At 51.8% G+C, this 69,668-nt stretch overlaps 3 protein-coding genes and 1 pseudogene across 3 annotated transcripts in view; 3 read left to right on the forward strand and 1 right to left on the reverse strand.

Moving 5' to 3' along the window:
• Window positions 1-364, reverse strand: part of LOC128899808 (olfactory receptor 14A16-like) — a 933-nt gene extending 569 nt beyond the window's left edge. The window contains exon 1 of the mRNA XM_054179511.1: window positions 1-364. This exon is cut by the window's left edge and continues 569 nt beyond it. Within this exon, the coding sequence (XP_054035486.1) occupies window positions 1-364 (364 nt within the window).
• A 25,101-nt stretch (window positions 365-25,465) lies between these two features.
• LOC128899811 (gastrula zinc finger protein XlCGF26.1-like) lies at window positions 25,466-49,515 on the forward strand (annotated as a pseudogene).
• Window positions 49,516-59,437: 9,922 nt separating this feature from the next.
• LOC128899812 (olfactory receptor 14A16-like) lies at window positions 59,438-62,165 on the forward strand. The gene is made up of 2 exons (XM_054179514.1): window positions 59,438-60,340; window positions 61,872-62,165. The coding sequence occupies exons 1-2, from the start codon at window positions 59,438-59,440 to the stop codon at window positions 62,163-62,165; spliced, it is 1,197 nt and encodes a 398-aa protein (XP_054035489.1).
• A 5,532-nt stretch (window positions 62,166-67,697) lies between these two features.
• On the forward strand, window positions 67,698-68,642 carry LOC128899809 (olfactory receptor 14A16-like). The gene has a single exon (XM_054179512.1). It carries the CDS (start codon window positions 67,710-67,712, stop codon window positions 68,640-68,642), a length of 933 nt encoding a protein of 310 aa, XP_054035487.1. The 5' UTR covers window positions 67,698-67,709.
• Window positions 68,643-69,668: the final 1,026 nt, after the last annotated feature.

Below are 69,668 nucleotides of genomic sequence, written 5' to 3' on the forward strand. Positions count from 1 at the left end.
TGTAGCGATCGTAGGACATGGTGGTGAGGAGAAAATACTCTGCTCCAATTAGGAATATGAAAAAGAAGAGCTGGAGAACACATCCTGCATAGGAGATGTCTCTGGTGTTCCTCAGGGAATTGGCCATGGATTTTGGCACAGTGGTGGAGATGCAGCCTAGGTCAGTGAGGGCAAGGTTGAGGAGGAAGAAGTACATGGGGGTGTGGAGGTGGTGGTCCCAGGCTATGGTGGTGATGATGAGGCCATTGCCCAGCAGGGCAGCCAGGTAGATGGCCAGGAAGAGGCAGAAGTGCAGGAGCTGCAGCTGCCTTGTGCCTGGGAATGGCAGGAGGAGGAAGTGGGTGATGGAGCTCCTGTTGGACATCTGCTGCCTCTGGCCATGGAGACCTGTCCAAGGACAAAAAAGGCAGTGACAAGTTAGGGCACACTTCTCTCAGCCTCATTGTAACCCCTGTCCCTGAGCTGCATGAGGAATGATTCAGGTCAGTCCTATCACTACCAACCCATGGCAGACTTCATCACAACTTCAAATGCAGCAGGGACCCAGAACTGCCATGAAGATTCCTCTGGAGTCAGAACAGAAAGTGACCAACAGACCAATCCCAGGGAACAAGAGTCCCATTGTGGTGGGTTGTTGTTAAAACTGCTACTTGCTTTACTGGAGTTGCGTTTGGGTTTCCAGCTGCCTTATTATCAGAAGCTGATAAGCTTTGAGACAGATTAGCTGCTTTGGAGGAGGCTTCTGCTCCTGCCATGGAAGAAGGAGGAAATGACTTTGCCTCGTTAATGGTGGCTGCCGGGGACACGGGAGCCGCCATGTTTGGGGCTACTGCAGCCCCTGGCTGCTTGCCAGAATCATCAACACTGCTATTCAGTGCTGCCTTGCCGATTGACTTTTTAGCTTTATCTTTAACTGACACAGATTCTCCATTATCATCCTCACTGGATGTTCCTGAAACAGAGCCAGGGTGGTGTTTTCGTCTCTTTGTCTTCCGTCTAATAACAAAACATGCCTTAGACACTTTTTTCTCCCTGTACAGTGCTACCAACAAATACACATTAGTGATCACCGATAGCAGAACTACACACATCGAGAAAATCAGCTTTGGATCCCAGCCATCACTCAAAATTACCCTTTCACCGAGTGGAATTTTAAACTCCTTTATCTCAATAGGGAGTGTGCTCAATGTAACATTCATGTATTTTTTCACATAAAAGAATTCCAGGCACCGATCATATAGGAGCTGCATCTTGTACTTAAACCACACATATAATTTTTGCATTATATATTTACCTATCTGATCGATAATCATACCCAGGCAATACTTGTAGATCAATACACCAAAGACTGAGAAGAACAGACGCTCTAAAAGCCAAAACACCTTCATGTTTGCTCGTCCGACTCAAGCAAGCAATAAATCAAACTAATTTATCACCAAGCCCCGAGTTGGGCAGCCAATAATGTGGTAGGTTGAGAGAGGGCTTAGCTCTCCCTCCTCCACAGAGTAAGAAACCACAACTAGCCCAGTCGAAAGAGCAAGCTATATATATTTACAAGCATATATGGAAAGCAGGTTATATATAACACAATATATACAAGTATTTACAATATATACACAGAAATACACAGCAAAGACAAATAACACAACAAAAATCCCTCCCCGAGGGAGGGGTCCCCTCCTTGGAACCCCCTCTCTCCCCCCCACCTCCCTCTTTTCCCAAAAAGGGGTTAGAGAGAGAGAAAGGCAAGTTACTAAGGAAAAGAGCTGTTAGTAAGCTTCAAAAGCCCATGCAGGATTAGTTTTTGCTTATCTGAAGGCCAGCTCCAGCAGTTCGCAGAAGAAGCAGGCAGGGAGAACAGGTTGAAACTCCCCCCCAACTCCCCAAACCAAACTGAACTGAGAAAAATAAAATTCCAACTGCTCTACAATCTAAAGCTCAATTTTTGTTTATCCACCAATGAAATTCGTTTAGAATATCAGAATGTTTTGGTTCTAGTACCAAAAACATTTAGCCAGTGTCTCAGCACTGTTTGTCCTTAAAGGCACAGCCTCAAACGACCACACCCTTCCTCATCTCCCTGAGATGCCGTCAGACCTGCTGTGCTGCGCAGAGGAGCTGCTCCTGGCCAGAGCTCCATTGTGACAAGGAGCCTGGCCCAGCTCAGCAGCAGATGATCAGCCCAGGGCATTTAAAGGAGCCCTCTGGTGGCTTTGGTGCCAGATAAACCACAGGGACTGAAAGGAAGCTGGTGAAACCTCTCCAGAAGTCAAAGTTAGAGTCAAACTCTGAAGTTTCTTGTAGTGTTAATTGGTTGCACTTGGGAAATCCAGAACCTCCAAAGAAGTTTATCCTGGCAGCATTTGTCCATCAGCCACATCTTGTACTAAGCAGATGGCTGCAGAGTGGTATTCCTGATCAGACCTTGTCAGGTTTTGCTGTGGTTTCTTTGCAAAGAGAAAATTCCTGCTGAAATGTACCCTTAAAAAAAAATTATCAGATGCTTTGTGCAATAAAAACCTCTCCAATTAGCTGCAGAAACCTTGGCAATGATTAGAGGCTAAGTTGTGGCTTGGCATTATTCTAATGAGCCCCATGGAGTATTTGGGCCTGATTACATCATCCTTAGGTACTGCCAGGAGACTCTGCCAAGGTACTGCCAAGAAGCCTCTCAACAAGTCCAAGGCAGAAGCAAACTGCAAAGTACCTTGAAGCACTGATTGGCCTCACTGAGGCTTGTTACTGCCAAAGGCTCCCCAGGGACTCGTTAGAGCAGCTTGGTAGAGGCCAGAATTGCAGGGAGACAAAGGCAAAATATAGGGCAGAAAAACTTGCCTTTGGTCTAGGAAGCAGAAAGGCCAAGCCCTGACCACTGCCCTTGGACTAGAAGAGTCTCAAAGCCTCAAAGTCAAGTTTCTCCTCACAGGCCTTGGTGGCAGAGGCAGCGGCCAGAGCCAAGGGGACAAAGACCTTGTTCCTGTTGGGCCTCTCAGCCTTGCCAGAGCCCTTGGCCATCCCTACTGCAGCCTCTCCTACACTCTCCCATGCCTGCAGCTCTTTCCCTTCAGGCTGCTGACACCAATATTGCTTCCTGTCTCAGTCCGGAGAGGGGAGGAGACTGAGTTCTTTTAATATTCCTGTGTTGTGAAATTAATAGGCACAAACGAGGCCAAAATATCAACAGCTAGGCTATTAATTACATAAATAAAATGGAAATAAGAAGGGGAGAGGGAGAAGATAGGGAGAGAGAGAAGAGAGAGAGAAGAGGAAAGGAATTATATTACCACACCCGTCACCCCTCCCCCCCCCCCCCAAAGGCAGTTTGAGTCTGTGGAGGAAAGGTGCTGCAGGAGGTGCTGGGTTTACAGAGAAAGGGTGCTGAGGCTTTGGCTGGAGAATAGATGAATACATAGAATACATAGAATCCATAGAATAAACCAGGTTGGAAGAGACCTTCAAGATCATCGCGTCCAACCCATCAACCAATCCAACACCGCCCAAACAACTAACCCACGGCACCAAGCACCCCGTCAAGTCTTCTCCTAAAAACCTCCAGTGATGGCGACTCCACCACCTCCCCAGGCAGCCCATTCCAATGTGCAATCACTCTTTCTGTATAGAACTTTTTTCTAACATCCAGCCTGAACCTCCCCTGGCACAGCCTGAGACTGTGTCCTCTTGTTCTGGTACTGCTTGCCTGGGAGAAGAGACCAACATCTGTCTGTCTACAACCTCCCTTCAGGTAGTTGTAGAGAGTAATAAGGTCACCCCTGAGTCTCCTCTTCTCCAGGCTAAGCAACCCCAGCTCCCTCAGCCTCTCCTCGTAGGGCTTATGTTCCAAACCCCTCACCTCTTGTTCTGGTACTGCTTGCCTGGGAGAAGAGACCAGGTCCCTCTGGGCAGCGTGGGTCAGCTCCATGAGTGGCAGCAAGCGGGACTTAGGACACAGACAGAGGGTTCAGTCTGCTTCCTTCCTTCTCAGCAGCATGGTCTTCCTTCAGTGTTTTTCTCTCCTGCATTTTTCTTCCCTGCGTTTTTCTTCCTCCTAAGCCAGTAGTGGTCAAGCCTTTTATACAGTTTTTAGTCCTTAGGTATGTGTCCGAGCATTGTCCCTCAGGAATTCAGGAGCCAGGAAATCATAAGTATCCAGATATCGTTCCCCAGGAAGTCTTTTTGTGTATTCATGTGAGTTTGGACAGTGGTCTGGATAGAGGGGGGGGGCCTCCGCCTCCTTCCTCTCCATCTCCCTGCCTACCCACTTATCACACATCAGGAGACAGGCGGAGAGTCCATTGACTCATCACCCTCCCTTCCTGGGGGTATCTGATAGCTAGGAAATTATAGGCGTGATGGCTGGGTCCTTGGGTCATTGTTGTAGGCCAGCTGCAGTCCAGTGTTATCACGATGGAATCGCAAGGTGATTTGCATCCAGGATTGGTACTGGCTGGGCAAGCAGCAAGTGATTTTATCTTTGTTGAGTCACACCAGGAGTTTAGACTCTTACACTTCCCCAGCCAGCTCTCCCCCTGCCATTTCCATCCCTTCCCTGAGCTGTCTTAGCTCTCCCTGCCATTGCCTGACACCTCTGGATGGCCTCATGCATAGCAGCTCTGCCCTTTGAGGGACATTTCTTTGGCTTCATCTCCACTCTGAACCTTCCAAGCTGTACATCGTGGAGGTTTTGGTCTCTCCCCACTCCCCAGAAGAGCTCCATCCTCTCTGAAACCACCCTTCAGCCATGTGCACACTGCTCTGGCAGTACCCTGAGCCTCCATTCAGCAGGCTGAAGCAGCCCAGGTCCCTCAGCCTCTCCACAGAGATGTCAACCCCCATCCTGGCAGATCTGCTCTGCAGTCTCTGCAGTTCCTCTCCATTCCTTCAGATTGGATATTCCCACACCCAGACACCAAGCATCCCGATGTGGCCACAGCTGTGCTGAGTCCTGTGTCTGAGTGGCCACACTCCTCCTGCCACAGCCCGCTGCAGTTGGGTGCCTTCACTGTGTTCAGGGTTTGCTCCATCCCAGGGCATTGGGAATGGTTTCTGCCAGACCCTGTGGTGCCTTTCTGACTGGGCATGTATGCTGGTTTGGCCCTGGCTGGGGGCTTAATGCTCCGCAAAGCCACTTGATCACTTACTGCCCTTCTTAGATGAATAGAATAAAACAGAATAGAATAAACCAGGTTGGAAGAGACCTTCAATATCATCGCATCCATCCTGTCATCCAACACCACCTAATCAACTACACCATGCAATCAAGTACCCTATCAAGTCCTCTCCTCAATTCCTCCAGTGATGGTGACTCCACCCCCTCCCCAGCCAGTCCATTCCAATGGGCGATCACTTTCTCTGTGTACAACTTCCTCCTAACCTGCAGCCTAAACCTCCCCTGGTGCAGCCTGAGACTGTGTCCTCTTGTTCTGGTGCTGGTTGCCTGAGAGAAGAGACCAACCTCTGTGTGGTGGTTTGAAAGGAAAGGCTCTGCTTTCCCCCCCCCACACTGAGAAAAAACCACGGCTAAACCCAGTCGGAGAAATGAGATTCTATTTTACAAGGAAACAGATTATATGTAACACAACAAATACAGGTATTTTACAGTATATACAGGAATATACAGCAAATGAACACAGTCAGAAACCAGACCCCCCACAGAGGGGGCTTCCCCCTGTGCCCCCTTCACCCCCCTACATCCCTTCTCCCACAAAAGAGGTAGAAGACAAGAAGAAAGGGGAGTTAGTACAGCAGACGGAGGCCTATGCACAGGGAGTTAGTTCTTATCTTTTGGCAAGAAGCCCAGAAGCAGATCCAGCCGAAAGGGACAGCGAAGAAAGGAAGACTGAGAGAAAGTTCCCAACTCCCCTGGGTCCAATCTCTCCTCCCACAATCCTACCAATGAAATTCGTTTAGAATACCAAAATATTTTACAAACATTTAGCCAGTGTGCCCCTTTCTTAAAGGCACAGCGTCAAACGGTCACACTCTGCCTGTCTACAACCTCCCTTAGTATCATAGTATCAGTCAGGGTTGGAAGGGACCACAACAATCATCTAGTTCCAACCCCCCTGCCATGTGCAGGGACACCCCACACTAGATCAGGCTGGCCAGAGCCTCATCCAGCCTGGGCTTAAACACCTCCAGGGATGGGGCCTAAACCACATCCCTGGAAAACCTGTTCCAGGGCTTCACCACTCTCATGGTGATGAACTTCCTCCTCACCTCCAGCCTGAATCTCCTCACCTCCAGCTTCATTCCATTCCTCCTAGTCCTATCACTACCTGATATCCTGAGAAGTCCCTCCCCAGCCTTCTTGTAGCCCCCTTCAGATATTGGAAGGCCACAATGAGGTCACCTCAGAGCCTTCTCTTCTCCAGACTGAACAGCCCCAACTCCTTCAGTCTGTCCTCACAGCAGAGGTGCTCCAGCGCTCTGCTCATCCTCGTGGCCCTTCTCTGGACACCTTCCAGATCCCTCTTGTAATAGGGGCTCCAGAACTGGAGGCAGTACTCCATGTGGGGTCTCAGCAGAGCTGAGTAGAGGGGGAGAATCCCCTCCCTTGCCCTGCTGGCCACACTTCTCTTGATGCAGCCCAGGATCTGATTGGCTTTCCGGGCTGCAAGTGCACACTGAGAGCTCCTGTTGAGCTTCTCATTCACCAGCACCCCCAAGTCTCTCTCCTCAGGGCTGCTTTCCAGCCAGTCCCTGCCCAGCCTGGATTTGTGCCTGGGATTGCCACGACCCAGATGCAGGACCCTGCACTTGGTCTTGTTGAACCTCATGAGGTTTGCTTGTGCCCACCTCTCCAGCCTGTCAAGGTCCCTCTGGATGGATCCCTTCCCTCCAGCTGTCTGCTGCACCACACAGCTTGGTGCCATCAGCAACCCTGCTCAAGGCTGCACTCAATGCCACTGTCCATGGCACCCACAAAGATGTTGAACAAGCCTGGTCCCAGGACTGATCCCTGAGGGACTCTGCTTGTCCCTGGCCTCCACTGGGACATGGAGCCATGGACAGCCATTCTTTGGGTGCGGCCATCAAGCCAGTTCTGTATCCATCTAGTGGTCACCCATCAAACCCATGTGTCACCAGCCTGGAGACCAGGACATGGTGTGGGACAGTGTCGAAGGCTTTGCTCAGGCCCAGGCAAACAACATCAGTTGCTTGCCCCTCATCTATTAAAGTTGTCACCTGCTCATAGAAGGCCACCAGGTTGGTCAGGCAGGATTTGCCCTTGGTGAAGCCATGCTGAGTGTTCCAAATCACCTCTTCACTATTCTCCTGAGTCAGTAGTGCCTCCAGGAGGATCTTCTCCATGATCTTTCTGGGCACAGAGGTGAGACTGACTGCTGACTGCTTCCTCCTTCTTACCCTTTTTGCAAATGGGGGTAATGTTTCCCCTTTTCCAATCTGTGGGGACTTCCCCAGACTGCCATGACTTCTGGAATAGAATAGAGAGGGGTTTAGCAACCTCATCTGCCAGTTCTCTCAGTACCCATGGGCGTATCCCGTGGGGTCCCATGGACTAGAACACTTTCAGGTTCTTCAGGTGATCACCAACCTGATCTTCACTTACCATGGGCAGTTCTTCCTCCCCGTCCCTGGCATTGTCTTCCATGACATCAGGATTGTGGCTGGAGGCCCTTGCAGTGAAGACTGAGGTAAAGAAGTTATTGAGTACCTCAGCCTTTTACTCATCACTTGTGGCCATTTCACCAGTTTCCTTTCTGAGGGGGCCCACACCTTCCCTAGTCGTCTTCTTCCCATTCATATACCTGTAGAAGTTCTTAGTGTTCCCTTTAACTTCCCTGGGTAGATTCAATTCAAACTCTGCTTTGGCTTTCCTAACCAGGTCTCTTGCTGCTCGGGCAGCTTCCTTATATACCTCCTGTTCTAGCTGTCCTTCCCTCTACTGCCTGTAGAGTTTCCTTTTAAGTGATAGCATGTCCAGCAGCTCCTTGCTCATCCAAGCAGGCCTCCTAGCATTCTTTCCTGCTTTTCTCTTTGTTGGTATACATAGCTCCTGGACACAGAGGAGGTGGTCCTTGAATACTGACCAGCTGTCCTGGGTCCCTCTTCCCTCCAGGGCTTCGTCCCACAATACTTTGGCTGTCAGATCCCTGAAGCAATCAGAGTCTGCACGCCTAAAGTCTGGGGTCATAAGCTTAGAATACTTCCTCCTGATTGCCCTGAGGATGTTAAATTTGACTACTTCATGGTCACTGCAGCCAAGGCTGTCTCTGAGCCTCACATTGGTTACCAGCCCTTCCCTGTTGGTGAGAACAAGGTCCAGCATAGCACCCTTTCTTGTTGGTTCCTCTACCATTTGGAGGAGGAAGTTGTCTTCTATGCAGTCCAGGAACATCCTGGATTGCTGGTGCCTTGCTGTGTTGTCCCTCCAGCAGATGTCAGGGTGGTTGAAATCACCCATGAGGACCAGGGCTTGTGACCTGGAAGCTACTTCTATTTGCCTGTGGAGGGCCTCATCTGCTTGGTTCTGCTGGTCAGGTGGCCTGCAGGAGACCCCCACAGTAATATCTCCTTCCCCTGTCTTGACTTTAATTTTAACCCATACACTCTCAAGCAGCTCACCATCCCTCCCCAGGTGGAGCACCACTGATTCCAGCTGGTTATTGACATAGAGGGCAACACCTCCTCCTCTCTTTCCCTGCCTATCCTTCCTAAAGAGCTTATGCCCATCTATCCCTACATTCCAGTCATGGGAATCATCCCACCAAGTTTCAGTAACAGCCACTATGCCATGGCATCCCAGCAGCACAGTGGCCTGTTGATCATCCTGTTTGTTGCCCAAGCTGCATGCATTTGCATAAAAGTGACGACGGAGGTTGGAATCAATACAGCTAACCAATATGATCAAGTATCGATCCTTTATTGTTCCAGTATGGCAGGCCTATGGCACAGGCCTAGGGTGCGAGAATAGCACAGTAAAGCATGGAAGAAGAAGGGATAGGAAAGGCAGAAGTACCTAGCAAACGAACTGCTACAACTTATATAAACTTGGAGTGCCTTCTTGGCATGGACTCATTGGTTCCCTGTGAGTGACCACACATCACACTATCATAGATTATTGGTCCAACTACTGATGAGACGTGAGGTTTGTTGATGCAGGTGCATGTCCTGTTGTCCCAAGATAATTTTCTATGTTTATAGCTACCAGTGCCTTGTTTTAGTTACATGCTGCAGGCACAGCACTGTTTGGTACACTGCTAGCTGGCTTTGCACTTATGCTGAGCGTGGCCTCCCACCATGTCAGGCTCTAGGCCTGCACTGCCAGATTGCTCACACCACTCATTGCTGGTGTTCCCACAAATCCCCCTTTTTGGTTTTGTGAGCAGTCTGGTCAAGGGAGTTATTCTCATCCCATACAGGACACTACTTGCATACACAGAAGCAAGCAAGGCAAAGCTAAGCTGGATAGCGAAAGCAGAAGTTCTGTAGTGCAGCATGTCTAACAGACTGATGTAACCCATACAAGGCACAAAGCTTAAGTTGAACTAGTTAGAATGTTCTAACAGAGCTGGCATAATCCATGGTCAAAGATAACAGAATCATAGAATCATAGAATCAATAAGGTTGGGAAAGACCTCAGAGATCATCGAGTCCAACCTGACACCCCACACCTCATGACTAGCTAAACCATGGCACCAAGTGCCATGTCAAATCCTTTTTTGAAAACCTCCAGGGATGGGGAGTCCACCACCTCCCTGGGCATCACATTCCAATGGCAAATTACTCTTTCTGGGATGAACTTTCTCCTCATCTCCAGCCTAGACTTCCCCTGGCACAGCTTGAGACTGTATCCTCTAAACCTTGTAAAGAAGAACTTTGATCTTAATAGTTCTGATCTTTACATTTCACTCCTCTTATTGACAGAGAAGACTTGATTATGCCTGAACACATTGCACACAGAGATTAGGACACAAATGAAATCCTCAGCACTGTCTTTTACAATCTGCTTTAGGGTTATGTTGCATCTTTCTTTTCTCTAGGATGGTAAAAACTCATGAGTTGTTTAATGGTAGCAAGATTTCTTTAATCTGTAAAGGTAGATCTGGCCAGGCTCTAGCTTCACAGAAAACTCACAGGCAAACAGCAAGAGCAAAAAGAGCTTCATTGCATTGCCCAATATAAAATTACACAAAATAACGTGTTTTTGCTCATCCTAGTAATTCTAATCTCTTAGTGTTCACACAACAGTTAAGCAGTCACGACACTCAGTTATAAGTTAGATGCTTTCTGTTGACATCTTGGATCACCGTGACAGTTGTTGAGGTCAGTGCTAGGGAGGTTTGCTGGTTGTCATTTTCATGACAGTTGTGCTGTGTGTCTTGTGGTGAGAGGGTTACAGCACTTCTAGGGTTGATGTTTCTAGGGTTACAGCATTTCTAGGGTTACCATGAGCTAACTTTTTCTGCTGTGGGGGTATTCTCTCTTCCCCCCCCATTTTTTTTTTTTGTTTGTTTGTTTGTTTTGATTTTGTTTTGGTTCAGTTTTTTTTTGGCGAAATGTAAAGATGAAACTTTATCCCCTAGGATGTCTGCATTCAGAGGCACACTTAGTTAACAAGAGAGAAGACAAAGTTATCAAACAACCATAATATTCAGTCCTAATTCACATGGTGCCATGGTACATTCTTCTGAGTGATGTTTGTGATCGCAGATGATCAATGTTCAGCTTCAAGGGCAATGCTGTTTCCTCATGGTCTTGATTCTTCTCCCGTTGTTCATTGCGATGATCGCAGGTAGCAGGAAAGAAGGCTCGAGGTGACCTAATTGTGGCCATCCAGTACCTGAAGAGAGCCTACAAGAATGCTGGGGAGGGACATCCTAGCATGTCAGGAACTGACAGGACTAGGGAGAATGGAACAAGGCTGGGGATGGGAAGAGTCAGGCTGGATGTGAGGAAGAAATTCTTCACCCTGAGCGTGGTGAAGCCCTGGAATGGGTTGTCCAGGGAGGTGGCCGAGGCCCCGTGCCTGGAAGTATTCGAGACCAGGCTGGACGAGGCTCTAGCCTGCCTGACCCAGTGTGAGGAGTCCCTGCCCATGGCAGTGTGGTTGGAACTAAATGATCCTTGTGGTGCTTTCCAACCCTGACTCATTCTACTAGTCTACGATTCAGCATATTTTGTAATTAATTTTGTCTCTTCTTTGTTTGTTTTTTTTATGAGAGCTATTTTAAAATTTTAAATTAATTTTCTGTTTAATTTTCTAATATTTTAAAATATATTTTTAATAAATCTGTTTAATTTAATTTTTTTAATTATATTTTTTTCTAAGTTGAATTTTAATTTTTTCCATTATTTTTACATGTTTTTAATTGTTCAATTTTTTAACTTCCTTTTATTTCAATTTATTTGTTGTAAATTAATTTTATATTTTCTTTTTAATTCTAATCTGATTAGTATTATTTTTTATTTTATTTTGAATGTATTTCTTTTATTATTATTTTTTCTTTTTGTTATTTTATTTCATTTTTAGTTATTATTTTCAAGTTAATATTTCTATTCTGAAGTTATTAATTATTTTTATATGTTTAATATTTTTACTTTAAATCTAGTTCTGTTGTTTAATCTTTAATTAATTTCTTATTTTTGGTTTTTTATTTTTGTACTGCTTTAATTTATTTTTATTTTTCCCATTGTATTTTATTTTTCATCTATACTTTTTAATTATTTTTTATTTTTTAATTGATTTTAATCTAATTTTGATATATTTGTCTAATAATTTTTTGTTATTTTTGTATTTTATTTTAATTTTTCTTTGTTCTTTACATTTTTTTAATTATTATTTTTAACTTACTTTTTGTCATTTTAAAATTTATTTCTTTTACCTTCTTTATTATTATTTTTATTTTGTTATTGTAATTTTGTAATCTGTATTTTAATTTGTTATTCTAATAAATTTTTTATTTTCAATTTTTTAATATATTTTTATCTAGTATTTAATCTCTTTTTTCCTAATCTCATATTATTTATTGTAATTATTTTTTATTTTGCATGTTTAGCTTATTTACTCTATTTTCTACTTTAATTTTTATTTTTGCTTTTTTATTTTTTAACCTTCTTCTTTTCTATTAATTCTTATTTATTATCACTTTTCATCTTAATTTTCTTGATTTTTCTTTTTATAGATTTTTTTTGTTTATTTTAATGTAGTAGTCTTGAGAACCCTTTAAAAATTTTTTTTCTAACAATTCTTATGTTTTTTATAAGCAATCCTTATGATTTTTTAGTGTGTCATTGTGGTGGTTTAGGCTGGGTGCTGGCCCAGATGCCACTGCGGAGGCCACACCTGGGAGGTCCCAAGGGGTGGGCCCAGCCCAGGGGGTGGTCACAGGGACCAGGTATTCCATTCCCATAATGCCCTGCTCCCCTATAAAAAGTCCATGCGGGGTCTTCACTTCCTCTTTCGTCCCCTGCTGCTGCCTAGGTAAAATGGCGTGAGCTGCCTCCCTTGGGCCTGCCCAGGCACAAGGCTGGGTTGGGGGTGGGGGAAGAGCCCTGGGGGGGTGTTGGGTGTACCCACAGGTGGGGATGGGATGTTCTTGGGTATGTTCTGGGATCTCTCTCTTTATCATGGTCCTTGTGGGTCTCTGTAAAACTTTCATTGTTGTTTATTGTTGTTTTCCTATTTAAACTTTCCATCACTTTTGCAATCCGTTTGCCTGAGTCGTTATTTCTGCCTGTGGTGGGGAGGGGACCTGCCCCAACCCATCACAGTCATGTTTTGTTTTTATTGTTGCTCTTCTTTTTTTAAAATTATTATTCTGTTGTTTAGTACTCTATTTTGCATCTAGAGTTTTTGTACTTTTGTTACATATTTGTATGTTTAAATTTTTCCTTTGCAATTTTTACCTTTTTTGTTCACCATTTTTGTTGCATTTTTTGTATTTTTTTCTAGTCTATGTCTGAGAAGGAAATCTAAAGATGTTACATTAGCTAAGGAATACTTTTTAAAAATTAATACCTATTTACTACAAACCTTAACTATATTACATGGAGCTCCTTTGAAATGCCTAGGCACACAACTAAGAAGGTTCAAACCAAAAGAAAATCTTACAAGGTGAACTCATTACTAAGTCCTTACACCTTAGTGCAATTACTATGTATTAACTACCTATAAGTACCGAATGCATACCATTCATTATGCTTACCAGGAAAACTTAGCAAAACTCTAAATAACAAATCTCTTGAGGACATTGCAAACAGAAATGAAGAAATGAAGAAATTAGCACTGGAACTTTAAATCAGAGCAGAGCTTTTGTCGGCAAGAGTCGTACCAGAAAATTCTCCTTTGTCCGGGGGCAGGGGTGGGGGTGGCTAGCAAGGTGTGCCCTAGTTGCTATTGTTTTTCTGTATTAGGGTCTTAACAACTTGCAGCCTATATTGTCTGAACAATCATTGTTCCCCCCAAACTGAATTATCTGTTTTCCATTTTAATTTGCTGACCAGTAGCTGCTCCAGAAAAGGAATAAAAATAAATTTGTACTCCTAGCTGACTTAAGGCATGTCAGCCCATTAGAGCAACTGGAAGGGTTGACACAGATGGTCTTACAGTGACTGATTTGCAGTTGTTAAAGCTAATTGCTCTAGCTCTTTGCTAACCCAGGTCGTGTGGATACCTTTTAATCCCATAACTTCAGCATTTGCCATGAGCAATGGCTAGTGGACATTCCATTTATGACGGGACATAATAATAACATCGTCTCCAGTATCCACAATCATTGAAATTTGTATAATTTGTCCACAAGGGTGTCTGACAGATACAATCTGTTCCAGTTTTCCCTTCTGGATTTTTAGGGCCAATGAGATATCAGGCATATCGGTGGAACCCGAGCCTTCTTTGCTCTAGGAATCCTGTTAGAAGTTTAGGCACTTAGGACTCAAATGATATTAGCTGAACAATTTCTGTCCCAACAAGAGTGCTGCCAGGAGAGGTAATGGTATAGAGCATAATTTTCATAGCCCAGTCATAATCAGAATGTATTGAACCAGGAATTGTAAGGATGCCCTGCCTAGAGGTAGACAACCTGCCAATTAACAGAGCACAGGGTCTGTGACCCAAAGGACCGTATCAATTGAACTTGACAACGCTTTGTGGATTCAAAGGTGGTATGCGGCTGTTGGTAGTTCCGCTAGACGCTGTCAGAGGATGGCTGCGAGGGGGAGGTGCGGTCCAAGAATCCTGGTTTGGGGTCGTCGCAGGGTATCTTCGCGCTGCTGAAGCAATCTCCCTGCCTACGACAATCTAGAGTAAAATGATTAGATCTGTGACAGTGGACACTTTCGAGACTGTCCAGCAGTCAGGCAATTTTGATTTAAAGTACCTAGGTTTCCCAGAAGCACGATGATTTCCACCCAGGTTGTTTCCCTTGTGCAGTGGTCATGCCTGTGGTTTCAGGGCTGCTTCTATGGCCATGGTGAGATACATTGCTGTTTGTCAGTGCTTCCTTCATTGCTGCATCCTTCATTGTTGTGTCCAGCAATCATGAGACAGTGGCACCTGTTGATACAATGCTGAAAACCTGTTCAGTTTTTTTCATTGGCATTGTCAAATGCCAAAATATCCAGCATTTTTGCCTTCATATCATGAGTCAGATCTGTTGTAGTTTGAGCTGGGTGCCCCCCTGGTGCATTCACTTCCTGTGTCCAGGAGTCCAGCCCAGAGGGATGGACACAGGAAAGTGTGTATTTCCTACCATAATTCTTTGCACCACTATAAGATCCAGTGCGGAGTCTGGCACTTCCTCTTTCCTTCCCTCTCCGAGACTTGGTAACTGGGGGAGAGATCTCCCGGCCATGGGCCTGATTGGGCCCAAGGCCACGGGGGGATGGGCAGTCTCAGGCCTGGCCGGCTGAGACTAGCCCAGCAGTGGGAGGGGGAAGAAGGAGCCCTGAGGGTCTCGGGTGTACCCTCAGGTGGGAATGGGATGCCTCTGGGTTTGCTTTGGGATCTTTGTCACTGCGCTTTGGGTTCTCTGTAACATTCACTGCTTTCTATTTAAACTTTCATCACTTTTGCAATCCGTTTGCCTGAGTCGTTATTTCTGCCTGTGGTGGGGAGGGGATCTGCCCCAACCCATTACAGTGACTTGTGTAAGGTATCAACAAAGGAACCAAATGGCCCTGATAGACCCTGCTGAGCAGTGAAAAGTACAGAGTCAGAGTTACTGTCCTGGATTCTTGACCACTCTTTGATCGCTAAGTCCTGACTTAACTGCAAAGCATTATCAGGAAGCTGCAGTTGCTGATATGATCTAACAAAAAGGCTCGCCCCATCGAGGTGGGTAGCAGTGACACCTTGTAAAAGGTCTGCTGGCTGCCGGGGCGTGGCTTCCCAGGCATTTGCAAGTGAATTGCCACTTACTTGAGAAGTTGCAAGGCATAGTGGTGTTTGTGACCCACTTGCTTGCTGACATGGGTTGAAAGTCAGAGGGCACTGTCTTAGGGTGTAGCTTTTTCGCAATCAGGATATCATCCATAGACTTACAGGTGAGAAAGTCACAATAAGGCTCTCTAAATGAGAGCAAAAGCCAAGCCAGAAAGTTCTGGCATGCTTGGGGCTATGCATTGATACCGGTGGTTGGAGTCTGCCTTAATCGATGACTCAGCAGGCGTAGGCTCTGTTGAGACCTCCGGATGTAAGTGAATTGTAAGGAACCAATCCTTCAGATGAATAATAATCAGGTCCCAATTCGAGGGGACTGGGAGTTGGGAAGCCAGGTTGTAAGGCACCCATCTCCTCCGGGATCGAGTGGATTGGTCTCAGACCATGTAATAAACACCATTTGCTAACAGAAGTGACAGAAGGGATTAACAAATGCATTGAAAACAACTGATTGATTACAGCAGTTGTGTATCCTGACTGTAACCCATAGGCAGCTATGGCTTGCCTAGCTTTCTTTAGCATTTCTCAGTCCAGAGATTGTTACATTCGTTGTTGACCTGTACCACAGGAAATGCAGGTACAGGCTGTGACTACATTTCCCACAATACCTTTCCACCAACGCAATGGGACAGTTCCCTGCCCCTCCCGATCGATTTATCGGAACGCAATTGAAGCCACCGTCGTTGGAGTGCCATGCTCTGTTGATAACTCCTGGAGTGTAGGAAGCAGAGGGGCGGGTATCATCGCTGGAGCCGCGGGGGCGGGAACCCACACCAGAGCCGCCGGGGCCACCGGCATGGGGTGGAACGCCAGAAGAGTTGACGAGGCAGCCGCGGCCACCGGGGCCACTGCCAAGGGGACGGCTGCGGGGATGGGGACTATCGCCGGAACCGCCGGGACGGGAACCCGCACTGGAGCCGCCAGGGCCACCAGCATGGGGGGCAATGCCAGAAGAGTTGACGAGGTGGGGGGCGCCGCTGGTATGGGCGCTGCCGGGATGAGGGCTGCCACTGTGGTGGGAACCACTGCTGGGGTGGCCGGGGTTCGTGGGCGGTGTGCAGCCGCAATAATGCCATAATCACGAGCCTGCAAACACTCCATTTGTTCTATGAGGAGTTGTAAAGCAGAGTCGGCAGTGTCCGGGCACCCAGTATCGGTCCTCTTGTCTTCCAAATCCAAGCTGTCGCTGGTGGTATCAGAGGAAGATGTTGATGGAGGGGGTTGAAAACACCAAGGCACAGGCTTTGTTGCCTTTTTATGGCTTTCTCTCTTCTTGGGGCTGACGGCAGTGGTGGTGTCTAATAAACACGGTGTGCTCGCCAAGATGGCGGACGTGGCATCTTCTTTGTCTAATTCTGCATGCGTAGCGACCTCCATTTTGATTTCGCGCCTTATCAGCTCGATCAGGATTCGCTTCTGCCGCTACTGACGTGGCAGGAGCAGATTTTTCCACGCAAAAGGACGGTAGTGAGAGAGCCGCGATTTGTGTAGAGGGAGGAGTAGCAGGTGATTGAAATTGTGAGGAGGATGCTGACAGAAGATATGCAGGGAGAGAGGAGGGGGGCGGAGGGCGGGGGGTGCCTTCCAAATCTCCCTTGTTCGTCTCAGTCAGAAACAAACGCCGCCGCAGCTGAATCGGGAGCAGACTGCTCTGCTTTGATCGATTGCAATGTACGTGACAGTCCGTCACACGGGGCTAGTGCGAAGAGCTTCTTCTTAAGTATTTAGCACCTCATCCCACAGCTGGGCTGCAATCTCGTCCTGCGCTTCGGAAGTAAAAGCTTAGTTGCCGTGGGGATGATTCCGGGCCCAGGCTAATAGCCCTTTTAAGATCCCAGAATCACCAGTAATGCCTCTCACAAAGAGGATAGTTTGGAGGGCGTTTAGCACAGCCTCTTCTGTTTTGCTGAGGGCTCCCCCTTGCCTCTCCCTGGTTGCTCACTGGGCCCAGGTGAGATTCACTTCCTTTTCTGAGCGCGCGCTGCTTATTTGTCAGCACGGGGGCAGTGCTTTCGACCGGCTTTCCGTATCGCTCAGAGCGTACCTCTTTATGCTGAGTCGAGCAGCATCGTAGGCCGAGGATCCCAAATCACGAGTTCAGGCGCCACTTAATGGGACAGAGATTGGAGTCAATACAGCTGACCAATATGATCGAGTATTGTTCCTTTATTGTCCCAGTATTGCAGGCCTATGGTGCAGGCCTATGGTGCGAGTATAGCACAGTAAAGCATAGAAGAAGGGAAAGGAAAGGCAGAAGTGCCTAGCAAGGGAACTTCTACAACTTATATAAACTTGGAGTGCCTTGTTGGCATGACCTCACTGGTTCCCTATGAGTGACCACATATCACACTATTATAGATTATTGGGAGATAAAGGGGGGAGGTAGAGGGACAGAGGGGGTACAGGGGGGGAACCCTCCTCTGGCCGGAGGAGGGAGTTTTGCTCTGTATTACTTTCTTTGCTGTATATTTCTGTATATGTTGTAAATACTGTATATTGTTTATATCCATTTGCATTTCATCCTGCTTGTAAATATAGCTCATATCCTTTGCTCCTCTGACTGAGTTAGCTGTGGTTTCTTTGTGGGGGAGGGAGAAACTTTCTCTCACCGCCACAGCTGCCCAGAGAGGCCCTGAAGTGCCCCTTGCCGGAGAGCTTCCAGAGCCATCCAGATGCGTTCCTGTGGGACCTGCCCTAGGGGATCCTGCTCTGGCAGGGGGCTTGAACCTCCTCTCCAGAGGTTCTTTCCTGCCCCTACCATCCCAGCATTCTATGATGCAATGACCACAGCCTTGGGCTGCACCTAGTCAGTGCTGAGGAGCAGGTATTTGTCTCCCTCACCTCCCTCCCACGGCAAAGCACAGAGCTACCAGAAGCCCTGTGGCAAACCAGCAGCACTCGGGCTGAGAATACAACTCCCATTGGGATACATCCCCAGGGCTCAAGTCTCCTCCTAAGGCAGCTCTGAACCCTCAGCTGCAGTTCAAAGGGCCTGCTGCAAGCAGGACAATGTTCCTCCTGCCAACAGCTGCCATCTGAATTTGGGTTTTCCCCAACCCAAACTCTTCTAGGATTGGATCAACTCTACCAGGAGCAGCAGGTTCCACAGTCCTGATGCTTCACATCTCAACCCCCCAAATTCTATAGCTGCAGCTCAAGGGAGCTGACAGCTTTGTGCCTCTGGATTCCTGTTTCAGCAGCTTGAGAAGACTTTAACATTTCCCAAACTATTAGAACCTTCTAAACCTCCCTAAAGATGCTTTGAAATCTCTGTTTGAAGACTTGAAGATTTTAAGGAGTTATTTTGGGCACTCAAAATTCTTTGTAAAAAGTGGCTTAAAAATGATGCAAATCTCTCTGAAAATCATTCAAAGAGCCTGAAAAGAAACAAAATCTTTTCAAAAACCATTAAAAAAGGCAAAAAAAAATCACTAAAAGGACCTGGAATGAATAAAGATCCTTCAAAAATAATTGAAAGGGCCTGGGAATAATAAAAATACCTCAAAAATCATTAGAAAAACCCTTAAAATTGTCAAAATATCTAAAAAAAAAATCATTAAAAAGGCCTGAAAATGATCAAAATGTTTTCAGTAATCATGAAAAAGGAGATTAAAATACTCAAGCTATCTTCAAAAGTCATTAAAAATGCTGAGGCTATGCAAAATCTCCCCCAAAACCCATTAAAAGCACCCCGAAAAAAGCAAAATAGCTGCAAAAGGAATGAAAAGGGGCTGGAAATAATCCACAGAGCTTCAGGAAATGATGAAAAGTGCCAAAACAACTCAAAACCAATTCCAAAACCTCATCCCCATCGCTGCCAAGCTCCTGCAAACTGATTCTGCAGAGGTCTCAGCCAGGCTCTGGCTTATCGCAGTCTTCAACATCCTTCAGAAATGCTTCAAAAGGCTGAAAGCTGCCGGGAAAGTCCTCAGCACCTGCTTGAAACTCTGGAAGGCGACAGAAAAACTCTTCCCGAGACATTCAGATCCCCTGGAGCTGCCCCAGGCCCCCTCGGGAGGCATCGAAATCTCTGCAAGAGTTGGGGAGAGGCTGGGAGGAGGTTTTGGGTTCCCAACCCTGCAGAGAATCCTCAGAAAAAAAATCATAGTATCATAGTATCAGTCAGGGTTGGAAGGGACCACAAGGATCATCCAGTTCCAACCCCCCTGCCATGGGCAGGGACACCTCACACTAGATCACCCTGGCCAGAGCCTCATCCAGCCTGGGCTTAAACACCTCCAGGGGCAGTGCCCCAACCACCTCCCTGGACAACCCATTCCAGGGCTTCACCACTCTCATGGGGAAGAACTTCCTCCTCACATCCAGCCTGAATCTCCCCACCTCCAGCTTCATTCCATTCCCCCTAGTCCTATCACTATCTGAGAGCCTGAGCAGTCCCTCCCCAGCCTTCTTGTAGCCCCCTTCAGATACTGAAAGGCCACAATTAGGTCACCTTGGAGCCTTCTCTTCTCCAGACTGAACAGTCCCAACTCCTTCAGTCTGTCCTCATAGCAGAGCAACTCCAGCCCTCTGCTCATCCTCCTGGCCCTTCTCTGGACACCTTCCAGCACCTCCAGATCCCTCTTGTAATAGGGGCTCCAGAACTGGAGGCAGTACTCCAGGTGGGGTCTCACCAGAGCTGAGCAGAGGGGGAGAATCCCCTCCCTTGCCCTGCTGCCCACACTTCTCTGGCTGCAGCGCAGGCTCTGATTGGCTTTCCGGGCTGCAAGTGCACACTGAGAGCTCCTGTTGAGCTTCTCCTCCCCCAGCACCCCCAAGTCTCTCTCCTCAGGGCTGCTTTCCAGCCAGGAGGCTGAAAAGCTCTCCAGAGCTCCTGGAAACCTCTGAGCAACCCTCCCAAGCTCCCCCAACCCTCCTCGGAGCTCTGCACAGCTGCTGGCTCAGAGCTGCTCCGGAGCTGCTGTGCCCCAGCCCTGCCCCCACAGCGCAGCTCAGCCCAGACGGCGCCGCCCTGGCTGCGAGCAGCACCTCCCGGCATGCCCCGCGCAGAACTGGGGCCACAGCTCCCAGCATGCCCCGGGGCAGCCCTGGGGCCCAGCAGAGGAACGGCCTCGGCACTGCCATGCCCCGGGGCCGCTCAGAGCCTGCCCGACTCCGCTCCACTGCTGCCAGTGCTCCCCAGCCCCCGCAGCCCCTCCCGCCCCACCACACCTCACAACCCCGCAGCTCTGTCATGACAGTGCTGTCCGCGAGCACAGCCCAGGCACTGCTCCAGCGCTCCGCAGCCTCTGGCCTGGAGGCAGCCCCAATGGTGCGTGCGGCCGGCAGGGGCGGTTCCCTGCTGAGACTTGGGGGCGTGGCTGGGCTGTTTCGGCGGCTCTGATTGGCTGCGGCTGCCCGGCCGTGGGGGCAGCAATGGCGGCCAGCAGCGGCAGCTCCTCGCTGTGCCTCGGCAGCGCCCACGGGGAGGAGCTGCCTCGGTCTGGGCGCTTCCGATTGGCTGCAGTCCCCGCTCATGGGCGGGACTTCCTCTCCGGACTGCGAGCTGCTTCCGCACCCCGCTGCGGTGTTGGGGGGGGGCTGTGGGGTAGGGCAGTGGGGTGGGGGGTCGGTGGGGTTCCTTGTGCTGCTGAATCCCCCTGCTGGGGGCAGCTGCGGACCCCCTCTGGTTGTTGCTGTGTTGCAGCAGGAGCCATTGGTGCCCTGCAGGGGCTGGCCCTGCCCCCCCTCCCCCGCTGCCCTGTGGGGGCTGCTGTGGCCAGCAGGGGTCGTGGGCAGCATGGGGTCTGGGGTGCAGCAGAGGCTCCTCTGGGGGGTTGGAGCCTTTGTGCTGGCAGCTGCTGTGCTAAAGGGCAGTGCCTGGGTTGAGAGCCAGGCCCAGGGGGGAGCCCAAACTGTGCCCTGACTGTGCCCAGGTTCTGCCTAGGCTGTGCACAGGTTCTGCCCAGGCTGTGCCCAGGTTTGCTTTGGCTGTGCCCTGGCTCTGCCCAGGCTGTGCCCAGGCTATGCCCTGGCTGTGCCCAGATTGTGCTTTGATTCTGCCCAGGCTATGCTTTGGCTGTGCCCAGGCTATGCTTTGGTTCTGCCCAGGCTGTACCCAGGCTATGCTTTGGCTGTGCCCTGGCTCTGCCCAGGTTTGCTTTGGCTGTGCCCTGGCTCTGCCCAGGCTGTGCCCAGGTTATGCTTTGGCTGTGCCCTGGCTCTGCCCAGGTTTGCTTTGGCTGTGCCCTGGCTCTGCCCAGGCTGTGCCCAGGCTATGCCCTGGCTGTGCCCAGATTGTGCTTTGATTCTGCCCAGGCTATGCCTTGGCTGTGCCCAGGCTATGCTTTGGTTCTGCCCAGGCTGTGCCCTGGCTGTGCCCAGGTTATGCTTTGGCTCTGCCTAGGCTGTCCCCAGGCTGTGCCCTGACTGTGCCCTGGCTCTGCCCTGGCTGTGCCCAGGCTATGCTTTGGCTGTGCCCAGGCTATGCTTTGGTTCTGCCCAGGCTGTGCCCAGGTTATGCTTTGGTTCTGCCCAGGCTGTGCCCAGGTTATGCTTTGGTTCTGCTCAGGTTATGCTTTGGCTCTGCCCTGGCTCTGCCCTGGCTGTGCCCAGGCTATGCTTTGGCTGTGCCCAGGCTGTGTCCTGGTTCCTGATGGCAGTGATGAGGCAGATGATGCTCTTCAGACCACTCCTTACACCTCACCCCACAGCCCAGGGCAGGAGTCACCTGAGCTCTCACTCCCTCTCTGTCCCCCCCTTCCTCAGCTCCTGTGTGAGGGGGATGCAGGGTTGCTCCCCACCCCTCCTCTGCAACCCTCTCCCTTGGCTGGAGCCCTCCAGCTCATACCAGCCTTCAGCCCTTCCATTCTTGTGCTCCTGCTTCCAGCCCAGGTCCCTTAGAGGATTCCTCAGCCACCACATTTATTTTCCCCTCCCAGGGCCACAGGACAGCAAAGACTGCAGGGACAGGGATGGGCTGGGAGTGAGGGAAGGGCCTGGGGGTGGTCAGGCAGGAATTAGGCCTTGTCCCCCCCAAAAGGGGAAGGGATCCAGTGCCCAGCTGGAAGCTGTGTGTGCAGGAAGTGCCAGAACCTGGCAGCCCTGCAGGGGACCAAAGGAGTGAATTGTGCTGCAGCTCTGCAGGTGGCAGCTGGGAGATGCACAGCAGCCCCTGGGCACTGTGCCCTCCCATCAGACCTCATCTTCCCCTTGGGGATGTGGGGTGGCAGCTCCAGGAGAGCTCCAGAGAGAAAGCTGAGAGAAAGGGACAGGGAGAGAAGGCAACAAAAACCCCTTTCAGCTGAGGCTCTTTATGCTGCATGTGTGTGGGGGTGGTGCTGGAGCTGCCAGGGTTTGCCCAGGATCCAAGTGAGGGCTGAAGAGGTTTAGCAAGAAGCTGGGCAAGTCCCTTCCCCCTTCCCTGCATCTCCAGAGAGCAGGAACCTCCCTTGCTCTGTGTCCTCAGGGCTCCTCTGGTCTCCTCTTGGGGAGTGGGCACCACAGAGAGGGCCCTGCTGGCGTGGGGGGCCTGCAGGGCAGAGCTGAGCACAGAGCTGGTGGGGTTGGGGGCTGTGGGCAGCAGCAGGGAGGAGATCTGGAGCCAGAGCCACAGCTCCTGGCAAATGCAGCTGCAGGCAGGGGGAAGAAGCTGCAGGCAGGGCCTGGGAGAGGCTGCCTGGAGACAGCTCTCTTGTGGTGCTGCCCTGCAGCTGTGTGCTGGGCAGGGAGCTGAGCCTGCCCTTGTCGAGGCCTCCCATCTCCAGCAGCCCTTCCTCCCTGGCTGCTGTGCCTGTGCTGCTGGCCTTGGGGGCTGTACCCAGCAAGGTGCAGCTCTGCTGCATGGTCCTGGGCAGTGCTGAGCCATCCCTTGGAGTTCAGTCCTCTGCTCTGAGCCCTTTGCTTCTCTCTGGCAGGGGCTGGGTCCTTCTCTCTCCATCAGCCCTGCCCCGCTGGGCTGGGGAAGAGCAGAGTCTGCAGGGGGTCTGCAGAGTTTGCAGAGCTGCCCCTTGGAACAGCCCAGCAGGTAAAGAACTCAGACTGGGGGGCAACAGCAGGACCACAGCATTTCCCACTCCAGCCTTCCAGCTGCAGTGGCAGTGGAGGTGGGGGACCCAGGGCCATGGGACAGCCAAGGCAGCAGGGCCATGGATGGGCTGGGAATGAGGGAAGGGCCTGGGAATGGTCAGGCAGGAATTAGGCCTTGTCCCTCCAAGAAGGGGAGAGGATGCAGGGCCCAGGTGGCAACTGTGTGTGCAGGGAATGGCAGAATCTGTCAGCATTTGAGGAGGTGAAAGGAGTGAATTGTGCTGCAGCTCTGCATGTGTCAGCTGGGAGATGAACAGCAGCCCCTGGGCACTGTGCCCTCCCATCCAACCTCATTTTCTCTTGGGGCTGTGGATTGGCAGCTCCAGGAGAGCTGCAAAGAGCAAGGTGAGAGAAATGGTCAGGGAGAGAAAGAAGCCAAACCCTTTCCAGTGAGTGTCTTTGGGCTGCAGGTGTGTGAAGGGTGCTGGAGGTGTGAGGTTTGGGCAGGAGGCAGAGACTCCTCCAGCATCCCAGTGAGGGCTGAAGAGGTTTAGCAAGAAGCTGCCCAAGTCCCTTCCCCCTTTGCTGCATCTCCAGAGATCATGAAGCTCCCTTTGTCTGTGTCCTGAGGGCTGCTCTGATCTTCTCTTGGGGAGTGGGCAGCAGAGAGGTGTGTGCAGGGCAGAGCTGAGCACAGAGTAGGTGTGGTGGGGGCAGGGCCAGGGAGGAGAGGTGGGACCAGAGCAAGATGTGCTGTCAAATGCAGGTGCAGGCATCAGAGGCCTGGGCAGGCAGTGGGAGGTAGCTGCAGGGAAGGCCTGGGAGAGGCTGTGTGGAGGCAGCTGTGTTGTGGTGCTGGCCTGCAGCTGTGTGCTGGGGGCTGTGTGCTGGGCAAGGAGCTGAGTCTGCAGTTGTTGAGGCCTCCCATCTTGATCAGCCCTGGCTGTGTGCTGTGGCTGTGCTGCTGGGCTTGGGAGCTGCCCCCAGCAAGGCTGAGCTGTGCTGCCTGGTCCTGGGCAGTGCTGAGCCATCCCTTGCAGGTCAGTGCTCTCTGAGCCCTTTGATTCTCTGTGGCAGGAGTTGTGTCCCTCTCTCTCCATCATCCCTGCCCCTGTGTGCTGGGGAAGAGCTGAGTTTGCAGATCTGCCCCTTGGAGCAGCCCAGCAGGTAAGAAACCCAGAGTGGGGCAACAGCAGGACCCCAGCCCCCAGAATCCCAGAGTCCCAGGGCACCTCTCAGCCTCCTCCACCTCCTCCTACCCACCACATTTCACCCCTCCAGGGGCTCTGAGGCACATCAGGTGTTGGAGTTTGGAAACTCCCTGGGTTTGTGAGGGTCAGCTGTGTGTCAGGAGGTGGTGTTTGGGGTTGGGATTTGGAGGGTGGTGGGAGAAGTTTGAAGGTGGTTTGGTCTTCCTTGGTCAGTGCTGCTGCCTCCATTGCCTGAGCCAGGAGAGCTCAAAGGACAGGGTCTGGGCAAGGAGCCACCCTGCCAATACCACCAGGCTCAAGGAGAGTGGGACAAGACCACTCGTAAGCCCCAGGGAAACTTCAGGGCACTGATCAGAGGAACCTCTCAGTATAGGTATTAGAGGTCTGAGCCCACACTGTGGCAGAAACTGAAGGTTTGAGTTCCCCCTGCATTCTGTCCTCCAGCTGGGTGTTCGGAGGTGTTGGGAGTCAGGGACTGTCATGTCCCAGGAAGAATCTGAGGTTTTCTGATCCTCGGCTCAAGTGCTTCCATGGTCCAAATCTCAGTGCTGTGACCCCTTCCTGCTACAGTATGGCCTCACAGAAGGACCCAGACAAAAGCTGGGAGGAGAAGCAGCACCCAGAGATCAAGTTGGAGCAGCCAAAGCTCAGTTTGAAAGGAGAGGAGAAGGAGGAGAAAGAGGACAAGATGGAGGATGGTGATGCTGAGGGGAATGATGACTATGATGATGATGAGTATGAAGAGGAGGATAACCATGAGGATGAAGGTGATCAGGATGAGGAGGAAAAGGAATTTACAGAGGAGGATGTAGCCAGAGCAGGTCCCTCTGTGCCACCCAAGCAGCTGAATCAGTGCCCTGAGTGTGGGCAGAGCTTCCCACCTGGCTCCGAGCAGGTGAAGCACAACTGCCCCCAGCCTGGCCCCCGGCCCTTCATCTGTGGTGACTGTGGCCAGAGCTTCAAACAGAGCTCCACTCTCATCCGGCATTGCCGCACCCAAACCGGTGAGAGGCCGTACAGCTGCGCTGAGTGTGGCAAGACCTTAGCTCACCAGTGTGCCCTCACCCAGCACCGCAGTGTGCACAGCACTGAGAAGTCCTTCACCTGCAGGGACTGCGGCAAGAGCTTCAAACACAGCTCCAGTCTCACCGTCCATCGCCCAATGCACACCGGAGAACATCTGTTCCCCTGTGCTGAGTGCGGCAAGAGCTTCACCACGAGCACGAGATGCATCCGACACCAACTCATCCATGGCGGTGAGAAGCCCTACAGCTGTGCCGACTGCGGCAAGACCTTTACCGAGAGGGGGAACCTCAGCCTGCACCGTCGTGTGCACACTGGCGAGTCATTCAGTTGTGCTGAGTGCGGCAAGGCCTTCAGACATAGGGGCATGCTCATTCACGACCGCCGCACCCACACCGGTGAGAAACTTTTCACCTGTGCTGACTGTGGGAAGAGCTTCAGACACAGGCACAATCTCATTTCCCACCGCCGCACCCACACCGGCCCTTCGCTTGTGCTGATTGCGGTAAGAGCTTCACCCAGAAGGGATCCCTCAACAAGCACCTCTGCACCCACACCAGAGAGTAGCCTGCACTGTAGCGGGGCAGAAATCCACCTAGAATCTGTTGGGTAACCCTGACCCCTCTGAGAGAGCATTTCCAGCACCAAAATCATCCCTTTTCCCTTTGCAGTTCTCAGGGACTGGGGACACCAGCAGCAACAAACACCTCCTGCACTTCTGAACACCAATTATTGCTAATGAGAACAATTACAGTACTGAGTCGGCACAGCTGGAGCTCCCAGTGGAGCTGGACAGGGCTTTGTCAGGGTCTGTCTGGCTCTTCCCCAATGCTTTGTGTCTCCCTGGGGTAAGAACCTCCCTGTACAGTAACCAATTGTGTCAATAAAACCTAAAAGTTACCTAAATCCTGTCTGTTTGTTTTTATTTCAGCTATCCCTGCCTCAATGCCCAAATTTTGGGGCATTTGCTCCCAAGGGATGGGGTGGAGCTGTGTGCTCAGTTCAGGGAGGGCCTGTGAAGGTGGCATGAGGCAGGGTGGTGTGGAGTAATGGCAGCAAATTTTCAGCTTAACCTTTGATATTCCCAAGCCCTCATTCTGTGCCATCGGCACCATGCCCAGCAGCAATCAGCAGCACACCTCAGGCACTGTCCATTCTCACTCCACAGGAGGTTGCTTTGCAGTACCCAGAGGGCTGCTGACTGCAGGTGCTCTGCAGCTCCACTCTGTTCCAGCACAGTCTGGATCAGTCCATGCCCAGTCCAAATGCTACAAATGAGGCACGAGTTTCCTGAGCAGATCAGATCATCAGAATACAAAAGGACAGTGACCTCAGCCTGTGTGCAGAAAAGGCACAGTGGAAAGCAGAAGCAAGCAGCAGCAAGCAAGGAAAAAGCCCAAAGAAGGGAGCTGCTCCCCTATCCCTCCCTGTCCCACTGCCATCCCAGTGGAGCAGCCAACACCCAAAAAAATCCCAGAACCCAGAAGCAGCAACATGAACAGGGAGCCTCCCATGCTGCAATCTGAACTTCAAGCCCCATCATCCTTTAAATCCATGAGGAATTAGTTGGGGACCTGCTGAGCCACTTGGACACTCACAAGTCCATGGGACTGGATGGGATCCATCCTAGGGTGCTGAGAGAGCTGGCAGATGAGCTGGCCAAGCCACTCTCCATCATTGTCCTCCAGTCCTGGCTCACTGGAGAGGTCCCAGATGACTGAAACTGGCCAGTGTGGTCCCCATACACAAGAAGGGTCAGATGAAGGAACCTGGAAACTCCAGGCCTGGCAGCCTGACCTCAGTGCCAGGGAAAGTGATGGAACAGATTATCCTGGGGGCAATAACTGCTCACCTGAAGGATGGCCAAGGGCTCAGTTCCAGCCAACATGGATTTAGGAAGGGCAGGTCCTGCCTCTCCAACCTGATCTCCTTCTATGATCAGGTGACCCGTCTGGTGGATGTGGGGCAGGCTGTGGATGTGGCCTACCTGGACTTCAGCAAGGCCTTTGACACCATCCCCCACAGCAAACTGCTGGCTAAGCTGTCAGCTCGTGGCTTGGACAGCAACACTCTGTGCTGGGTTAGAAACTGGCTGGAGGGCCGAGCCCAGAGAGTGGTGGTGAGTGGTTCCACATCCAGCTGGTGGCCAGTCACCAGTGGTGTCCCCCAGGGATCGGTGCTGGGCCCCATCCTCTTTAACATCTTCATTGATGATATGGATGAGGGGGTTGAGTCAGTCATCAGCAAGTTTGCAGATGACACCAAGTTAGGAACAGATGTTAGTCAGTTAGAGGGCAGAAAGGCTCTGCAGAGGGACCTCGACCGACTGGACAGATGGGCAGAGTCTAATGGGATGGCATTTAACAAGTCCAAGTGCCGGGTGCTGCACTTTGGCCATGGCAACCCCATGCAGAGCTACAGGCTGGGGTCAGAGTGGCTGGAGAGCTGCCAAACAGAGAGGGACCTGGGGGTGCTGATTGACACTTGCCTAAACATGAGCCAGCAGTGTGCCCAGGTGGCCAAGAGGGCCAATGGCATCCTGGCCTGTATTAGGAATAGTGTGGCCAGCAGGAGCAGGGAGATCATTGTGCCCCTGGACTCTGCATTGGTTAGGCCTCACCTTGAGTCCTGTGTCCAGTTCTGGGCCCCTCAGTTTAAGAAGGACATCGAGACACTTGAACGTGTCCAGAGAAGGGCAACAAGGCTGGTGAGAGGCCTTGAGCACAAGCCCTATGAGGAGAGGCTGAGGGAGCTGGGATTGTTTAGCCTGGAGAAGAGAAGGATCAGGGGTGACCTCATTGCCCTCTACAACTACCTGAAAGGTGGTTGTAGCCAGGAAGGGGTTGGTCTCTTCTCCCAGGCAACCAGCACCAGAACAAGGGGACACAGTCTCAAGCTGTGCCAGGGGAGGTTTAGACTCGAGGTGATGAAAAAGTTCTTCACCGAGCGAGTCGTTCGTCATTGGAATGGGCTGCCCAGGGAGGTGGTGGAGTCGCCATCCCTGGAGGTGTTCAAGGGGAGATAGAATGTGGCACTTGGTGCCATGGTCTCGTTGTGAGGTCTGTTGGGACAGGTTGGACTTGATGATCCTTGGGGTCTCTTCCAACCTTAGTTATACTGTGATACTGTGATGAGGGTAGTGGAACACTGGAAGAGGTTGCCCAGGGAGGGGGTTGGGGTCCTATCCATGGAGATATTGAAGGTGAGGCTTGACAGGGCTCTGGGCAACCTGATCTAGTTGAGGATGTCCCTGGAAAGGTTGGACAAGATAACCTCTGGAGGTCCCTTCCAGCCCAGCCCGTTCTATGATCAGTGAGCTATGGAAACCAAGCAGATTCTGCATGAAGTGCAAAAGGAAGACACCACCTGGGGCTCCTCAGAGCTCTGGGCCTGGCTATGGTTGTGGACTCCTGCCTTGGGCTTCAGTCTCAAGAAGATGGTTGGAGCAATAACCCTGAGCATGTTCCCCTTTGTTTGCATGGCTGTTAGAGTGCAGGGCATGTGCAAGTGCTGGTCTGCTTCAGGGAGCAGAACAGGGGACAGCAAGGACCTCTCTGGGAAGAGCTGGGGCAAATGTCACCTTCAAGAGCAGGCCCTAAGCCTCTGTACTCTCCTAAGCTCCCATTTCAAGGACCAGGCCTAAGGCCTGTCTGCAGTTCCTAGAGCAATACGGAGCAAGACTTTCCTGAGGTTCTTTTCCCTTCTTTCTGTTGCTTTTTGGAGACACTTGAGTTTCTCATTCCATCAGCTGGGCAGGAGATGTTCTCCTCACCTTTCACTATGTGTTTTGGAATCTCTTGGGTTTGTCACCAGACATTGGTTTGGTCACCAGCTGTGTTCAGACTTTTCCCTTTGCCTTCTAATCCCAGAAACACAGAATCACCCAGGTTGGAAAAGACCTCAGAGATCATCAAGTCCAACCTGCCACCCAGCACCCCCTGACACCTAAACCATGGCTCCAAGTGCCACATCCACTCTTGTTTTGAACACCTCCAGGGATGGTGACTCCTCCACCTCCCTGGGCAGCACATTCCAGTGGCCAACTCCTACTTCTGGGATGAACTTTCTCCTCACCTTGAGCCTAAACTTCCCTGGTGCAGCCAATTATTAAATATTAATAACAACCATAACAGGACACCTTCCCAGTGCAGGTTTGGACCACTCTCATTAAAGGCTACACCACCTGAAGCCCTCCAACCACTTCTCTGGGACTCCTTCCAGTACAACCTATATCCCTTTACCCACTCCCTAACAGACAGAGCCCCATCCCAATGCAAACTGTCTGGCTGATCTTTGGAGCTGGAGGTTCTGGTGTGTCCCATCCCAACTCAGAAAAGTACCACACCATCTGGGAAGAGCTATTCCATGTGCCCTGGGATGGAGCAAACCCTGCAAAGAATGAAGGCCAACTGCAACTGGGCTGTGGCAGGAGGAGTGTGGCCACCCAGACACAGGAGTTGTCCTCCCCGGGACTCAGCACTGCTGTGGCCACATCTGGATTCTTAGTGTCCGGATGTGGCATTCTCCAGTCTAAAAGAGTAGAGAGAAACTGGGGAGGCTGCAGAGGAGATCTCCCAGGATGAGAACTGACATCTCTGTGGAGTGGCTGAGGGACCTGGGCTGCTTCTGCCTGCTAAATGGAGGCTCAGGGCACTGCCAGAGCAGTGTGCACATGGCTGAAGGGTGGTTTCAGAGTGGATGGAATTCTTCTGGGGAGTGGGAAGAGACCAAAACCTTCACAAAGTGCAGCTTGGAAGGTTCAGAGTAGAGAGGAAGCCAAAGAAATGTCCCTCAAAGGGCAGAGCTGCTATGCATGAGGCCATCCAGAGGGGTCAGGAAATGACAAGGAGAACTGAGACAGCTCAGGGAACAGATGAAAATGGCAGGGGGAAGGCTGGATGGGGAAGCAAGATTGGTATCAGCAGCCTGAAGGGAAAGAGCTGCAGGCATGGGACAGTGGAGGACAGGCTGCAGCAGGGATGGCCAAGGGCTCTGGCAAGGCTGAGAGGCCCAACAGGACCAAGGTCTTTGTGCCCTTGGATCTGGCAGTTGCCTCTGCCACCAAGGCCTGTGAGGAGAAATCTTTGCATTGAGGCTTTGAGGATCTTCTAGTCCAAGGGCAGTGGTCAGGGCTTGGCCTTTCTGCTTCCTAGACCAAAGGCAAGATTTTCTGCCCTGTACTTTGCCTTTGTCTCCCTGCAATCCTGGCCTCTAACAAGCTGCTCTAACGAGTCCCTGGAGAGCCTTTGTCAGTAACAAGCCTCAGTGAGGCCAATCAGTGCTTCAAGGTACTTTGGAGTTTGCTTCTGCCTTGGACTTGTTGAGAGGATTCTTGGCAGTACCTTGGCAGAGTCTCCTGGAAGTGCCTAAGGATGATGTAATCAGCCCCAAATACTCCATGGGGCTCATTAAATACTGCTGGACCTCTAATTATTGCCAAGGTTTCTGCAGCTAATTGGAGAGGTTTTTATTGCAGAAAGCATCTGATAAAAGTATTTTTAAAGGTACATTTCATTCTTTTACAGCAGGAGTTGTCTCTTTGCAAGCAAACCACAGCAAAACCTGACAAGGTCCTACCGTGGTCACTGCTCATCCTCACTCCCCACTGCCCCCAGGAGAGCCCTGAGCCACAGGTGAGGGACAGGATCTGCCTTGCCAGGGGCTGGTTGTCAGGGCTTGGCCCTTTGGATCAATGAAACCCCTCCAGGTTTCCTCAGCAGCAGAGCCACCTTGAGCTGCTTGTCCTGACCTGGCAGCACTGCCTCAGTTCTCTGCTCTCACCAGGGCCTGGAGATGCTTCATTGCCTCCAGTGATGCTTCCCTTGCATCCATTGTCTTCTTCTCTAACTAGACCCTAGGGACCCTTTCCCAGTATGCTTCACTGGGACCCATTAAGAGTAGAAGAAACTTCAGAGTTTGAATCTGACTTTGACTTCTGGAGAGGTTTCATCAGCTTCCTCTCAGTCCCTCAGGTTTACAGGACACCTAAAGGTGCCAGAGGAGCTATTAAAAGACCTTGGACTGGTCTTCTGATGCCAAGACTGGGAGGGTGACTGAGAGCTCACAGGAGGAGAAGTCACTGCAGTCACTGACACAGTGAGGCTGTGGGTGCAGCACACTGCAGCTGTAGCTCCTGCAGGCATCTCCATCTTGGCAGCTGATGCTCAGCTGAAGGCTCCTGGAGTGTGCACACAGAAGGAGGACCAAAGCCCTTCAGTTCCATCCTGTGAGCAGCAGTGAGCAGAGCTGGGGAAGGAGAAGACTTTACCTCCAGCCCCTCTGCCTTTCTGTCTTCCCTTCACTGTCTCTGCAGCACTGCAGGCCTGCTCCCTGTTTCTCCACCTCTCCATGGCTGTGGTGGTTTGAGGCAATGCCTTTAAAATTTAGCTACAGATTTTGAGCAGAAAAGTAGAAACAAAATAAATAGATCACTCTTGGGTGTGAAAAGGAAAAGAAAAGATTCTTCTAAACAAATTCATTGGATAAATATCTGGAATCAGAGGAGCTGTACCATAACAATTCTCTCTCTTCTCTTCTGATGCCAGCTGTTTGGCTTCACTCAGGAGAGATCACCTGCTTTGGCTGCCCTTGGCTAAGTCTAACCCACTGCTTTTCTCCTCTATCCACTCCTTTCTCTCTTGGAACAGGGTGAGTAGGGGGTAGAGGAAGTGGAACAGCTTCCCTGGTCTCTGACGAGAGGGGTTTCATGTCATTTGCTAATTGTAAACACCTGTCTAATATTGTCACTCCTGTATGTTCTGTACCTGTTCATTGCATTCCATTGTAGAGTGTAGCTCTTGCTTGTCAATACAGCTTCATTTGCTTCTAACTGAGCTGCTCTGGCAAAGATAATGCTGCGGGAAATTTCAACCCACCACAATGGGACTCTTGTTCCCTGGGATTGGGCTGTTCGTCACATTCTGTTCTGACACCAGAGGAATCTTCATGGCAATTCTGGGTCCTTGCTGCATTTGAAGCTGTGATGAACTCTGCCACTGGTTGGTAGTGATGGGGAATCAGCTGATCCATTCCTCATGCAGCTCAGGGACAGGGGTTGCAATGCGGCTGAAAGAAGTGTGCCCAAACTTGTCACTGCCTTTTTTGTCCTTGGACAGGTCTCCATGGCCAGAGGCAGCAGATGGCCAACAACAGCTCCATCACCCACTTCCTCCTCCTGCCATTCCCAAGCACAAGGCAGCTGCAGCTCCTGCACTTCTGCCTCTTCCTGGCCATCTACCTGGCTGCCCTGCTGGGCAATGGCCTCATCATCACCACCATAGCCTGGGACCACCACCTCCACACCCCCATGTACTTCTTCCTCCTCAACCTCGCCCTCCTTGACCTGGGTGCCATCTCCACCACTGTGCCAAAATCCATGGCCAATTCCCTGAGGGACACCAGGGACATCTCCTATGCAGGATGTGTTGCTCAGGTCTTTCTCCTTCCCTTTTTCATTTCAGCAGAGTATTTTCTCCTCACCACCATGTCTTATGATCGTTACGTTGCCATCTGCAGACCCCTGCATTATGAGACCCTCCTGGGCAGCAGAGTTTGTGTCCAGCTGGCAGCAGCTGTCTGGGGCTGTGGCTTTCTCTATTCTCTGCTGCACACAGCCAATACATTTTCCTTGCCCCTCTGCCAGGGCAATGTTTTGTACCAGTTCTTCTGTGAAATCCCCCAGATCCTCAAGCTCTCCTGCTCCACATCCTACCTCAGGGAACTTTGGCTTATTGTGGCCAGTGTCTGTTTAGTCTTTGTCTGTTTTGTGTTCATTGTGGTGTCCTATGTGCAGATCTTCAGGGCAGTGCTGAGGATCCCTTCTCAGCAGGGACGCCACAAAGCCTTTGCCACCTGCCTCCCTCACCTGGCTGTGGTCTCCCTGGTTACAAGCACTGCCTTTTTTGCACTCCTGAAGCCTTCCTCCATCTCCTCCCCATCCCTGGACCTGGTGGTGTCAGTTCTGTACTCAGTGGTGCCTCCAGCAGTGAACCCTCTCATCTACAGTCTGAGAAACCAGGAGCTGAAGGCTGCCCTGAGCAAACTGATCACTGGATGCTTTCAGAAGCAATAAACTCTTTGTCTCCTCCTGCAGAGCAGTTCTGATGTCACTCAGTGCAGACCCAGCCTGGCTGCTTGAGTTCAGGCTGCTGCTGGGGCTGTTTCCCTTGTGAGAATGTTGTTCCCACACCAATGTCTTTCTTCAGACCATTTCTGGTTCAGTGTTGTCCTGTCTGCTGTGACCCAGAGGCTGCAGACATGAGGAGCTGTGCTCCCTGTATGTATGCAACACATTGAAGGACCCTGCAGGGAGTTGTTTCTCTGAGTTCCTTCCTCCGAGGCTTCTGTGGAGCTGCAGGGCAGTGCCTGTGTGCAGAGGTGGAGGGGCAGAGTCCCAGCACAGCAGCAGTGCCAGGCAGCCCCAGGGCTTGAGGTGTCCTCAGCTGCTCTTTCTTCCCTTCCACCCTCTCCTGCTGAGCCTCTGTGCTGGGGCAAGGCCTGAGTGCTCTGGCAGCTTGGGCACTGTGATGCTGGGTGGCAGTGCTGGGACTGCAGGCAGGGAGGGTCCAGGGCTGTTTGTGGGACAGAGCTGTGCTCCAGAGCAGCACTGCCATCAGAACAGGAGGTCTCCTCATGCTTTCATACACCATCCCCCTCCCATTACAGACTGCACCTCCTCAGAGTCCAAACTGGATACCCTGACCCCCTTCCAGTACAGACTCAGTCCAAACATAGTTCCTTTAACCCCTCCCAGTACAGATGTGTCCTCATCCCAGTACAAACTGGATCTTACTGTCCTCTAGCACTGCAGTCTGGGTCCCATCCCAGCACAGAATGGATCCCCTGGCTCCCTTCCCAGTACCATCTGCATCCATCCTAGTACAAACTGCACACCCTCATGCCCTCTCAGTACAGTCTGGGCCCTGTCCCAGTCCAAACAGGATCCCTTTCATCCCTCCTGGTACACATTAGACCTTGTCCAAATAAAATCTATATCCTCTCATCCCCTCTCAGTACAGCCTGGACGCTGTTCCAGTACAAGCTGCATTCCCTGACCACATTCTAGAATATTCTGGGCCCTGCACAGCACAATTTGGGATCCTTTTAGCCCCTCCCAGTACAGACCTGGTCACCTCTCACTACGAACTGCATCTCCTGAATCCCTCCCAGCTCAGATGTGGTCTTATCCCAGGACAAACTGCATCACTTTGCCATCTCCCATTCTGTTTCCTGTGCTAGTACAAAGTGTATCCCTTGGACCCCTTCCCAGCCTCAGCTGCACCCAGCACAGCACAAAGTGGATATCCTGATCCCAGGGCAGCTGTGGCCTGATTCTGGTCCAAATGGGATCCCATTGCCATCTCCCACACACTCTGAGTCTCATCCCACTACAAAGTGCATCTCCTGAAACCCTGATTCCATCCCAGCACAGACCAGGACCCATCCCTGCCAACTGATCCCCTGATGCCATCCCAGTTCAGACTGGGGCCCCCTCCAGGTACAAACTGAACCTCTCTGAACTCTCCCAGTACAGACTGGGCCTTGGTCTAAAACAAGCTGAATCCCCTGATCCCCTACCAGAGCAGACATGGCCTCATCCCAGCACCAACTGCATCATCCCAGGACACTCTGGGTCCCATCCCAGTCCAAAGTGTATTCCCTGCTGCCTTCCCAGTACCTACTGCATCTCTCCACGTCTTAACTGTGTACTCTGGTTCCAAATCAGTATAGACTGAGCCCTCTCCTAGTACAAACTGCATCTCCTGACTCCCTCCCAGTACAGACTGGGCCCTGTCCAATCCCAGACTGGTGTCCTGATCCCATCCCAATATAGTCCAAGACCTGTCCCAGAGGAAACAGATCCAATGGCATCATCCAGTACAGACTGGGGATCATCCCAGTGCAAACTGCATCTCCTGATCTCTTCCCAGTATAGACAGGGTCTCATCCCACAGCAAATTTAAAGCCCTGGCCCCCTCCCAGTTCCAGCTGCTTCCCTCCCAGTGCAAACCAGATATCATGACTCCTTCCCAGTAGAGACTGCCTGCTCAAAGGAAAAACTGCAACACCTGAACCCCTCCCTGGACCAGACTGGGCCCCATCCCAGTACAACCTGAGTGCCCTGGCCACATCCCAGTACAGTCTGGGACTCATCCCAGTGCATACTGGGTTCCTTTAAACCCTCCCACCACAGGCTGGGCCCTGTCACAGTCCCAACTCCATACCCTAATCACACCAGAGTCCAGTCTGGGCCATCTCCCATTTCAAACTGGATCCCATTAACATCTCCAAGCACAGCCCAGGCCTTGTCCCAGTACAAACTGATTCCACTCATCCCATCCTGTGCTCTTTCATATTTTTATCAGTGCTATAGACAGAGGGATGGAGACACCATCAGCAAGTGTGCAGATGGCACCAAGCTGAGTGGTGCTGTTGAGATGCCAGAGGGACAGGATGGCATCCAGAGGGCCCTGGACAGGCTGGAGAAGTGGTGCCCAGGTGACCCTCATGAGGTTCACCAAGAGCAAGAGCAGGGTCCTGCAGCTGGGCTGGAACAATCCTCACTAGCAATACAAGCTGGGGGAGGAGGTGATAGAAAGCAGCCCTGAGGAGAAGGACTTGGGGGTGCTGGTGGGGGAGAAGCTGGCCAGGAGCAGGCAGTGTGAGCTTGCAGCACAGAAGGCCAAGGGCAGCCTGGGCTGCATCCAAAGCAGCATGGCCAGAGATGGAGAGAGAGGATCCTGCCACTTTATGATGCTCTGGTGAGACCTCCCCTGGAGTACTGCATCCAGCTCTGAAGTCTCAACACAGGAAGGACATGGAGCTGATGGAGCAGGTCCAGGGGATGGCCACAAAAATCATCAGGGGCTTGGAGCAGTTCTGTTATGAGGCCAGGCTGAGGGAGCTGGGGTTGATCAGACTGGAGAAGAGAAGGCTCTGTGGAGACCTAGGAGCAGCCTTCCAGTGCCTGAAGGGTACTGGATGGAGAGACGCTGTTTGCAAAGGCCTGCAGGCACAGGACCAGAGGCAATGGCTTCAAACTAGAGCAGAGCAGATTGAGATTGTGTTATAAATGCAGCAGTGGTTTGTGATTTGTGTTACAGAAGGCAGTATTCAGGGTGGGTAGTGGCAGTTGGATTGTTTTGAGAACAGAGGGTAAATGTTCAGATTGTTTTGGCTTCAGACAGGAACCTCATGCCAGCTTTCTCAGGAGCCATGGGATGTTTACCTCAGATAAGTCCTGTGCTGCAGCTGTACTTGTGTGAGAAGATGTGGTTCTGCAAAGAGCACAGGAGAAAGACTTCCCCTGCCTCATCTATATACAGCTATATACAGAAAAGTTAGGATTTGTAAGGTGCTTTTTGGCAGAGACTGGAGGTATCTGTGGGGGGAAGTCTCTGCGGCCCCACGCTCAGTTTTTCTCCTTTTTTTCCCTGCTGCTTGCTTGCTTCTGTTATAATAAAACAACTCTCACAGGGAACTTGGACATTTTCTTGTGCAGCCCTTTTATAACAGTTTTGGTGCATTGGCTGGGAAAGTTCACTCAACCTTCTGTTCTCCTAACTCCCAGTGTGAGGGCCCCCACCATTTGGTGGCTTCATTGGTGACTGGGGACATCAGGAGGCAGAGCTTTCTGAACTCAATTACGAGCAAGCAAGGGAAGTTTTTCTTTTTCACCTTCCTTTTTTCCCCTTTTTTCCTTTTCCTTCTTTTTTCTCTTTGTGTCCTACTCCAGTTGGCAGTGTTACCTCTGTGAGGCCCTATGCATAGGACCCAGGCCGTTCAGTGAGTTTTGCCTGGGTAGGGGTCCTGGCTACAGGGTCCCAGAATTTCACTGTGGGTGGGGATTCCAGGATTCTGGGTGGTAGCCAGGAGGTCTTCACAGCCCTGGAGAATTCAGGCTGTGAGGGGCAGCATCGTTTCTACAGTCTAGGGGCTGTGGAGACCGGTCGTCCGTAGGGATCGGGCAACCAGCGCTGCGTCCTGGTGTCTGGCATCCCGGTGGTGAGGGACCCGGCTTGCGAGTATCCTGCAGTCCGGTCTCTAGAGGGGCCTGGGCCGTGGGGGCCCGTGTCACGGTGGCGTTCGCAGGCTTGGTGTCCCAGTTTGCAGTGTCCCGGCGGTGGGGACCTGGTTTGGGAGTTTTTAGCATCCTGCGGTCGGTTCCTTGCAGGGCTTGAACTGTGGGGCCCGTGGCGCGGTTACGCTCACAGGTTTGACATCCTGGTTTCCAGGGGCACCTCGGTTTGAGGGGCCTGGTTTGGGAGGGTTTTTCCCTGTGGTTTCAGGCTTCCACGAGAGGGCAGGAGGGGACCTGGGCTGCGGTGGGTGAGGTTTTTCCCTGTGGTTTGACTTTGCAAGGGATCGGCACAGCGAGGGGGGTCGGTCATTCGCAGGGAGCGGGACCGGCGCTGCCAAAGAACGTAGCATTTGTGTTGTGGTTCCCAGGAGATACTGGTGGGTTAGCATCTAGTGGCTTGGAGCCGGCGCTTCACTGCTGCGGCTCAGAGCTGGCACTCTCACTCCTGTGGCTCAGAGCCGGCGCTTCACTGCTGTGTCTCGGAGCCGGTGCTTCACTGCTGCGGCTCGGGTTCGATCCCCGGTCAGTGATTAGTGATCAGGACAATGGGACAAAAGAAAAGTCTATGAGGAAAGACTGAGGGAGCTGGGGTTGCTTAGCCTGGAGAAGAGGAGAGTCAGGGGTGACCTTATTACTCTCTACAACTACCTTAAGGGAGGTTGTAGACAGGCGGATGATGGTCTCTTCTCCCAGGCAGCCAGTACCAGAACAAGTGGACACAGTCTCAGGCTGTGCCAGGGAAGGTTTAGGTTGGATGTTAGGAAGAGGTTCTACACAGAGAGAGTGATTGCCCATTGGAATGGGCTGCCTAGGGAGATGGTGGAGTTGCCATCATTGGAGGTGTTCAGGAGGAGACTTGATGGGGTGCTTGGTGCCATGGGTTAGTTGTTTAGGTGGTGTTGGATTGGTTGATGGGTTGGACACGGTGATCTTGAAGGTCTCTTCCAACCTGGTTTATTCTATTCTATTCTAAAAGCAAGTCACCAGAACTCCCTCCCATTCCCCCAGAGAGCGTGTTAGGGGTCATGTTACAGTATGGGGATGATGATGAGTTGAGAAAGGGAAATCAAAGGCAAAAATGGTTGTTGTAGTTATACAATTAGGTTTCCTGTGGGTTCAAAAACTTCAACTTCTTGATTATCAAATGTCAATTGGCTTGTTGGAACAATTGCAACATTGATCTATGTGGTTATGATTTGACAGAGGATTCATCTATGTTCTCTGTGTTAAAGTACCAAAAACTGCATTCAGTGAGTGGAACCACAGAGACTGCAATGCAAACAGCCAACATGCAACCAGAGCTAAAGGACTGGTGGATCCATCCACTGAATGGACTGTGGTACCCCAAATGGAGGACATAAAGATGGTCATCAGATGAGTTCCAGGATCAGAACAGGAGTGGTAATGGTCCTTGCCTGAAAACATCACAAACTAGAAACAGGTCGGGGTTCGAAATTGGTACAACCTCCCTGGGCAAGGGAAGGAGACATGGTCCCAGCAGAGGACTGGTGGGGACTGAAGGAGGCAAGACCGGGTAGACCTCTGTAATTGCCACGAAGAATATCTAGAGCCATGGCTGTGGGTAGCAACCCCATAGGCCCTGTGAGTGGAGCCGCAAGTCAAACCGGACTCCTAATTCCCAGGATTAACCACTTGGAGGGAGAAAGTTGTCACAAGCTATCCCATCCCCACTCCCTGTGTATGGTGCCTAGTAAAGTGAAAGAGGAAATATTTTCAGGCAGGGAACATCAGTTGTTATTCCATTCCCTTTACCAGGAAGTTGAAATTGGAATCCTTTTGCTTGTTGTAGAAGTGTTGCCAAGTTAGGTTATGATGGCTCAAGCCAAATGTAGTAGAAAGAAGGGGAGGGGTTGTGAGAAATTGTGTTTCATGTTTGGCTTTGGCAAGGGGAATTACTGGGGAGCCTGGGGTTGGGTGGTTGGGCTGATTTGTTGGTGATGGTCTGTATTGTGTGGGGCACTGGGAGAGAAAGGTGAGGCGCCAACAGGTCTAAAGACTGGCTGGGTCAGGAGTGCAGGTTTTGTCTCAGTCCTGATGGAGAGGGGTGGGAGCGTGCTGGGGAATAGATGAATCATATCTGAATATGTCTGTTTGCCGTTTCTGCAAGTTCAACTCGTGCTGTTAGGAGGCGCCTCTGTCAAACTCGCTCTGCGCCCAGCGCTGTGTTGCCTTTATTTGATAATAAACTGGTTATAAATTTCAGCAGTGAGTTTGTTTCTCACAAGGTTTTCCTTCCTTCCTTGGTGTTTGAGTCCCCAGGTTCCCACCGCCTGCTGCGGAACATCTTGGGGCTGCCTCCAGCCCTCATAGCAGCCTCTCTCGGGTTGCAATCAGCTTGGGTTGGGCTCAGGTTGGCTTTGAGCTTTTTCCCTTCGGCTGTGAGCTGAAGGCAGCTCAGGAAGAAAGTTCTGACTGCAGCTGCAGAGAGAGGACTTGGGGCCGCAAGAGGAAGCTTGAGGAGGGGTTTGGAGGAGCCCAGAGTGCTTGTGCAGGGCAGAGACACAAAGAGGTCCCTGAGCCGTAGCCGCCGCCCCCGGCGCTCCCCGGCCCTCGCAGCCCCTCCCACCCCGCCACACCTCCCGACCCCGCAGCTCTGTCGCGACAGCGCTGTCGGCGCGCACAGCCCAGGCGCTGCTCCAGCGCTCCGCAGCCTCTGGCCGGGAGGCAGCCCCAATGGTGCCCGCGGCCGGCAGGGGCGGTTCCCTGCTGAGACTTGGGGGCGTGGCTGGGCTGTTTCGGCGGCTCTGATTGGCTGCGGCTGCCCGGCCGTGGGGGCAGCAATGGCGGCCGCGGGCGGCAGTGGCAGCTCCTCGCTGTGCCTCGGCAGCGCCCAGGGGGAGGAGCTGCCGCGCTCCCGCCGCCTCTGATTGGCTGCGGCTGCCCGGCCGTGGGTGGGACTTCCTCTGCGGCCCCAGCCCTGCAGGCGCTGCCAGTGCCACGTGGCCGCAGCAGCCGGAGGGGCCGGGCCGGGGCCTCCCTCGCAGCGCTCTGTGCTCGGCAGCAGCCTGCCGGGGCCGGCGGTCGGCAGCTTGGTGTGTGCTGAGCTCTGGGTCGGCCTGGTGCTGTGCGTGGCCTTTGTGCAGGCTGCAGGTGGGGTGAGGGAATGTGTGGGGCTTGGGAGGGGCTGGTGAGGTGGGTGTGGGAAGGGTCGGGGTGTGAGGGTCGTGTGGTGGAGTTGGGGAGGGGTGTGTGGGGCTTTGGGGGGAGGTGTTGGGGGTTGTGGGGTGTGGGAGCGTGGTCGGGGTGTAGCGGGGTGCTTAGGGTTGTGGTAGGGTTTGTGTGTTGGGAGCTGTTGGTGCTGGGGTAGGTTGTGTGTGGCTGTGTTGTGGGTCGGGGTGGGGAGGCTTGGAGTGGGGAGTGCTGGGGTGCTGCGAGGGGGTGGGTGTGGGTGTAGGGAGCTGTGTGTGTCTGTGGGCAGGGTGTGGGGAGCTGTGGGGGTGTGGTGTTGGGGGGTGTGTGTGTCTGTGGGGGGGGGTGGGGTAGGGCAGAGGTGTTGGGGGTGGGTGGGTGTCGTGGGTGGGGTTGTGGGAGGGGTGTGTGGGGTGGGGTCGGGTCGGGGTGGGTGGGTGGGTGTATTTGGGGGCTCCTTGTGGGTCTGTGCTGCTGCCTCCCCCTGCTTGGGGCAGCTGCAGGCCCCCTTTGGCTGCTGCTGTGCTGCAGGCGGAGCCATGGGTGGGCTGCAGGGGCTGGCCCTGGCCCTGTGTCCCTGTGTCCCTGTGTCCCTGTTCTGGGGGCTGGGCTGGCAGCAGAGTTGAGCTGGCAGCGGCGCTGTGGGGGCTGCTGTGTGCAGGAGAGGTGGTGGTGAGAGTGGGGGGTGGCTGGCAGCAGAGGCTGCTGTGGGGGGGTGTGGGGGAGCCCTGGGGGGTCGGAGGCTTTGTGCCGGCAGCTGCCGGGCGGCTGGGCTGAGGGCCAAGCGCGGGGGGGAGCTGTGGGCAGGCTGTGGGCTGGGTGCCGTGGGGGTGTCAGGCGTGGGTGCTGTGCTGAGCCTGAGCTTAGGAGCGCCTGGGGCTGGGCTCAGCTGGGTTTGGCTGTGCTGGGGGTGGTGGCATCCGAGGCCTCTGTGCTCTGCAAGCTCTTGAGGCACAAAGATTCCCTGGGGGGTTGCAGAGTGATTTTCAGTTTCTCTGCAGGCCTCCTGAGCACAGAAAGGCTCAGGGCAGGAGGAGCTTTTGCTATGTGGCTGCAGGCTGAGAGCTGTGCAGAGCTTTTGTCAGCTCTGCTGGCAGGAAGCATGGTGAGAAGCAGACTGCTCTGCTGCAGCTGCCCTGCCCCTGGGGAAGTGCTTGCTGGCAGGCAGCCAAATGAGGCTGAGCTGTTGAGTGTCTGCTTGTGGCTGAGGAGCTGCACTGACTTGGACTGAAAGGCTTGGCTTGGGCTGGGGGCAGCCTGTTCTGGATGGTTTTGGTGGTGAAATGTCCTGCAGGTTCCTTGGAGGAGCTTCAGCAGAAGACAAAGCAATTCCCTTGCTGCACTTTGCTGTGCAGTGAGCTGGGAAGGGAAGGAAATGATTGCTGCAAGTGAGCAAAGCAATTGCAGTGCTCTGCAAGTCCTGCTGCCAGCCAAGGGCTTGAAGGAGGTTGAAAGTCAAGTGGTGTGCAGGGATTGGTGTGGGGAAGTGTTTGGCTTCTTGTGGCCAAGTCAAGCTTTCCTTGTGCAGGAGGAGAGTGACAGCCTGGGCTGTGCAATCCCTGGGGCCCTGGAGCCCTTCTGGAGTGGTTTTCTTCTGTAGAGCTTTGCAGCCCAGCTGCAGGTCTGTTGTTGCTTGAAGCTCTTGCTGGTTGTTTTGTGAAACCTTGGGTGTTGGATCAGTCTCTTGGCTCAGTTTGGTCCTTTCTCTTGGGGCCAGGTTCAGCTCCCTTTGGTTTGGCAGCTGAGCACAGCTTGAGGCTTTTGCTGCAATGGTTTTTGTGCTGGCAGCATTCTGTACTGCCAGCTGGAGTGCTGTGTGCAGCTCTGGTGCCCCCAGGAGGGGCAGGAGGTTGAGCTTGGGAGCTGGGTCTTGACCTTGGGAAGTGGTTCTGACCTTGGGAAGTGGTTCTGTCCTTAGTTGCTGGCTCTGAGCCTGGGAGCTGAGTCTCCACTTTCGATTTGAGTATGAGCTTGGGGGCTTCTGGCCTTGGTTGCTGGTTCTTGAGCTAGGGGTACTGGTGCTGGACTCGGGAAGTGGTTCTGGGCTTGGGGTCTGGGTCTGGCTTGGGGTTTGAGTCTGACCTTGGGTGCTGGTTCTTGAGCTTGGGAAGTGATTCTGATCTTAGTTGCTGGGTCTGTGCTTAGGGGTCAGGCTCTGGGCTTGGGAGCTGGTTCCTGAGTTTGGGGGCTGGCTCTGGGCTCAGGGGCTGATTCTTGAGCATGGGACATGGTTCTGACCTTAGTTGCTGGTTCTAGAGCTCAAGGTTGGCTCTGAGCTCGGGAAGTGGTTCTGGGCTCATTGTCTGGGTCTGTGCTCAGGAGCTTGTTGTTGAGTTCAGGGCTGGCTCTGGGCTCAGGGGCTGGGTCTTGAGCTCGGGGCCTGCTTTTTTGAGCTTGGGAAGTGGTTCTGACATTAGTTGCTGGCTGTGGAGCTCAGGGGCTGGCTCTGAGCTTGGGAAGTGGATCTGAGCTTAGTTGCTGGCTCTGAGCCCAGGAGCTGAGTCTGCATGTTAGATTTGAGTGTGAGCTTGGGGGCTGGTGGGCTGGTTCTTGATCTTGAGAAGTTGTTCTGAGCTTAGTTGCTGGTTCTTGAGCTTAGGAGCTGGCTCTGAGCTTGGGGGCTGCTTCTTGAGCTCAGGGGTCAGGCTCTGGGCTCAGGGCCTGGCACTGAACTCGGGGGCTGGTTCTGGAGCTGGGAAGTGGTTCTGACCTTAGTTGCTGGCTCTTGAGCTTGCAGACTGGTGCTGGGCTTGAGGGCTAGCTCTGGGCTTGGGAAGTGGTTCTTGAGCTAAGGAAATTGGTTCTGAGCTTGGGGGTTGGTTCTGACCTTAGTTGCTGGTTCCTGGGCTTGGGGGTCAGGCTCTGGGCTTGGGCACTGCCTCTGAGCTCAGGAAGTGGTTCTGGGCTTGGAGGTTCTTGAGCTTGGGAAGTAGTTCTGACCTTGGTTGCTGGTTCTAGAGCTCAGGGGCTGGCTCTGAGCTCAGGAAGTAGTTCTGGGCTTGTGGTTTGGGTCTGAGCTCAGGAGCTTGTTCCCTGAGCTCAGGGCTGCTCCCTGGGCCTGGGGGCTGGCTCTGGGCTTGGGGGCTGGTTCTTAATCTCTGGGGCTGCCACTGAGCTCAGATTCTGGTTCTTGAGCTTGGGAAGTGGTTGTGACCTTAGCTGATAGCACTGAGCTTGGGAGCTGGCTCTGAACTTGGGAAGGGTTTCTGACCTTAGTTGCTGGTTCTCAAGCTCAGGGACTGGTGCTGGGCTCAGGGTCTGGCTGTGGGCTTGGTGGCTGCTTCTTGAGCTTTGGGGTCAGGCTCTGGGTTGGGAACTGGTTCTAGAGCTTGGGGGCTGGCTCTGAGCTGCAAGAGTTGAGCTGAAGTGGAACAGTGCCCTGCAGAGGCGAAAGCTTTTCCCTCCCAGTCAGCTCTTGGAATCATCTCCCCAGGGCAGTGGTGGATTCCCCTGCAGGGCAGAGTTGGAAGGCTCAGCTTGGCAGGGGGCTGGGCCAGCTCCTTTCAAGCCCAGTGTCAGCTGGCAAGGTTGGAGCAGCTGAGCCTTGGGGTCCCTTGCAGCCTGGCATTGTGTGCCAGCAGAGCTGTGCTGCTGGTTTGGAGGGCACTTGGAAAGCTTCTGGAGCATTGGTGCAGAGTGTGCAACACATCCCTGAGCCTAGAAACTCCCTCAGCTCTCTGCTGAATGAACTCTGCAGAGCTGGAAGAGCTTTCCAGGAATGTGGCAGAGGTTTGGAGGAGTTGGGAAGGGATTTTGGTTCTCCTCCTCCTTGTCCTCTTCCTTGTCCTCCTCTGCCTCCTCTTTTTCCTGCTCTCCCTGGAGGCTGCCCTTAGACTCCTAGACTCCTGGAGTGGTTTGGGTTGGCAGGGAGCTGCAAAGGTGATGCAGTCCATGCCCCTCTGCAGTCAGCAGGGACATCCTGCACTAGCTCAGGTTGCCCAGAGCCCTGTCCAGCCTGAGCTTGAACCTCTGCAGGGCTGGGACCTCAAGCCCCTCCCTGGGCAACGTGTTGCAGTGTTCCAGCAGCCTCCTGGTGCAGAACTTGTTCCTCCCCTCCACTCTCAATCTGCTCTGCTCTAGTTTGAAGCTGGCTGCAGTGCTGCAGGGGAAGTCTGAGCAGAGCCAAGTGCCAGGATGGCCTCTGTCCATCTCTGGCCCTGTTGCTCTGGGTGCAGCCCAGGCTGCCCTTGGCCTTGTGGGCTGCAGGCTCCCCCTGTCTGTTTCTGTGCAGCTTCTTGTCCAGCAGCCCCCCCCAGTCCTTCTGTGCAGGGCTGCTTCCTATCCCCTCCTCCCCCAGCCTGTGCTGCTTGTGAGGATTGTGCCAGGCCAGGGGCAGGACCCTGCCCTTGCTCTTGGTGAAGCTCAGGAGGTTGCCCTGGGCCCCCTCTGCAGCTTGTCCCCTTGAGCTCCTCCAGCTTGTTCTGCAGGGGATTGCCTTAGGTTTCAGGAGGCAGAAAGGCTCTCTTTGAGCCTTGTGAAAGGAGTTGCTGCCAAGCTGTGCCCAGAGGGTTGGATGGAATTGGGCAGTTTCCATGGCTGTGCTGTTCAGAGCTTCATCCTACAGTGCAAAGCATCAAACCCACAACAATCCATAGTGCGCCTGGGCCACGGGACCCAAGCAAACTCCCTAGGCCAAAGCTGCCTCCAGAGCTCCACCAAACCAGGCCAGAGCCCAAGGCCCCAAATGCCTTCCCCCTCCCCCATGCCTCTCTGCCCCTCCTCCCCCATCCCCAAGAGCTGCAGTTACAGCTGCTGGTAGGCAGCTCCCAGGTGAGCCAGGCCGCTCCAGGCTGCAGTTGGCAGCACTGCCAAGGCCTCAAAGCTCCTCTGCAGAGAGAGATCCCAGAAGATGTTGCTTGGAGCAGAGAGGAAGGGCAAAGGAGTTTGGAGAGCCTGTGCTGTTCCTTTGTAGAGAGTGGGTGCAGGCCTTGTGGGAATGAACTGAGATAGATGACACTTTGTGGTGTCCCTCTGGACTCTGTTGTCCCTTCTGGAGGTCTCTACTCTCTGGTGTAAGACATCCCAGTGCCTTCCACCCACCACAGGGATTCTCCTCCATGCTCTCATCCAGGGGCTTCTATGAGACCATGCTGGCTGTGTAGATCAGCCCTGGTGACATTGTGGGACCCTGGGGACTCTGAGAGGGCAGCAAGTGAGTGGAGATGGAGCACTGGATGGAGAGATGGAGGGTGAAGGCTGCAGGGAGTGGGAGGGCTTAGTTCAGCAGCTGTGAGGCTCTGCCTGGCTCCTGCCTACAATGGTGCTGGCAGCAGCTGACCCCAGAAGCTCAAAGCCCCAAACCCTGCCTGGCTCAGGACAGTCCCCTGACCCTTCCTGACATCCAGCACAGCCCAAGCAGGCACTCAGGGCTCCTAGCCACACAGCCCAGCCATCCCCCATGGCAGGAGTCACCTGAGGTCTCACTCCCTCTCTGTCCCCCTTGCTCTCCTCAGTTGCTGCCTGAGGTGTCTGCAGGGTCCCTCCCCAGCCCTCATCTGTAACCCCCCTTGGCTTGGTGCTGTTCTTTCAGCCCTCCAGCTGATCCCAGCCTTTAGTCTCAGGCCCCTTCCATTCTTGTGCTGCTGCTTCCAGCCCAGTTCCTTAGAGGCTTCCTCAGCCACAGCATTTCCCACTCCACCCTGCCAGCTGCAGTGGCAGTGGGGGTGAGGGACACAGGGCCAAGGGACAGCCAAGGCAGCAGGGCCATGGATGTGCTAGGAATGAGGGAAAGGCCTGGGAATGGTCAAGCAGGAATTAGGCCTTGTCGCCCCAAAAAGGGAGAGGATGCAGGGCCCAGGTGGCAAATGTGTGTGCAGGGCATGGCAGAATCTGGCAGCATTTGAGGAGGTGAAAGGAGTGAATTGTGCTGCAGCTCTGCATGTGTCATCTGGGAGATGAGCAGCAGCCCCTGGGCACTGTGCCCTCCCATCCAACCTCATTTTCTCTTGGGGCTGTGGAGTGCCAGCTCCAGGAGAACTGCAAAGAGCAAGCTGAGAGAAATGGTCAGGAAGAGAAGGAAGCCAAACCCTTTGCAGTGAGTGTCTTTGGGCTGCAGGTGTGTGAAGGGTGCTGGAGGTGTGAGGTTTGGGCAGGAGGCAGAGACTCCTCCAGCATCCCAGTGAGGGCTGAAGAGGTTTAGCAAGAAGCTGCCCAAGTCCCTTCCCCCTTTGTTGCATCTCCAGAGATCATGAAGCTCCCTTTGTGTCCTGAGGGCTGCTGTGATCTTCTCTTGGGGAGTGGGCAGCAGAGAGGTGTGTGCAGGGCAGAGGTGAGCACAGAGTGGGTGTGGTGGGGGCAGGGCCAGGGAAGAGAGCTGGGTCCAGAGCAAGATCTGCTGGCAAATTCAGCTGCAGGCAGCAGAGGCCTGGGCAGGCAGTGGGAGGAAGCTTTAGGCAAGGGCTGGGAGAGGCTGTGTGGAGGCAGCTGTGTTGTGGTGCTGGCCTGCAGTTATGTGCTGGGGGCTGTGTGCTGGGCAAGGAGCTGAGTCTGCACTTGTTGAGGCCTCCCATCTTGATCAGCCCTGGCTGTGTGCTGTGGCTGTGCTGCTGGGCTTGGGAGCTGCCCCCAGCAAGGCTGAGCTGTGCTGCCTGGTCCTGGGCAGTGCTGAGCCTCCCTCTCCATCCCTGCCCCTGTGTGCTGGGGAAGAGCTGAGTTTGCAGATCTGCCCCTTGGAGCAGGCCAGCAGGTAAGAAATCCAGAGTGTGGCAACAGCAGGACCCCAGCCCCCAGAATCCTGGAGTCCCAGGGCAGCTCCCAGCCTCCTCCACCTCCTCCTGCCCACCACATCTCACCCCTCCAGGGGCTCTGAGGCATATCAGGTGTTGGAGTCTGGGAACTCCCAGGCTTGTGGGGGTCAGTTGTGTTGCAGGAGGTGATGTTTGAGGTTGGGACGTGGAAGGTGGTGAGAGAACGTTGAAGGTGGTTTGGTCTTCCTTGGTCAGTGCTGCTGCCTCCATTGCCTGAGCCAGGAGCGATCAAAGGACAGGGCCTGGGCAAGGAGCCACCCTGCCAATGCCCCCAGGCTCAAGGAGAGTAGGACAGGACCTCTTGTAAGCCCCAGGGTACCCCAGGGCACTGATCACAGGAACCTGGGGTCTCAGCACAGGTATTAGAGGTCTGAGCCCACACTGTGACAAAAACTGAAGGTTTGAGTTCCCCTCTGCATTCTGTCCTCCAGCTGGGTGTTGGGAGGTGTTGGGAGTCAGGGACTGTCATGTCCCAGGCAGGATCTGAGGTTTTCTGATCCTGGGCTCAGGTGCTTCCATGGTACAAATCTCACTGCTGTGACCCCTTCCTGCTACAGTATGGCCTCACAGAAGGACCCAGACAAAAGCTGGGAGGAGAAGCAGCACCCAGAGATCAAGTTGGAGCAGCCAAAGCTCAGTTTGAAAGGAGAGGAGAAGGAGGAGAAAGAGGACAAGATGGAGGATGGTGATGCTGAGGGGAATGATGACTATGATGATGATGAGTATGAAGAGGAGGATAACCATGAGGATGAAGGTGATCAGGATGAGGGGGAAAAGGAATTTACAGAGGAGGATGAAGCCAGAGCAGGTCCCTCTGTGCCACCCAAGCAGCTGAATCAGTGCCCTGAGTGTGGGCAGAACTTCCCACCTGGCTCAGAGCAGGTGAAGCACCACTGCCCCCAGCCTGGCCCCCGGCCCTTCATCTGTGGTGACTGTGGTCAGAGCTTCAAACAGAGCGCCACTCTCATCCAGCATTGCCGCACCCACAGCAGTGATAGGCCATACAGCTGCGCTGAGTGTGGCAAGACCTTCACTCACAAATCTGCCCTCACCCAGCACCGCAGTGTGCACAGCACTAAGTCCTTCACCTGCAGGGACTGCGGCAAGAGCTTCAAACACAGCTCCAGTCTCACCATCCACCGCCGCATCCACACTGGAGAGCATCTGTTCCCCTGTGCTGAGTGCGGCAAGAGCTTCACCACGAGCACTCTATATATCCGGCACCAACTCATCCACAGCGGTGAGAAGTCCTACAGCTGTGCCGACTGCGGCAAGAGCTTCACTGAGAGGGGCAGCCTCAACCAGCACCGTCGTGTGCACACTGGCGAGAAGACGTTCAGCTGTGCTGAGTGCGGCAAGGCCTTCAGACATAGGGGCACTCTCATTCACCACCGCCGCACCCACACCGGTGAGACTCCTTTCACCTGTTCTGTGTGGCAAGCGCTTGAGCCTCAGGAGCCATCTCATTCGGCATTGCCGCACCCACACCGGTGAGAAACCTTTCACCTGTGCTGACTGTGGTAAGAGCTTCAGAGACAGGAGCCATCTCATTGTTCACTGCCACACCCATACTGGTGAGAGACCGTTCACCTGTGCTGACTGTGGCAGGAGCTTCAGCCGCAGGGGCACCCTCATTGCTCACTGCCGCACCCACACCGGTGAGAAACCTTTCACTTGTGCTGTGGCAAGAGCTTCAGCTGCAGGGCCAAACTCATTTCTCACCGCCGCACCCACACCGGAGAGAAGCCGTTCACCTGTGCTGACTGTGGGAAGAGCTTCAGCCGCAGTGACTATCTCATTTCTCACCGCCGCACCCACACCGGTGAGATGCCATTCACTTGTGCTGATTGCAGTAAGAGCTTCACCTATAAGGTATTCCTCAATAAGCACCGATGCATCCACACCAGAAAGCAGCCTGCACTGGACGGGAGATAGAAATCCACCTAGAATCTGTTGGGTAATCGTCACCCCTCTGAGAGGGTCTTTCCAGCACCAAAATCATCTCTTTTTCCTTTGCAGTTCTCAGGGACTGGGGACACCACCACCAGCAAACATCTCCTGCCCTTCTGAACACCAATTATTGCTAATGAGAACAATTACAGTGCTGAGTTGGCACAGCTGGAGCTTCCAGTGGAGCTGGGCAGGGCTTTGCCAGGGTCTGTCTGGTTCTTCCCCAATGCTTTTTGTCTCCCTGGGGCAAGAACCTCCCTGTACAGTAACCAATTGTGTCAATAAACCCCAAAAGTTACCCAAATCCTCTCTGTTTGCTTTTATTTCAGACATCCCTGCCTGAATGCTCAAAATTTGGGGGCATTTGCTCCCAAGGGATGGGGTGGAGCTGTGTGCCCAGTTCAGGGAAGGGAAAGTGAGGTTCTCAGAGGAGTCTTGAGGGGCATCTCAGAGTCTTTCTTCAGGGGCTTTCAGGTGATCTTAGGTGTTTGGGATTTGGATGGTCCTAGGACTGCCTTTTGGGATCTTTGGAGGGTGTAGGGGGAAGCTCATGGAGATCTTTGGAAGACCTCAGAAAGCTTCTGTTGGCTTTCCACTCTGGGCTGGAACAGGTTGAAGAGCTGAGAAGAGGTTAAGCTGCCTGTTCCCCCCCAAAACAGAAGGGAGGGAAAAATAGCACACACAGGAACCAAAACCCCCTCTGGGTTGAGATAAGGACTTGAGACAGCATCAACAGAGCTGACTCCAAAAGAGATCCCATAATGCACACTGATCTGAGGCTGTTTGCAGAAAGAAGCACAGCAGTGAGCAGCAGCAGCCAGGAGTTCAACCCCTGAAGCCCTCCCCCTCAGCAAAGAGCCAGCACCTGACAGCCAGGACCCAACAGCAGCAATCAGAACAGGAAGCCTCTCATTTTGCCATCTGAACTTCAGGTCCTGTAGTACTTTGCTCCAGCCAGCACTGTCCCTGTGAAGGTGGCATGAGGCAGGATGGTGTGGAGTAATGGCAGCAAATTTTCAACTTAACCTTTGATATTGCCAAGCCCTCATTCTGTGCCATCTGCACCATGCCCAGCAGCAATCAGCAGCACACCTCAGGCATTGTCCATTCTCACTCCACAGGAGGTGGCTTTGCAGTACCCAGAGGGCTGCTCACTGCAGGTGCTCTACAGCTCCACTCTGTTCCAGCACAGTCTGCATCAGTCCATGCCCAGTCCAAATGCTGCAAATGCTGGGGCAGTGTTTCCCGCTCTGGGGCAATCTGAGTCCAGTGACTCCTTCCATGCTGCCAAGTGAAAGCAAACTGTGGCTTGCATTCTAGTACTCAGCTTCCAACACATCCAGGTGTGGGGATCTGTAGGTAGTTAGGGTCCGGCGGCCGGAAGATCTCGTGCTGTATGGGAAGATAGAGCCCCTCTCCTGATAGATGATGTAAGCAGACGGAAGTGACGTTGTAAACCAAAGCTATAGAATACTGTGTCACCTACTAGTAAACACCATTTGCCATGCACCACATTGGTGTCTGCGAGCTGATGGACCGAGTGGCCCGGGGGTGGTCATCGCGTCGTCCCTGAACCAGGTCGCCACACCTACGACAGGCAACAAGTGGTGCTGAATCCCGGGAACTCCGCCTGGATTCGGGTGAACTGCAGCCAGGACGGCAGGGGCAGCCCGGCAGGGAGAACATAGGGAGGACACTCCCAGGAGCTGCAAGGCAGAGAGCATACAAGTTCTCAGGACCCGCAAGGAGGAGGGGTACCTTGTGCAGATTGCCTTGTGCAGTAATTCCCCAGAGCCATGAGGAGGATGGAAGCTCTCGTGAAGGTCGTATCCCAGTTACATAAGCAGGGGGGTATTGAGTGTAAGCCTAAAGATTTTACCCTTGCAGTTGCGAGGCTTTTACAACTTGGGCTCATTGACCAGCCGGTGGATATTCTCCACCCTGAAGTGTGGGATAAATGTACTAAAGCGTTAGCTGAGGAGACGGAGTCCTCAGGTTCTGGGAAAAATCTTAAGTCATGGGGGAGAGTTGAACAAGCCCTAAAGGAAGCTATACAAGAGCAGGAAACTTGGAGGGTGGCACAAGAGTGTTTACTGGCCACCCCGAAATTGGAGTCGGGGCAGCCACGCAGACTCCGCACCCCCCAGCCGGCGATGATTCTGCGCAGTCTAAATATTCACGAGAGGATGCACACCCCCTCCGTCCCTGCATCCCTCACCCCCTCAACCCCCGAACCCTGACCCCCCTACGGACGGACAGAAGCACGCACTGCCCTCCTGGGGTGAGCTAGCTGAGGAAGCCAGGGGCACTGAAGCTAGGGTGAGACCACCGCCCTATACGCCCCAAGATGGCGCCGAGCGGCAAAGGGAAGGGCGGGGCGATGATGCTCCCGGAGGGAACAGGGAGGAAGCGCTACAACCAATAAGCGCATATGAATGGGAAGGGGAGGAGAATGAGAAGGACAAAGGTGGTGGGGACAACGGGGAAAGGGAGGGGGGCGTGAGCGAGGGGCAGAAAGCCAATCAGAGTGACCATCTGGAATACACCCCGCCAAGTGGAAGGCAGGGAGAGTCCAGAAGGAAGGAGTGGCAAGGGAAGTGGGTGGGGCCACAGCCCGAGCGGAAGGCAGGATGAACCAAGGGGAAGGGAACAGCCCACCCGCAAGGGAAGTGGGCAGGGCCAGAGTACAACAACAAAGTACAGGGACCTGGAAGTGGTCAGTCAGTTGAGTTCCAACTCCGGGTCAGCTACTAGCTGGGACGAGTGGCTCACAACTGATTCAAACTCAGAGGAGGAGGAAATGGGGCTAGACAGAGTCAAAAGCCAAAGTATCCCCGTCCACAATAAAGAGGAACTGCGAGGGGGAAATCTTCCTCTCACAGATTGGAGGAAAATAAAGATTGCGTGTGCCAGTTGGGCCCCTTGGGCCACACTAGCGTTCCCGGTCCGGGTGGCGGACGGGGGACAAAGGGTCTACTCACCAACAAATCCTAAGGATGTACAAGTGATTGTCAAAGCAATCGCAGACAAAGGGCTTAATTCTGCCATGGTCTCCACCCTCGTAGATGGGGGTTTCAGGGGAGACAACATGCTCCCATTTGATATAAAACAAACTTGTAGATTGATTTTTGACTGGGCTGTGAGTTTCTGTTCACAGGACCGGATCATCGGACACCCCTGTGACCCTTATACCCCGGTGGCAAGAGAACTCGACAAGTCGGCAAGCAACCTATCCAAGACTTTGGAGCTTGTCACTATAGGACAGGCAGAATTAGATTGCCCTCACCATCAGCCATACAGGTGGATCCTACGGGACCTTGCAAGTCATCGAGTGATAAGGGAAAATGTAACAGGCCGATTGCAATGATCATGGTGGCACTGATCTCTGGGCCTTGGATATTGAATAGGCTCGTGTCTTTTCTCAAGAGCCGGCTGGAGAAGGTCAACATCATGTTTGTAGAAAATCCACAAATGCTCTAGAAATGTCCCTGGTCAGTATCTCTCCAATTATCTCTAGTTGTGCCCCAATTACCACTTGCCCAGTGTGCCTTATGTTTGTTACTGTAAGGTTGTGGGATATATTTTTATGGTTTTTATACTTTTTTATGCTTTTAGCCTTTTTAGTCAAGGGTAGCGTGCCTGATGTTTTTATCCAATCTTATGATGTCTACTTTTTAGTATTGTTGTAAAGTATAGAATTAAAACAGGAATAGAATTTTTTTTTAGGATTGGTTTGGTTTAGCTCATTTAGTTGTGCATGGGGAGGGGGGACATCTTTTGTGGTATATATTTTTATAACTTTTTATATTTTTATAGTGTTTTATAGTATAGTATTGTATAGTATAGTGTGTTTTATATTGTAGTTAATTTAGTTGTGCATAGGGAGGGGGGAAATGTAGGTAGGTAGGGTCTGGTGGCCAGAAGATCTCGCGCTGTACGGGAAGATAGAGCCCCGCTCCTGATAGATGATGTAAGCAGACGGAAGTGACGTTGTAAACCAAAGCTGTATAATACTGTGTCACCTACCAATAAATGCCATTTGCTGTCCACCACATTGGTGTCTGCGAGCTGATGGACCAAGCGGCCCGGGGGTGGTCGTCGCGCCGTCCCTGAACCAGGTCGCCACACCTATGACAGGCAACAGGGATCCTCCTGTCACACCAGAAACACAGATGGGTTCCACCCCTCGTGGTTTGGTGGTGTCAGAGCACTCTGGGCACCTGTATCTACTAAAGCTTTATACTCTCATGGGTTCAACTTGCTAGGCCATTGGTTCTGTACAGTCCAACAAACCAATTTGTCTCTCCCCTCCATCTGGTTGGTGGCAGAGCCCCTCTAATTCTGACTGGGGTCCCTTGCTTCTTGTGAGCATGCTTTGGGAGTCTCTTCAGGAGGACCAGAAGCAGTTTCAGCTTCCCTGCTCTTCTTAGGCCATTTCCCACTGGAAACTGAGGCAGCATCTCTGGGGGGACAATTCCCCTGCAATTGACAGACTCATGAAGCCAGGACTGGATTGGGATTTCCCTTCCACTTTTTCACTTCCTCCCCATGGTCACACAAGTAAAGCAGAGGGTGTGCTGTGGTGTGTGCCTCCCAGATTCTCTCCCTTGGACAGGGGAGCAGCTGCTCCTCATGGCTGAAACACAGGACTGTAAAAGTGGGGAACAAAAACTTCTTCTGGAGCCAATGGAACTCCTGGGACAGTTCCTTCCCAGCTGAAACACAGGCCTGGACAGAGGAGCAGAGATTTCCTTTGCCTTGCTGGGGCCTGTTGCTTGTTTCATCCACTGTTTGTCCTTGGCCATCTTCCAAAGGCAGAGATAAGGACCAAGCCAGCAGCCCAGGCTCTTTCTCTTGTTCCCATGGGGTCCCTGATCCCTCCTGGTCCTTTGCAGGATCAGCTGCTTTCCTTGTAGGCTTCTTTTTCCCTACAGGAGTTCTAGAATTTAGAATGGAAACTGATTGGAACAGCAGTGGGGGAGGGGTTGGTCAGGGTCTGGCTGTAGCAGTTTGGACTGAGTGCCCTCTGCTACGTGGGTTGCTTCCTGTGTCCAGCAGTCCAGCCCAGTGGGCAGACACAGGAAACTAGGTATTCCCTACCATAATTCTCTGCACTGCTATAAGATCCAGTGCAGGGTCTGGCACTTGCTCTTTCTTTCCTCGCTGTCACCTGGTAACTGGGGGAGATGTCTCCCGGCCATGGGCCTGGCTAGGCCCAAGGCCACAGGGGGATGGACAGTCTCAGATCTGGCCAGCTGAGACTAGCCTAACAGTGGGTGGGTGTGGGAATGCCAGCGACAAGCAGTGTGAGCAATCTGGCAGTTCAGGCCTAGAGCCTGACATGGTGGTAGGCCATGCTCAGCATAAGTGCAGAGCCAGCTAGCAGTGTACCAAAACAGTGCTGTGCCTGCAGCACTGTAACTAAAACAAGACGCTGGTAGCTAGAAACATAGCAAGTTATCTTGGGACAACAGGACATGCACCTGCATCAACAAACCTTGCTTGTCAGCAGTAGTTGGACCAATAATCTATAATAGTGTGATGTGTGGTCACTCATAGGGAACCAATGAGTCCATGCTAATAAGGCACACCAAGTTTATATAAGTTGTAGCAGTTTCCTTGCTACGCACTTCTTCTGCCTGTCCTATGTCTTCTCCTTCCATGCTTTACTTTGTTGTGTCATGCTCTCACCATAGGCCTGCGCCATAGGCCTGCAATACTGGAACAATAAAGGATCAGTACACGATCATATTGGTCAGCCGTATTGGTTCCAATCATAACCTCCGTCATCCGAAATCTGGCACCCAACGTGGTGATGACTCCTGCAAGCCCCGCTGCCCCTGCCAGTACCAGAGACTCCGAACAAGGCGGCACTGACCGATGTGATTCAGACCAGCTCCCACCAATACCAGTGCCGATGCCAGCGGCCCCGGCAGAAACAGCCTGGCCAGCGGCCCCTTCCCCCCAGCGGCTTCAGCTGAGCTACACCTCCCTGCTTCCTACATTCCAGGCATTCTCAGCAGAGTATCTACTACGAGGGCGGTTCCAATCGAGTCCCAATGGGACCATGGGGAGGTGGGAGGGACGGGGAACTATCCCATTCCATTGGTGGAAAGGCATTGTAGGAAATGTAGTCACAGCCTGTACATGCATTTCCTGTGGTACAGGTCAACAATCAATGTAACAATCTTTGGACTGACAGATGTTAAAGGAAGCTAGACAAGCCATAGCTCCCTATGGGTTACAGCCAGGATACACAACTGCTGTAATCAATCAGTTGTTTTTAACACATTTGTTCACCTACTGAGTCATCGATTAAGGCAGACTCCACCCACCGGTATCAATGGGTGGCCCCAGGCATGCCAGAATTCTCTGGCTTGGTTTTTGTTCTCATTTAGATAGCCTTATTGTGACTTTCTCACCTGTAAGTCTATGGATGATATCCTGATTGCGAAAAAGCTACATCTTAAGATAATACTCTCTGACTTTCAACCCATGTCAGCAAGCAGAGGGTCACAAACAACACTATGCCTTGCAACTTCTCAATTAAGTGGCAATTCACTTGCAAATGCCTGGGAAGCCACGCCCCGGCAGCCAGCAGACCTTTTACAAGGTGTCACTGCTACCCAGCTGGATGGGGGGACACCTTTGTTAGATCATATCAGCAATTGCAGCTTCCTGATAAGGCTTTGTAATTAAGTCAGGATTTAGCGATCAAAGAGTGGTAAAGAATCCAGGACAGTAACTCTGACCCTGTGCTCTGTTAATTGGCAGGTTGTCTACCTCTAGACAGGGCATCCTTATAATTCCTGGTTCAATACATTTTGATTATGACTGGGCTATGAGAATTATGCTCTATACCATTACCTCTCCTGTTAGCACTCTTGTTGGGACAGAAATTGTTCAGCTAATATCATTTGAGTCCCGAGTGCCTAAACTTCTAACAGGATCCTAGAGCAAAGGCTCGGGTTCCACCGCTATGCCTGATATCTCATTGGCCCTAGAAATCCAGAAGGGAAAACTGGAATAGATTGTATCTGTCAGACACCCTTGTGGACAAATTATACAAATTTCAATGATTGTGGATACTGGAGACGATGTTATCATTATGCCTCGTCATAAATGGAATGTCCACTAGCCATTGCTGATGGCAAATGCTGAAGTCACGAGGTTAAAAGGTATCCACACAACCCGGGTTAGCAAAGAGCTAGAGCAATTAGCTTTAGCAACTGCAAATCAGTCACTGTAAGAGCGTATGTGTTAACCCTTCCAGTTGCTCTAATGGGCTGACATGCCTTAAGTCAGCTAGGAGTAAAAATGCTATTTTTGTTCCTTTTCTGTAGCAGCTACTGGTCAGCAAATTAAAATGGAAAACAGATAATTCAGTATGGGTGGGACAATGATTGCTCAGACAAAATAGGCTGCAAGTCGTTAAGACCCTAATACAGAAAAACAATAGCAACTAGGGCACATCTTGCTAGCCACCCCCACCCCTACCTCCACCCCTGGACAGAGGACAATTTTCTGGTACGACTCTTGCCGATAACAGCTCTGCTCTGATTTAAAGTTCCAGTACTAATTTCAAGGAACACCCAGGGGGGATGGAGAGAGAACAGCAAAGGAAGGTACCAGCAAGGTGGGGCAGCTGGCTGGGTGACTCCAGCCTGCAGGGAAAGAGGTTCAGCTGATGCAGCAGCAGAGGACAGCCTGAGGGGCAGATGGCAGAGGGCTGTGCAAGAGCTGAAAGGCTCCTGGCAGAGCCAAGCTCTTCCTGCCTTTGGTTCTGGCTGTGGTCTGTGCCACTGATGCCTCTGGGGACACAACTCCTTCCAGCCCTGGGCCCTCATTGCCTCCTTGTCCATCCTCAGGAGCCTGGGAGTGGTTGTGCCATAGTCCTGCCCTTGACATTGGTCGTCTCCACATCTCACTGCTCCAGGAATCGCCCTGAGGGGTGAGTGAGGGACAGGATCTGCCTGTCCAGGGGCCAGGGCTCAGGGCTTGACCCTTTGCATTAATGAAACACCTCCAGGTTTGCTCAGCATCAGAGACATCTTCCTCTGCTTGTCCTGACCTCTCAGCACTGCCTCCAGTTCTCTGCTCCAACCACAGCCTGCAGACACTTTCCCAGCAGTGTCCTCACTGGGACCCACAAACAAGAGAAGAAACTTCAGAGTTTGAAAGTGACTTCAACTTCTGGAGAGGTTTCATCATCTCCCTCTCAGTCTCTGATGTTTACCTGGCACCAAAGCCACCAGAGGGTCATTAAAATGCCCTTGGGTTGGTCCTCTGCTGCTCAGCTGGGCTGAGCTCCATGGCTGGAGGGAGCTGCTGGAAAGTAGGCAGCAATGAAAAGTGTCAGCTGTGCCCAGGAGCAGCTCCTCTGCTCTGCACAGCAGGGCTGAGGGCACTGCCAGTGGATCTCAGCAAGATGAAGAAGGCAAAGACAGCTTGGAGGTGTCCAGGAGGGTGACTGAAAGCTGACAGGAGGAGAAGTCACTGCAGTCACTGGCATGGTGAGTCTGTGGGGGCAGGGCAGTGCAGGTGCAGCTCCTGGAGGCATCTCCTAAAGCTGGCACAGCCACAGCTGGTGGGGGCTGGAAGGAAATCTTCCTGTCCAGAGGCTCTTTTCAGGCTTTTCTGAAGAGCTGTGGAGCCCTGGGGTGCAGGCAGGGGTGGTCAGGGCTGTCCTTCAGATCAGGGTCCCTGCAGCCCAAGGGCTGTGTGCTGGGGCAGGGACTGTGCTGCCTGCCAGGCTCAGCTCTCAGCCTGCCCAGGGAGCTCCACACAGTGCTGTGGGGAGAAGCTGTGAGTGGCAGGAGACAGCCCTGGCAGGGCAGGGCAGGGTAGGGCAGGGCAGGGCAGGGTCCTTCTGCTGTGGGGAGGGAGCTGTGTTGGCCAGAGCTGCTCACAGTCCTGGCTCATGCCTGGTCATTTCTGAGAGGGTTTTGAAGAACAAGATCAAGGCAGCATTTTGCTGGAAGGGAAGGAGTCTTGGCTTTGAATGTTGATCCCCTTGGTGTGCTGGGTGAGCAGTGTGAGACTAGAGATTATTTCACTGCTGTTCATAAGAATCTGAGGTCTCATTAGCCTTTGTCTGAGCTATTCCTGAGCTCTGAACACCCAGAGCTGCCCCTGGGCAGTGTCCTGCTGCTGGGAGGGGTCTGCAGGGCAGAGCTCAGCACACAGCAGGTGGAATGGGCTCTGTCAGCAGGGACAGGGAGGAGAGCTGGGCACAGAGAAGCAGCTTCTGGCAGGGGCAGGTGCAGGTAGCAGAGACTTGAGCAAGGAGGGAGAGGGATCTGCTTGCAGAGCTGCCCTGGCAAGGGGGATCAGGCACCTCTGTGCCATTCTCTGCACTGCAGACACATTTCCCAATGCAACCTTTTGCTCTCCTCTTCTACCCTGCAGAGGCAGTGCCCTCAAAGCTATGGGCTCCAGGTCAGGAGTCACAACCTTGGCAGCTGACATTCAGCTGAAGGCTCCTGGACTGTGCACACAGGAGGAGGATAAAAGCTCTTCAGTTCCATCCTGTGAGCTGCAGAGACCAGAGCTGGGGAAGGAGGATGCTTCACCCCAAGCCCCTCTGCCTTTGTCTCTTCCCTTCATTGTGTCTGCAGCACTGCAGAGCTGTTCCCTGGTTCTCCACCTCTCCATGGGACTCTCATTCCCTGGGACTGGGCTGTTGGTCACTTTCTGTTCTGATACCAGAGGAATCTTCATGGCAATTCTGGGCCCCTGCTGCATTTGAAGCTGTGATGAACCATCAGTGATTGGTAGTGATGGGACTGAGCTGATCCATTCCTCATGCAACTCAGGGACAGGGGTTACAATGAGGCTGAGAGAAGTGTGCCCTAACTTGTCACTGCCTTTCCCTCCTTGCACAGGTCTCCATGGCCAGAGGAAACAGATGGCCAACAGCAGCTCCATCACCCACTTCCTCCTCCTGCCATTCCCAGGCACAAGGCAGCTGCAGCTCCTGCACTTCTGCCCCTTCCTGGCCATCTACCTGGCTGCCCTGCTGGGCAATGGCCTCATCATCAGCACCATAGCCTGGGACCACCACCTCCACACCCCCATGTACTTCTTCCTCCTCAACCTCGCCCTCCTTGACTTGGGTGCCATCTCCACCACTGTGCCAAAATCCATGGCTAATTCCCTGAGGGACCGCAGGGACATCTCCTATGCAGGATGTGTTGCTCAGGTCTTTCTCTTTCCCTTTTTCATGTCAGCAGAGTATTTTCTCCTCACCACCATGTCCTACGATCGGTACGTTGCCATCTGCAGACCCCTGCACTATGAGACCCTCCTGGGCAGCAGAGTTTGTCTCCACCTGGTAGCAGCTGCCTGGGCCTGTGGGGCTCTCAATGCTCTGCTGCACACAACCAATACATTTTCCCTGCCCCTCTGCCAGGGCATTGCTGTGGACCAGTTCTTCTGTGAAATCCCCCAGATCCTCAAGCTCTCCTGCTCCACATCCTACCTCAGGGAAATTTGGCTTCTTGTGCTCACTGCCTGTTTATTCTTTGTCTGTTTTGTGTTGATTGTGGTGTCCTATGTGCAGATCTTTAGGGCAGTGCTGAGGATCCCCTCTCAGCAGGGACGCCACAAAGCCTTTGCCACCTGCCTCCCTCACCTGGCTGTGGTCTCCCTGTTTCTCAGCACTGCCTCCTTTGCCTACCTGAAGCCCTCCTCCATCTCCTCCCCATCCCTGGACCTGGTGGTGTCAGTTCTGTACTCAGTGGTGCCTCCAGCAGTGAACCCTCTCATCTACAGCCTGAGGAACCAGGAGCTCAAGGCTGCCCTGAGCCAACTGATCCCTGGATGCTTTCAGCAGCAATAAACTCTTTGTCTTCTCCTGCAGAGCAGTTCTGATGTCACTCAGTGCAGGCCCAGCCTGGCTGCTGGAGTTCTGGCTGCTGCTGGGGCTCTTCCCTTTGTGAGAATGTCTTTCTTCAGACCATTTCTGGTTCAGTGTTGTCCTGTCTGCTGTGACCCCCTGTCTGCTGTGACCCCATGGCTGCAGACATGAGCAGCTGTGCTCCCTGGGTGTTCAACACAATAAAGGATCCTGCAGGGAGTTGTTTCTCTGAGTTCCTTCCTCCAAGGGTTCTGTGGAGCTGCAGGGCAGTGCCTGTGTGCAGAGGTGGAGGGGCAGAGTCCCAGCACAGCAGCAGTGCCAGGGAGCCTCAGAGCTTGGGCTGTCCTCAGCAGCAATTTTCTGCCCTTCCACCCTCTCCTGCTGAGCCTCTGTGCTGGGGCAAGGCCTGAGTGCTCTGGCAGCTTGGGCACTGTGCTGCTGTGTGGCAGTGCTGGGACTGCATGCAGGGACAGCCCAGGGGCACTGCTGGCACAGAGCTGTGATCCAGAGCAACTCTGCCATCAGAACAGGAGGTCTCCTCATGCCTTCATACCCCAACCCCCTCGCATTACAGACTGCACCTACTCAGAGTCCAAATTGAATACCCTGACCCCCTGTGGTAGTAAGAGATGTTCAGTTCTCCCCACACACACAAACCACAGCTAACTCAGTCAGAGAAGCAAAATGGAAGAGAGCTTAATGAAATGCAATGAATATATACACAATATACAGGATTTACAGTATATAAAAAAATATACAGGAAAGAATGAAACACAGAATATTCCCCACCCCACCTTTATAGAGGAGGGCTCCCTCCAAAAAACCCTTCTGCCCCTTCCTCCTTTTTTCCCAAAAAGGGTTAGAGTGAAAAGTAATTATTTAGGGGGAATTCTGTTAGTTCAAAGAGTATGGTAAGGCGAGAAAAGAATTAGTTTCTTATCTCATTAGTTGAAGGTCAGCGCCAAGCACAGAAGAATGAGAAACAGCTGTCCAGACCAAGACTGAAACAGACTCAGACTGACTAAAATTTTAAAGTTACATTCCCACAGATCTATCAATGAAATTTGTTTAGAATTGTCTTTGTTTTCCTTTATATGTTGAGGAATGGCTTGTAAAGACATGGTTCTATGGAATTATGGTTTGAACAAGAGCATGTAGGCCGCACTCCATCTTGTTATTTACTGCTCACAGTAAGCTAGTGTGTTGATGCAGCCAGGCCTCCATGGCCTTGTAGCTGTGCTTGCAGCTGCCTGCAAAGGATAACAGGATACCAAAGCAAGGTCACTATGCCCTTACAGGCGATAACAAGTAAAGAAGAATGTAAAACAGAATTCTTGTGATTATCTCATCAGGATGGGAAAGCAGGATGTTTAACCGCAGAAGGTGGGGTTGTCAGCTAGGCTGCTGTATATAAGAAGTGTCTGATGCTCAATAAAGTTGGATTTCGTGGATCATATTGATCGTTTGCGACCCCTTCTTGCAGCAAGTGGCACCCAAACAGGGACCTTCCTTTGGAACGACACTTCCAAAGACTGAGAGCGGCGTTCACCGAAGCCCAAGTCGTAAGATTACCGGCACCGGTTCTGGCAGCACCGGCGGCAAGCTCGGGGAGCACGCTCGGGGAGCGGGGCCGATCGATCACCAAAGAAGCTCGGGCAAACGCAGAGCGGGATCGATTGCTGAAGACGCTGCAAAGTCTGGGAGACTGCCATACAATCGGGGAGACTGCCTGTGCGCACAGGTACCAATGCAAAATGGGAAGGCAGGCGGCGTATGATTTATTTAAGTGTTTGTTAGAAAAACGCAAAGTATCAGGCATTGATCTGAAAAAGGAATTAGAAGGGTTATTGTGTATAGCGTATCAATGGGGTTTTTTAAGGATCCTAATGAGGTTTTGAAAGAGAAGAGTGGAGGAAACTTGGGACTACATTATGGAACAAAAAAGCAGGATAGTAATATTACAACGGGAGAGGACAGACAAAATTTGCTAGCGGAGATAGTTATTCTGATGAAACTTGTTTGGAGAGACTATGGAAACAGACTGTGGGACTGAGTCACGATCAAGCTGCAAAAGCCGTGGCGAGAATGCATAAACTGTATTAAGAAATATAAACTAGAACAGCGAATGGCTGCTGCAGTTACAGCAAAGTTCTATCTGAGTTGCAGCCGGACGATGTGTTTCAAAGTATCGACCGATCGACCGGGGCCGCCCCCGATACATCTTACGGCGGCCACATCGCGTTTTGCTAGCCAGCACCACTGTCTGCACCCAGCGGGGAAAAAGCCGAGAGAAGGCAGCTCAGTGCGTTCGATCTCGTTCATGAACACCTTCCTCTGATATCGCCAGCGAGGGCTCGGACTCGGAGGACCACAACACCGACAGCGAGGAATTCAAACAGCGCCGACTTTGCTTAACGGCCCCTCTGAGAAACAGCGGAGCGCTTGGGGGCTCGCGGTGACGGCGTTCTTACTACCGCACCCCGCCCGCCAGCCCTGCCGGCCCCCGCGGATACCGACGGCTCCGACAAAGGCAGTACCGGCTGACGGCACCACTGATACCGGCAGCACTGACAGCAGCAGCAGCTCAGCGGCGGCCGCTTGCCCGGCCCCCACCCTTTCCCCTGCAGAGGCTCGCACCAGCGACCCCCCTTCTCAGTGGCTTCAGCCGCAACTCTGCTCTGATTTAAAGCAACAGTGCTAGTTTTCTCATTTCTGGTTGTAATGTCTTTCAGAGATTTGCTATTTAGAGTTTTGCTAAGTTTTTGTAATAAGAATGATGATTGGTGCGCATTTGGCACTTGTGGGTGGTTAATACATAGCCATTGTGCTAAGGTGTGAAGATTTGTTATTTAGAGTTTTGCTGGGTTTTCCTGGTGAGCATAGTGAATGGTATGCATTTAGTACTTGTGGGAAGTTAATGCATAGTGGTTGTACTGAGATGTGAGTACTTGGTGATGAGTTCACCTTGTGAGATTTTCTTTTGGTTCGAACCTTCTTGTCTTTGTTTTTGTGTCTGCCTAGGCATTTCAAAGGAGCTCCATGTAATATTGTAATAATGTTAAGGTTTGTAGTGAATAGGTATTCATTTTCTAAGGTATTCTTTAGCTAATGTAACGTCTTTAGATTTCTTTCTTAGACATAGCCTACCAAAAAAAAAAAAAAAAAAAAAAAAAAAAGGTGTGAACAAAAAGGGTAACAAATGCAAAGAACAAAAATTTTAAAATGGTAAACAAAAAGGTATCAAGTGTAAAGAAAAAGTTTAAACATAGAAAAAATGAACAAGGTACAAAAACTTGGATACAAAAAATAGAGTACTAAATAACAGAATAATAAACAATAGAGTATTAAATAACAGAGTAAACAAGAGCAACAATAAAATTAAAATATTAAAACCAAAATATGATAAACTAAAAAAATCATAAGGATTGCTGACATAATAGCGGTTAACAAAAATGTAAGAATTGCTAGTAATAAATAAAAGATAAGGATTATCAAGACTACTAGGTTAAAACAAAAACTCTATAAGAAGAAGACATCAAGGAAGTTAAAATGCACAATAATAATAAAAGGAATTAATAGAAAAGCAGGTTACAAATATAATAAAAAGGCAAAAATACAAAATTAAAATAGAAAAATAGATTAAATGAACTAAACATGCAAAAAAAAAATCAAAATTGAAAAATATAAGATCAACAAAATAAAGGATTCAATACTAGAGTAGAAAAAAATACATTAAAGGGTTAAAAATTAAAAGGTGATTAGTATAACAAATTAAAATACAGATTAAAAACTTACAATGACAAAATACAAATAATAATTAGGAAAGTAACAAGAAAATTAAAACAGATGACAAGTAGGTCGCCTCAAGCTTTCTTTCCTGCTACCTGTGATCATCGCAATAAACAACAGCAGAGGAATCAAGACCATGAGGACACAGCATTGCCCATGAAGATGAACATCGATCATCTGGGATCACAAACGCCATTCAGAAGAATGTACCATGGCACCATGTGAATTAGGACTGAATATTTTGGTTGTTTGATAACTTTGTCTTCTCTCTTGTTAACTAGGGATAAAGTTTCATCTTTACATTTCGCCAGACAAAAATTGAACCAAAACAAAAAGGGGGTGGGGGGAAATACAGAGAATACCCCATAGCAGAAAAAAAAAAAAAAATTAGCTCATGGTAACCCTAGAGATGCTGTAACCCTAGAAGTGCTGTAACCCTCTCACCACAAGACACACAGCACAACTGTCATGAAAATGACAGTCAGCAAACCTGCCTAGCAGTGACCTCAACGACTGTCACGATGACCCAAGATGTCAACAGAAAGCATCTAACTTCTAACTGAGTGTCGTGACTGCTTAACTGTTGTGTGAATGTGAAGAGATCAGAATTACTAGGATGAGCAAAAACACGTTATTTTGTGTAATTTTATACTGGGCAAGCAATGAAGCTCTTTTTGCTCTTGCTGTTTTCCTGCAGATTTCTGTCTGTGAAGCTAGAGCCTGGCCAGATCTACCTTTACAGATTAAAGAAATCTTGCTGCCATTAAGCAGTTGATGATTTTTGACCATCCTAGAGAAAATAAAAATGCAACATACCCCTAAAGCAGATTGTAAAAGATAGTGCTAAGGATTGCATTTGTGTCTTAATCTCTGTGTGCAATGTGTTCAGGCATAATCAAGTCTTCTCTGTCAATAAGTGAAATGTAAAGACTGGAACTATTAAGATCTAAGTTCTTCTTTACAATGTCTGTTATCTTTGATCCATGTGTTATGCCGACACTGTTAGAACATTCTAACCAGTTCAACTTAAGCACCGTGTCTTGTATGGGTGACATGGGCCAACAGTGACAGGCAGTAACAAATTTTGTTTGAGCTTGTAGACAGTGGGTTATACAATTGATAGAAGTAGTTTTAAGGTTTTTAGGTATCATTGTATTAATTTTGATTATTGATAAGCCTGAATGTATTGTGTAGAGTTATATAAGGCCTTATTTGTATTAAAGAAAACGGGGGAATTGTTGCAGGAATGGCTTGTAAAGACATGGTTCTATGGAATATGGTTTGAACAAGAGCATGTAGGCCTGCACTCCATCTTGTTATTTACTGCGTCACAGTAAGCTAGTGTGTTGATGCAGCCAGGCCTCCATGGCCTTGTAGCTGTGCTTGCAGCTGCCTGCAAAGGATAAGAGGATACCAAAGCAAGGTCACTACGCCCTTACAGGAGATAACAAGTAAGGAAGAATGTAAAACAGAATTCTTGTGATTATCTCATCAGGATGGGAAAGCAGGATGTTTAACCGCAGAAGGTGGGGTTGTCAGCTAGGCTACTGTATATAAGAAGTGTCTGATGCTCAATAAAGTTGGATTTCGTGGATCATATTGATCGTTTGCGACCCCTTCTTGCGACAAGGCCCAACAGGACCTTGGCTCTGGCAGTTGCCTCTGCCACCAAGGCCTGTGAGGGGAATCTTGGCTTTGAGGCTTTGAGGTTCTTCTAGTCCAAGGGCAGTGGTCAGGGCTTGGCCTTTCTGCTTCCTAGACCAAAGACAAATTTTTCACCCCTGTACTTTGTCTTTTTCTCCCTGCAATCCTGGCCTCTAACAAGCTGCTCTAACGAGTCCCTGGGGAGCCTTTGTCAGTAACAAGCCTCAGTGAGGCCAATCAGTGCTTCAAGGTACTTTGGAGTTTGCTTCTGACTTGGACTTCTGGAGAGGCTTCTTGGCAGTACCTTGGCAGAGTCTCCTGGCAGTACCTAAGGATGATGTAATCAGCCCCAAATACTCCATGGGGCTCATTAAATACTGCTGAGCCTCTAATTATTGCCAAGATTTCTGCAAGTAATTGGAGAGGTTATTATTACACAAAGCATCTGATAGAAATGATTTCACAGGGTGAATCAGAGCCCTGAGCCACAGGTGAGGGACAGGATCTGCTTTGCCAGGGGGTGGGGGTCACGGCTTAGCCCTTTGGATCAATGAAACCCCTCCAGGTTTCCTCAGCAGCAGAGCCACCTTTAGCTGCTTGTCCTGACCTGGCAGCCCTGCCTCAGTTCTCTGCTCTCCCCACAGCCTGGACACGCTTCAGTACCTCCAGTGGTGCTTCCCTTGAACCCTCTGTGTCCTCCTGCTCCAACCAGACCCTGGAGACCCTTTCCCAGTATGCTTCACTGGGACCCATTAAGAGTAGAAGAAACTTCAGAGTTTGAATCTGACTTTGAACCTATTAACACTACAAGAAACTTCAGAGTTTGACTCTAACTTTGACTCTAACTTCTGCAGAGGTTTCATCAGCTTCCTCTCAGTCCCTGAGGTTTACCTGGCACCAAAGCCACCAGAGGGCTCCTTTAAATGCCCTGGGCTGATCATCTGCTGCTGAGCTGGGCCTGGCTCCTGGGCTGCATGGAGCTCTGTCCAGGAGCAGCTCCTCTGCACAGCACAGCAGGGCTGAGGGCACTGCCAGGGCATCGCAGGGAGATGAAGAAGGCTGAAAGAGCTTCAAGGTGGCCAGGACTGGGAGGATGCTGAGAGCTCACTGGAAGAGAAGTCACTGCAGTTGCTGACAGAGTGAGTCTGAGATGCTCTTGAGCTTTTCCTGGCAGGGAAAGCTTCAGGCAGGAGAGACATGGGCTGGGGATGAGGGGAAGCTGCCAAGAAGCCCTGGGGGAGGCTGTGTTCAGGCTGCTCTCTCTGTACTTCTCTGCAGTTGTCTCTGGGTGCTGTCTGCTGGGCAATGACTCTTTAGAACATCTCATCCCCAGGATCCCTGACTGCTCTGCTCATCCTGCTGGGCTTGGAGCTGCCCCCAGGAAGGCCCAGATCTGCTATAGGGTATTGGGCAGTGCTGAGCCTTTCCTTGGGGGTCAGCACTCTGCTCCGAGAGTCCTTTGATTCTCTTCAGGAGAGGCTGTGTCCTGCTCTGTCTCTCACAGCTGCACCTCTGGGCTGGGACAGAGAAGAGTTCACAGAACTGTCCTTTGAAGCAGTGCTGCCCTGCTCTCCTCAGAGCACAGAGAGCTGGGGAGGTCCTAAGGGTTAATTTGGGCATAACATCTGCAAGGCAGCACAGGGAAAAGTGCAGGGCAGAGGGAACAGCCTGATGGGCACAGTAGCTCCACTGAAGCAGAGCCAAGATGAGCCCTTGGCAGCACATGGCCTGAGCTGCTGCTCCTCACAGCAGCCTCAGCCAGAACAAAGCAGACAGCAAATCCATTTCAGCTGGGGGATTGCTGTGCCCCCTGCAGTGCTGCTTCTCAGAGGAGTCTGTCATCAAGTTTTGCTTTCTTTTCTTCGTTAGACATTCTCAGAGGCAGCAGATGCCCAACAGCAGCTCCATCACCCACTTCCTCCTCCTGTCATTCTCAGGCACAAGGCAGCTGCAGCTCCTGCACTTCTGCCTCTTCCTGGCCATCTTCCTGGCTGCCCTGCTGGGCAATGGCCTCATCATCAGCACCATAGCCTGGGACCACCACCTCCACACACCCATGTACTTCTTCCTCCTCAACCTCGCCCTCACTGACCTGGGTGCCATCTCCACCACTGTGCCCAAATCCATGGCCAATTCCTTGAGGGACACCAGGGACATCTCCTATGCAGGATGTGCAGCCCAGGTCTTCTTTTTAGTATTCCTAATTGCTGCAGAGTTTTCTCTCCTCACCATCATGTCCTATGATCACTACATTGCCATCTGCAGACCCCTGCACTATGAGACCCTCCTGGGCAGCAGAGTTTGTCTCCACATGGCAGCAGCTGCCTGGGCCTGTAGCTTTCTCTATGCTCTTCTACACACAGCCAATACATTTTCCCTGCCCCTCTGCCAGGGCAATGCTGTGGACCAGTTCTTCTGTGAAATCCCCCAGATCCTCAAGCTCTCCTGCTCCTCATCCTACCTCAGGGAACTTTGGCTTCTTGTGGCCAGTGCCTGTTTAGTCTTTGTCTGTTTTGTGTTGATTGTGGTGTCCTATGTGCAGATCTTCAGGGCAGTGCTGAGGATCCCCTCTCATCAGGGACGCCACAAAGCCTTTGCCACCTGTCTCCCTCACCTGGCTGTGGTCTCCCTCTTTCTCAGCACTGGTATCTTTGCATACCTGAAGTCCCCCTCCATCTCCTCTACATCCTGGAACCTGGTTTTGTCAGTTCTGTACTCAGTGGTGCCTCCAGCAGTGAACCCTCTCATCTACAGCCTGAGGAACCAGGAGCTGAAGGTTGCCCTGTGCCAACTGATCCCTGGATGCTTTCAGAAGCAATAAACTCTCCTGCAGAGCAGTTCTGATGTCACTCAGTGCAGACCCAGCCTGGCTTCTGTACCTGGGGGGGAGGGGTGGTGGATTTTTCCTCTTTGTCATCACCTTTCTAATTCACTGTCTGCTTTGCTTTTCTCTTTGAGAGTTCATGTAACAGGAGCTCTGCTCCTTCTTTGGTTAAACAAAATAAACAACCTTTTCCAGAGCTTCAGGGACAATTCCTGCATGCAGAGTTGGCAGAGAAAAGAGTCCCAGCACAGCCTCACTGCCAGGGAGCACCAGCACTCCCTGGACCCCCTGAGCCCCTCCTAATAGAGGCTGGCACCTTCCTTTGCCAATTTGATCTCCTGAACACCTTCTTGTCAAGCCTGCTCCTCACCCCAGTACAAACTGATCCTGATTCTCTCCCATACCAGTTCCACCTGTCCCAGCACAAATCTCATACTCTGACCCTCCCAGTCCAGAATGGCCACATCACAGTACAAACTGGACACCTTGATCCCATCCCACTAGAGACTGAGCCTCATTTCAGTCTAAACAGGGTCCCTTTAAGCCTTCCACATGCAAACTTGTCCTTGTCCCAGTATAAACTACTTTTCCTGATCCCATCCCAGTACAGTCTGAGACACATGCCAGAACAAACTGGAAGCCCTGCATAGGTTCCAGTATCAAATGAATCCCTCCAACTGCAACGTCAGTAACATGACCACCTTCCCAGTACAGACTGTGCCCCTTCCCAGTAAAAAATACATACCCTGAACTCTTCCCTGTATAGCTGTGGCCTCCTTCCAGAACAAATTGGATTGTCTTGCCCTCTCCCACTACAGTGTGGGTCCCATCCCAGTACAAAATGCATTCCCTGGCTGCCCTCTAGGACTGACTGCATCCATTCTAGTATAATTTGGACACTTAATGCCCTCCCAGTATAGTCTGGGCCCTGTCCCAGTCTAAACCAGCTCCCTTTTACCCCTCCAAGTACACCTTAGGCCTCATCCCAATATAAACTGGATCCCCTTGTCCCCTCCCAGTGTA

This window comes from Dryobates pubescens, unplaced genomic scaffold, assembly GCF_014839835.1.
Source record: "Dryobates pubescens isolate bDryPub1 unplaced genomic scaffold, bDryPub1.pri scaffold_73_arrow_ctg1, whole genome shotgun sequence".
NCBI classification, from domain to species: domain Eukaryota; kingdom Metazoa; phylum Chordata; class Aves; order Piciformes; family Picidae; genus Dryobates; species Dryobates pubescens.

What these genes read in the sequence shown, in the direction of transcription:
- LOC128899812 (XM_054179514.1), top strand. Translation starts at nt 59,438, where the DNA reads ATGGCCAACAGCAGCTCCATCACCCACTTCCTCCTCCTGCCATTCCCA. An exon ending in TCAAGGCTGCCCTGAGCCAA is followed by an intron (nt 60,341 to 61,871) that starts CTGATCCCTGGA and finishes CCCTTCTTGCAG; the next exon opens with CAAGTGGCACCCAAACAGGG.
- LOC128899809 (XM_054179512.1), top strand. Translation starts at nt 67,710, where the DNA reads ATGCCCAACAGCAGCTCCATCACCCACTTCCTCCTCCTGTCATTCTCA.